Here is a 70,768-nt window from a genome sequence, read left to right as displayed (position 1 = left end):
AACTAAGTCCTAATCTTTACATTTCTTTGTATCGTTGTGTGTATTTGAACCCAAAAAATTCTGGCTTTTTTACAGATATACCAAGCATGAAAATTTACCTTTCATGGTTTCATATTTCCAACATGTATTTGAAATACCTTTATATATTCTAGAAAGTTTTTCTGCTGTCATATTTCAATGGCATACAATTTTGTAATAGTATTTTCTTTTACATGATTACTTACAGTGAATTTTAGGCCTTTCAGCCACATATTTTCCCATCGATCTATCTTTATCTTATAACTAAATTAAACAAAAAACTACAATGTTAAAAAAGAAAATGCCAGCCTCAAACATCAGCTTCATTTCCAAATTTTCCTGGATTTATTTTTAGGTCCGTTCTGCATGGTTCAGTTAAAGTGCTGTCCATTAGGCTAGCAGAAAAGGTTATACAGGTAGTCCTCGATTGCCAACACTCTGAGAAAGGCAGCTCTTCTGCTTTACCGCGCAGCTTTGTCTACCCTTTCCCCCATTAGAAAAAAAAAGATGGGTGGTCGAAGTTAGTATTTGGGACACAAGGAGAGGTGCCACCTCAGCCCCCAATAGACAAGAGATATGAGGTGGATCTCTCATATTTTCCCCTTCGGTTATTCCATGGTGCCACCTACAGGAGAAATGGGGAAGCATCTCAGATTTCACACAAATTGAAATAATTTTGGGCTTCTACCAGCAGAAAGAGGAAACACTAAAGTAAAGCTGGAACAGCTACATGTGATTTAAGACTTAGCTTACTGTTAGGCTGGGGCCAAAATGAAGGCAGTGACTCACAGTAGCAAGAATACCTTGCTAGGACATGTTTGTGTCAGGATTAGGTGCAAATTGAGGACGTTTTTTAGAAAATGAAATTCTAGGCATCTGCATTCCAATTTTTGGAAGTTGACCAGTGGTGGGTTTCAAAACTTTTTAGAACCTCTTCTATAGGTGTGGTCTGTTTTGTGGGAGTGGCTTGCCGGCCATGTGACCAGGTAGGAGTGGCTTGTCAGCCATGTGACCGGGTGGGAGTGGCTTGGCAGTCATGTGACTGGATGGGCGTGGCCAACTTGTAAAACGCTCTTGCTTAGCAATCAAATTGTTGGCTCAGAAACTCTGGCATTTGAAGCGTGCAAGTCTTAAAGCTGTCAAGTTACAAAACCCTTGCACCCCTAATCCTTTAAAAAAAACAACGAGGGGTGTTCACAGCTTTAAGACTTGTGGACTTCAATTCCCAGAATTCCTCCTCCAGTCATGTTGGCTCAGGAACTCTGGCATTGAAGTGTGCAAATCTTAAAGCTGTCAAGTTTACAAGACCCTTGCACCCCTAACCTTTAGAAAAAAAATAACCCCAGGGGTGTTCAAACTTGACAGCTTTAAGACTTGTGGACTTCAACTCCCAGAATTGCTCCTCTCGCTCTTCATCTTGATGATGTGCAAACAGGCAGGGGGAGGGAGCTGGAACCGGTTCTAAACGACACTGTAGATTTGTGGAACCTCTTCTATAGAAGAGGTTAGAACTGGCAGGAACCCACCCCTGAAGGTGACCCACCTGCCCACAGAATGGCAGACATAGGTAAGGTGATGGAGGGAATCTGAGAGGGTAGATAGGTGTCCCTAATACAGATCCTGGCTAAAAACTGGCTAATATATTCAGGAAATGTTAAAGCTGAACTGTTCCAATGGATATTCTAGTTCATTTTAGTTAATCTCAGCTCTTTTCCTTTTTCCTCTTTCCTCTCCTTCCTTTCCCTTTCTTCTTCCCCTTCCCCTTCTCCTTTCCCTTTCTCTTTGTTTCCTTTCCTTCCTATCTTTCTTCTTGGTATTTTCACAGAATTTTTAAATTCTTTGTATTTATTTATTTATTTATTTATTTTAGAAAATGTATATATAGCTGCCTACTCAGTTATAAAATCATAAAGGGGTGACTTTCCCTATTTCAAGATAACAAATATAGTAGCTTATAATTTTACTAACTTATCCCCTTCTCTTATAATACAAACAATGATCTCTTCTTCCCATAACCCCGTATTCATAAACAAATCCATAAAACCTTGTTGTTCCTGAGGTGAGTGAAAGTATTTGAAATCTTACAGTGGATAGGTTGCTAAGTGAGGAGGAAGTTGTTAAGTGAATTTTATCCCATTTTACAACCTTTCTTGCCACAGTTGTTAAGTGAATCACTGCAGTTGTTCAATTAGGAACACAGTTGTTAAGTGAATCTGGCTACCTGATTGACTTTGCTTGTCAGAAGCTCGCAAAAGTTGATCACATGACCCTCAGGACACTGCAACCATCATAAATATGAACCAGTGGCCAAGCATTCGAATTTTGATTATGTGACCATGGGGATGCTGTACCAATCATAAGCGTAAAAAATATAAGTCCCTTTTTTTCAGTTCCGCAGTAACTCTGAACTGGTGATGGGTTCCTAACCGATTTACTATCAGTTCGCTGAGCGTATGTTTTGCTGCCGGTTCTGCCACTCAGGCCCAATCACCACTACCGGTTCAGCCGAACCGGACCGAACCGGCAGCAAATCACCTCTGCTCTGAACAGTCACTAAATGAACTGTTGTAAGTTGAGGACTATTGGTATTATTTCAAAATTCCCATTGTGTTTACTAGCCCTCAAGGTTGAGGAATGTCACCTTATTCTGTGGTACTTTTAAAGACATTTGTTGCACGTAATCAGGTTATTCCCATTAGTGGTGAATGTTCGTATTTGAATCCTATTTGATTTTTATGTTTTGCACATATCATGGTGTCACTGTTTAATTGCACAAACTTTTAATTCCTTTTCCAGTCTTACTGCCTACTTTGGCCTATTTGAACTCTGTAGGCCCAAACCAGGAGAAACTGTCCTAGTTAATTCAGCAGCTGGTGCTGTGGGCAGCGTGGTTGGGCAGATTGCTAAAATTAAGGTAGGTGGATATGAAACGTTTTGGACTGACTTCAACTTCCAAGAGCCTGATCAATGGAAAGCTCTGGTTTGCTTATCTCTGGTCTATTTACCTCCACGTGCTTTCATTGATTGATTGATAGGGAAGATTCTGCACATAAATACCTCATTTGCAACATACCCATTTAGTCATGGGATGGGGGGAATATGATACCTGACATCACGCATCACTCATTGAACCCAACTACACACTGTATAACCTTCGCATCGAAACATTATGATGTGACTTATGCCAATTACATTATTCTCATTTTTATAATGTTTTGGGGATATCACTGTGGCTTCTATAGGATGTCTATATTCATTCTTTGCATCCAGAAAAGTACTCTTTTTAATCGTTATTAAAGATTACAATTTACAACAGTAGAACCTAATACAAAAGAAAAAATGAGAGAAAATTGAAGATGCAAAAAACGATTAGAAATATAAAAAACAAAAATTAAAAATACAATAAGAACTACATAAAGAAGTGACTTTCCTATTTCAAGATAAGTATAAACAATTTTAGAAACTTATCACCTTTTCTTACACTACCACCATCTCTTCTCGATGTCCCTTCAATATCAGTGATCAATGATCTCTTCTCAATAGCCCAACTCTTATTTATAAACAAATCTACAAAATCTCATCATTTTGGCCTTGTGGTTAGCAAAAGTCCATTAATGGCTACCAGAGGTAACATCCATTTTAACTTTGATAACATAAATAAAATTTCATATTCCTTTCTTTTGTTTCAACACCTTTCAGATGAAGTCATAGAACAGGGTGTCAAACTCACGTCGTCATATAACGTATCGGGACTTTTTCCTCCTTTGCTAAACCGGGCATGGGTGTGGCCAGTGTGCGATGCATCCGATCTGGGGGCAGGGAGTTTGACAGCCCTGTTTTAGAACATGATTCTTATCTTTTTTTTTCTTTGTCCCTTTCTATAAAATTCTGCAAAAGTTTAATAAGCTTATTTTGTAAATTCACTTCATCTGTTTTGATTATTGAGACATTTTCTGGTGTCTTTTGTATGTTCAGTATAACATCTTTTTCTATGTCATTCTTGCATCCTGTTGTTTTAAAGTTTATATTCAACTTACTCTCAATTGTGTCAGGTAACACTTGTCCCATCCATAGCATCTTTTCAATACACTCTCTCCATAGAGGAGATATGTCTTTTAACACTGCCAACCTATTTTTATTCCATGTGGCTTTGGTGTGTTTTGCTCCAGTGGGCAAATTTCATTTAGCTGTGTTTTTATTGCAATTAATTTAATTTTATTATCTGTGGAAGTTTCTTCCATAAAAGGTTGGTGTTATTCTTTTAAGTGTCACTGTGATGGTACGTAGTGATTCCCAGGAGGGAGGAGCATTCCAGAGGAGTAAAAGACAACTCAGCCCAGATATTATGTGTGAGAGAAAGAGGATGAAGACAGATCCTCCCTAATAGTTCACAGTAGGTGCAGAAAACAGAATCTTCAAGTCTGGCAGGCTTTTTTCGATAGATGTGAAACAATAAAGAATTCAGTTTGGAAAACTCGCTATTCTTGGTTTTGTGCCCCACAGCCATGATACTCTCTATGTGATCAATGGGATTTTATTTCTGCTCACATGGCCTTTTGTTTTACTATATCTCACACCTTGACCACACCGTAATTATAATTCTTAGGTGTTGCTTTGGTTTTTACTTGCTAACACATCCTTTTTGAACTGGCTTCTACTATGATACCGTTTCTCTCTCTTGCTTTCTCTCCTTCCCTGCCCTACAGCTATCTTTATCCATTTTAATCCCGTGAACCCAATCCAATCTCTCCTGTCCATCTCTGCCTACCTGTCATCACTATCTGTTGAAGATGGTTTATGAAGAAACTCGCATAGCCTTGCCAAGGAACTTATCCTTCACTGTTGTTTTTTTTTTTTAACCGGCAGGGTTGTAAAGTGGTCGGCACTGCGGGCTCTGATAAAAAGTTGGATTACCTTAAGGAGCTTGGCTTTGACGAAGTCTTTAACTATAAAACGGTGACATCCCTGGAGCAGGCGCTGAGGGACGCTTCCCCCGACGGCTACGACTGCTATTTTGATAACGTATGTACAAGATGGAGCTCAGCTTTGAAGTGGCCTAAGATAGGAAGGGAAGCTGATCGAAGGAACTCCCTGTCGTTAAAAGCTGCTTTGGCCCAGGCAAAGAAAAGCTTTTTAATATTTTGGGACACCCCTCTCATCCCTTGCATTCCTCTCTCCAAGGCAATACACCATTGGTCTCCTTGCATAATGTAAAGTGCATACTTAATGGCAATAATCGCAAAACTAAGATTTTAAAAACTGGCTTCTCTGGGAGCTAAACGGACAACTCCATATCTCCCCTGAGCCTTCTAGATATCATTTTTCAGTGTAGGTATGAATCACTGAAGTATGTGTATGTGTGACCCTCATTATATGGGTGCAGCCAGGGGTAGGCTTCAAAAAATTTAACAATGGGTTCTCTGCCCGGTTGTTGGGTGGGCGTGGCCATGGTGGGCGTGGCCTAGTCAGCCTCTGCACCATGGTGGTGTTGGGGCCCTTTTCTCCTTCCCCAAGTTCCGGAGGCTTTTCTTGAGCCTCTGGGAGGGCGAAAACATCCTCCCTGGGCTCTGAAGGCCCTCTCACTCACAACAGCTTGTACAGTATCTTTAGTCATTCTCAGAGGTAACCCCCCCCCATCTCCTCTTTTACATTCACCAAAATACTTGATCAGAGCAACAGTATTTTGTCTTTTGATGCCATTTTTGTGAAAAATCAGTGAAGGTGTTACGTGATTATTTCTATCCAGCAGAAGGAAATTCACTGGCAGCTCAAATTTGTCCTCTCTTTTTCAACCTATTCTGGTTTTCCAGAACTCACCTGCTGGATTAGCAGTTTACGCAGAGCAGTTTTAGGTAGACTTGCCAAAAAGAAAAGTGGAAGGGAAACTTTTATGGCAGAACTGAAAATTCACGGCCTTAGTATTAGATGTGACCTCCTGTTTCCTTCGATTGGGAGATGTTTAAGTGCCTGAAATTCCCAAAGCAAAATCCTACATTTTGTTCCTGTGATCTCTGTTTCTAAGAACAGATTGTGGGTATTAGTCGAGCTCTTTCAAAATAATTCCATGTAGATCAGTCAACAATATCCCTCCTCTGAGTATTTTAGTCTCAGCAAATGTTGTGTTGTCTTTGTCTCCACCAGGTGGGAGGAGAATTTTCCAGCGTTGTTTTGGAGCAAATGAATCCATTTGGGAGAATTGCGGTGTGTGGTGCTATCTCCTTGTATAATGACACCCAGCTCAAGAAAGGTAGAAATCTATTTTTCTTTCTGCATGCTGTTTGCTTCTTCTTCTTCTTCTTCTTCTTCTTCTTCTTCTTCTTCTTCTTCTTCTTCTTCTTCTTCTTCTTCTTCTTCTTCTTCTTCTTCTTCTTCTTCTTCTTCTTCTTCTTCTCCTTCCCCTTCCCCTTCTTCTCCCCTCCTCCTCCTCCTTCCTTTTCTTTTTCCTTCTCCTTTCTTCTTCTCTTTCTTCTCCTTCCCCTTCCTCCTTCTCTATTCCTCCCTTTTCTTCTCTTGTTTCTTATAAATGTTGTTATTGAGGTTCAAAATCAAACATTAAAATGCAAACTGTGGGGGGGGGGGGAAGCAGGGGAATAACAGGACAGATTAAAAAGTGACAAAAATACAACAAACAAATATATAACAAAGATGACCTCCAAGTATTTCAGCATACAGAGATAATAATACAGCAGTGTTTTAAATTTAAATGAATAATCAATATTTAAGTTACCGTCAAATACTAATGATAAACATTCTAAAAGATCAATATTGTTATTATATTGTTCTCTTAATTTTAATTTAACACATAACAAATGCATGTCTTTAGGCCCTTATGAAAAGCTAGAAGGTTGCGGTGAACCTCACATGGGGGGAGGGGGCAAGCTGTTCCAGAGGGCAGGAGCAACAGCAGAGAAGGCCCTCCTGGACCCCGTCAGCTGGAATAATAGGGCTGATGGGACCCATAGTATACTTGCTCTGCCGACATGAGTGGTACAAGCCAATCCCAGTGGGGTGAATAACCTGGACCTATGCCATGAAGGGCTTTAAAGGTGATCACCAACACCTTGAATTGCACCCAGAAGCAGACTGGTAACCAGTGCAGCTGACAGAACAGTGGTATTGTAGGGGCCACCAACACTACCCACGCTGCCGCACTCTGCACCAGCTAAATATTCCTAACTAGTTTCTCATTCAGGCACTAACCAGATCCAATATTTCTTAGCGCTCTCTCCCTCCCTCCCTCCCTTCTCTTTTTTCTTTTTCTTTTTTTCTCTTTCTCTCCCTTCCTTTTTCCTTCCTTCCCTCTGTCCTCCCACTTCTTTCTTTCTCTCTCTCTCCTCTTCCTTCCTTCCTTTTTCCTTCTTTCTTTCTCCCCTCCCTCTTCTTTCTTTCTTTCTTTCTTTCTTTCTTTCTTTCTTTCTTTCTTTCTTTCTTTCTTTCTTTCTCTCCTTCCCCCCTCTTTCCCTCTCTCTTTCTTCCTTTTTCTTTTTCTTTCTTCCTTTCAACAAAAAAACACTTTATTTTGAAACAGAATTCATTCAGGGTAACCTGACTATGTGGCAACAACAACTGTGAACTTGCATGTTTGAAAGTGAATGAATGATGCTAATTGTTGCAGGCCACTAGAGGCCAGTCATGAAGTGATTACGTGGATCTGGTTTGTTCAATAACCCCCCAGAGTCACACAACACTGAGCCAAAAACGAAACCCCCCATTTTGTGTAGAAGGTTCTGAGAACCAGAGTCAATAAAAATCAAAGTACTTAAATATCTTTCTCTAAAGTCTCATGAAGTTATGGAGAAGTACATGATTATTAGGAAACACTATATAGTAGCATTTTAAAAGCTGAACATTTCCTCGTGTTAATTGTGACTTGTGACTATGACACGGATGGTGTTTATCATTTTGTTACCAACAAAACTGAAAGTTATTGTCTTCCTGGATGCCTTTTCAACTTTGCATTCCAACTGACCATTGTGGGATTTTTGATGGTCTCCCATTCAGGTTGTCATCCAAACAGATCCTGCTCATCTCCCAATCTCAGATAGGATTTGTCTGGTGCTTTCACCTGCTGAGACCAAAGTTGTATATTCTTCATGGAAGATATTTGATACCCGTATAAAACCGGTTCCTTGGTATTCAGTCCCTAATTATGTCTGTCCTCTTGAACTTTCCAATGAGCTAAGGAGATACAGTTTGTCAGCTTCCGTTTCAAATGAGGACTCTCTTAATTTTTATTTTCTGCCAGGCTACAGCCAGGAAAGTTTAATTGATCAATAATCTGGTTTAGACACTATGCTACTCAGGGGTGGGCTTCAAAATTTTTAGCAAGGGGTTCTCCTGCCCAGTTGCTGGGTGGACATGGCCATGCTGGGTTTGGCCTAGTCAGCCTCCTGCACCACAGTGGGAGGAGGGCGGTTTTGCCCTCCCCAGGCTCCAGAGGCTTTCTTTGAGCCTCCAGGAGGGCGAAAACAGCCTCCCCAGGTTCCAGAAGCCAGAAACGGCCCCGTTTCCAGCCTTCCCAAACTTCTGGTAAGCCTGTTTTTTGCTCTCCCTGAGCTTCCACTCACACCCTGTGCTTACCTGCATCCAAAACGGGCTGTGTGGGGACTTCTGGGAGTAGCCGGGTGGGTGGGATCTTAGCTAGAGGTTCTCCTGAACCCCTGCAGACCCCCAGCAGCCCACCCCTGATGCTATTCCATCATTTTCACCATAGACATAATTCCTTGTAGAAGTTACAACAAGCTATTAAGAAGTTTATTTGATTTTAACAGTTGTTTGAACCCAATTGTATCCAGCTAGGAAGGACCACCTTTGAAGACCTGGGAACTCCAGCCAATATTTAGGATCTATATGCAGCAGAAATAGCAGCAGAATAGTGTTCTGAGCTATTTTTAGCAACAGTGGAAGTCTTATACCGCTACTTTCAAACCATTTAAAGAAACTCGGTTGCAGGTGGTAACCAGATCAGCCTTCCCCCAGCTAGAACTCAAGACTGAAATGAATGTTTTACACTTTTAGAAGGCAAGAGATACAGTGACTTCTGTGTGCAAAACCATCTCCCCCTCCCCAACTATTTCATTTGCACCGAAGTGCCAATGCTTCCTCATAAGTACATACCACCAACAGTGGCTGTTTTAAGAGTTAGATCTAGATCAGGGGTGTCAAACTCAATTTCATTGAGGGCCAGGTCTGGGTAGTGTTTGACATCGGGGGCCGGGTGTGTGTGTGGCCAGGGGGGTGCCAGACATCTGTTTTCGGCTGGGACAGCCTCCTGCAGTCCTCTGCCAGCAAAAATGGAGTTTGGGAGGACTTCATGTCGTACACACACCCAGCTCCATTTTCAGCTGCGACAGTCTCCTGCAGCCCTCTGCCAACAAAAACAGAATTCAGAGGACGGCCTACACTCAGTCCTCCCAAGCTCCATTTTTGCTGGCAGAGACACTGCAGGCAGTCCTTTGCTGTTTCCAGAATGGCCCTGTGGGCCAGATCTAAGCACCCCATGGGCCAGATCCAGCCCGTAGCCCTTGAGTTTGATACCCCTGATCTAGATAGGTAAAATGTGGGGTGGAAAACATGGGTTTTTGTTGTTTAGCCTACGTTTTCTTTTAGGAGCTCAAGGCAGCATACACCGCATTCCCATTTCCAATTTTCCTCCCCAATAACCAAGTGAGAAGGATTGGGCTAAGAGAGAATGATGAACTCCATCTCACCCAATGAGCTGCGGTAGCCGAATGTTGACTAGACATTAGGTCTTCCCGCTTTGGACAATCTTAAAATCTTCCTGCTTTTAGTTCAACACCTTCCTTGCTATATTATTTTTTGTTCAGTCCAATTTTTAACATGGTCTCAGTGAAAAGATGTCCTTATGTCTATACTGGTAGTTCTCCACCTACGACCACAATTGAGCGTAACATTTCTTTCGCTAAGCAAGGTTGTGAAAGTGAAGTTTTCCCCTGTGTTACGACCTTTCTTGCCACAGTTGTTAAGCGAATCACTGCAGTTGTTCAATTAGTCACTTGGTTGTTAAGTGAATCTGGATTCCCTATTGACTTTGCTTGTCAGGAGGTCACAAGAGACACTGCAACAGTCATAAATATGAGTCAGTTGCCAATTGTCTGGTTGTAAGTGTGAAAAACGAACATACCACTTTTTTCAATGCTGTTGTAACTTCAAATGAACTGCTGTAAGTCAAGGACTTGCAAATATAGTCTACCTGTGGCTGTTTATGTTCAAGACAGACATTCAACGGGCCAGTTTAAGTATGAGAAAAGCATGCAGTATGTTGGTAAAGAGTGAGATAAGATGAGACAGCTGTGAAACAGATATGTGAGATGTCACTGTTTTCATTAAAACACTTGTCACCTGCTATACAAAAATGGCACAGCAAGTCATGTGTTCACAGGGATGAGACAAATAACCAATGCAAGTAGAACAGCAAAATCCTGCGGCCTAGTTTGATAAAATGTGACCGAGCCACAGCTGTCTCGTTCAGAGCAACTCATTCCAATGATTCTCACATATCTTTAACACTGCCGTTTTCTTGACCTCACTTTACAGCCTAAACCAAAAATTGGCTGTGTTTGAACAAGAAAATCAGCCTAGATTTAGTTAAGGAGCAGCCTTGGATCACAAAACAAAGGATGGTATCAGGCCTGGAAGCCATTTTTTACATCGGGCCTTCAGGTCTGCCACATTAGAACTGAGGAGAAATTTCCTGACAGTTAGAACAATTAATCAGTGGAACAGCTTGCCTCCAGAAGTTGTGAATATTATGTATCAGTAATAACTGACAGACAACCAGTAACAGTAACTGATTTATTCAACTTAGTAACTGAACTGAACTGAAAGCCGGTTGACAGCTATTTATATTCTCCAGCTGTCAAGCCGGTAGCCAATAGGGGCTTGATGCTCGTGCCGCCCTGGAACCTGTTTAAAACGACCAATCCTGGGCGCGCGTGGACAGTCCTCCTCTAGCGCCACCTGCTGGTGGACGCTCCGAGAATACAACACTCCTTCCCCCTTGTCCGCGCATGCGTAATCCTGGAACCTGGTTGGCCTTCTGCGCACGCGCTGCGATCTTCTTAGCTGTGGAGTGACTGCCGCCGTAGAGGGAGGATCGCTTCGAGGAAGTGTCCATGAAGGGCCAAACCGTGGAACTCCTCCCAACTCACCAGGTAGATAGCTTGCCGGTATCGGATCATTGATTTGGCCGCCGGAGCTAGTTGTTCGCTCAGATCTGGGCTGATGGGCGGCGTCAACAGGTCTTTGTGAACTTGGAATAACATTTGGAACATTTGAGTTGTTTGACGCTGCACCGGTGTCTCTTCGCCTCAGCTGATCTATGTGCCTCCTCCACACTCTTCCATCTCCAAGGAGGACCCTATAGGAACAGGGCCCCGTTAGCTCCGATACAACACCAGGCACCCATTTAGGATCCCCTGCAAAGTTTTTAGCGAACACTCTTTCCCCTACCATGAAAACCCTAGGGGGGGGAGAGGATGGGTAGGAAGGGGTAGCGTAAAAGGGATGTAATCTGTCTAATGTCGTACGTAGTTTCCTTCCCATTAACAACTCGGAAGGAGCTTTGCCAGTTATTGGGCAAGGGGTGGTGTGCTGGCATCTTAAGAATGTGGCTACTCGTTGCTGCATTGGCAAATGAGCCATGCGTGCCAGTGATTCCTTGGCCGTGCGCACCGCGCGCTCTGCCATTCCATTAGCCGCCGGGTGGAAGGGAGCCACGGGAGCGTGGCGAATGCCTTGGCGTTGGAGAAATGTCTGAAATTCTTGTGAAGTAAATTGGGGCCCGTTATCCGACACTATGATGTCAGGTAACCCATGTGTTGTGAATAAGTTGTCTAAGATTTTTATAGTGGCTGCAGACGTAGTGGAATGCATAGGGAACATTTCTACCCATTTTGACCACGCGTCAATTACCAAGAAGAAGGTTGTTCCCTCTATTGGTCCTAAAAAATCCACGTGGAGTCTGCTCCACGGCGATCTGGGTTGTTCCCATTCTCTGGATGGGGCTGCTGGTGGTGCGGGGCGGACCTGCTGGCATTGGGGGCATTCCTGTACCCACGCTGCAATGTCCGCATCCATGGAGGGCCACCATATGTAACTGCGCCCCAGGCACTTCATACGGACAATGCCAGGGTGGCCCTCATGGAGACGAGATAGCAGTGCCTGGCGCAATTTGCTTGGGATTACTATTCTGTGTCCCCAGAGGAGGCAGCCTTGGAGAGATGACAGTTCCGTTCGGCGGCGATAGAATGGCAGTAGTGGCTGGTCTATATCAGAATTAGGCCATCCACTGCGGACGAAATGAATTATTTTTGAGATGATGGGGTCTGCTTTGGAATGTATTGCTATGTCTGATGCAGACAGTGGAAGTTGCAATTCATCTAAAAGGCAGATTGTTTCTGTAGGAGCTGGGTCCAATACCGGAATCGGTAAAGGGCAGCGGCTCAAAGCATCTGCATTGCCCATTGTTATGCCTGGCTTATGGATCAGCGTGTAGTTATAGGCTGATAAGAATTCCGCCCAACGGGACATGCGGGGAGATAAAATTTCTGGAGTGGGGCGGTCGCCAGCTAAAATGCCTAGAAGTGGTTTGTGGTCCGTTAGGAGGGTAAATGGCCGCCCATACAGGTAATGGTGGAAACGTTTTACTCCCGCAACGGCGGCCAGCGCCTCCTTGTCCAGCTGGCTATAATTACGCTCAGGCTTGGACAAGGTGCGGGAGTAGAACGCTATGGGGGCCTCTGAGCCGTCAGGATATACATGGCTCAGCACTGCGCCAACTCCAAATGGAGAGGCGTCGCAAGCTAGCTGCAGGGGCCACTTCTCGTCGTATTGCGCTAGCACTGGTGGAGCTGTCAAAGCCTTTTTGACAGCCGCGAGCGCCTGCGCCTCGCGGCTGGTCCAGAGCCATGGTGCTGAAGTGTCTAAAAGTCGGTGGAGGGGCTCTGCTAACGACGCTTTGTGTGGAATGAACGACGAATAAAAATTGAGGAGGCCTAGGAAAGCCTGCAACTCAACCTTATTGGTTGGGGTTGGTGCGGAAAGGATTGCCTCCACTTTTTTTGGTGATGGGTGGATTCCATCTTTATTTATTAGGAATCCCAGGAATTCTACGGCAGGGACTCCCAATTTACACTTTGATGCCTTAAGATGGAGGCCTGCAGCCCGGAATTTTTGGAGGACCGCACGTAGGGATTTTATTAACGTGGGGGCGTCTTTGGCTGCGATGAGCACATCATCGAAATAGGGTGTGACCCCAGGAATGCCATGGAGCAACCGCTCCATCAATCCCTGGAATATTCCTGGGGCCACACTGACGCCGAATTGCAGCCTACGACATTTAAAAGCCCCGCGGTGGGTGACTATTGTCTGTGCCAGTGCTGTGGCTTCATCAACAGGTAGCTGTTGATAGGCCTGGGCTAGATCCAATTTTGCGAATATCTTACCTCGTCCTAATGTGTGTAGTACGTGCTGGACTACCGGTACTGGGTGGGGATGTGCTTGGAGGGCTTTATTAATTGTTGTTTTAAAATCTGCGCATATTCTTACAGAACCGTCAGATTTTAGGGGAACAACAATTGGAGTTTCCCAAGGGGAAAAATCAACTGGTTGTAGAACTCCTTGTTCCAGGAGTTTGTCAATTTCCGCGTCTACTTTCGCCTTTAAGGCGAATGGTAGACGTCTGGCCTTAAGCCTGATGGGAGCTATTGAAGGGTCGAGGTTTAAAGATATTGGGGAGCCCTTGTAGCAGCCTAATGATGGTGAAAAAACATCTTTGAATTCCGCAATTAGTGAGGTGAAATTGTTAGTAGGTAAGGAAGAGTATTGCGTTGCATGGATGCCAGTTATTGACAAACCCAGAGCACTGAACCAATCGAGCCCCAATAAAGAGGCCAGGGGATCCTGTACCACTAATAATGGTAGGTGGCCTGTGAAGGAGCCATAAGTAACTAGTAGCTTAGCGCAGCCTAGGAGCTTGATGGAGTTTCCCTGGTAGTCTTTCAGGCGGCAGTTTGCAGGGCTGAGTTGCTTTACTTTGTAGTGGGGTAGAATAGATGATAATGTTTGCCAAGAAATAATTGAGCGAGCTGAGCCTGAATCTAGCTCCATAGAGCAAGGCTGGCCTTCGAGGAAGATAGTCAGGTGCATCTTACCGCGACCTCCTGCAGATGCGGATGCTGAGTCGACAACCCATTCGGGGTTGTATTCTTGGATGTCCCCCAGGGATAGAGAATTTAGGCGGCGATTTGGTGGGGCAGGTGCAGAAAAACGGTAGGCAGCATTTTGATTTTGTGGCCGGTTGTCAGGAGCGGATGAGCGGCATATTGCTGCTAAGTGTCCCTTTTTCCCGCATTTCCGGCAAATAGCTGACCTAAATCGGCAGGTTGAGCGTGCGTGCTTGCCGCCGCAGCTCATGCAGGCGCGACTGTCTCTAAAATTTAATGATTGCAGACGATCTATTGCTAAGTCAATTTCTGATTGTATGGAGGAGGCTAGTTGTTGATGATTTACTTGAGGCGATGGAAACTGTTGTCCCGTTGGCAACGGCTGTGGCAACCGTCTACGGTCAGGGGTTGACTGTTCGGCCATCTCCGCTGCGCGTGCCTCATCAACGGCAATTTTCAAAGTGAGGTCTGACCGGGATAGAATTCGGCGATGTAATTTAACGTCTTTCAGACCATAAATAAATTGTTCCAACAGGGCTTCGTCCAAATCAGCAAATTCACAAGGAATAGCAGCCGCACGGAGCGCAGCCACGTAGTGGCTTATGGATTGCCCCTCTCCTTGAATGCAGTGGCGAAAATCTTGTCGCCTTGCAAAACGTGAAGGTGCCGGTTCATAATGTGTTTTTAATTTTGCCATTAATGTTTCCCAAGGCACCGTGTGTACAGGGGTGGGAGCTGAGAGAGCTCTGGCAGTTGCGAACATTTCTGGTCCACAGTAGTTTAAAAATATACCTCTTTTCCTCTCCAGGGAAAGGCTTGTTAAGTCGTGTGCCAGGAGGAAACATTCAAACCTTTCCACAAACGCCTCCCAGGTTTCTGCCTCCACACGAAATGGGGCGAACATCGATGAAGTTGTCATTGTAACTTGTTTTGCTGGGTTGGATCCGCCCGTCCTCGTCGCCAGTATTATGTATCAGTAATAACTGACAGACAACCAGTAACAGTAACTGATTTATTCAACTTAGTAACTGAACTGAACTGAAAGCCGGTTGACAGCTATTTATATTCTCCAGCTGTCAAGCCGGTAGCCAATAGGGGCTTGATGCTCGTGCCGCCCTGGAACCTGTTTAAAACGACCAATCCTGGGCGCGCGTGGACAGTCCTCCTCTAGCGCCACCTGCTGGTGGACGCTCCGAGAATACAACAGTGAATGCCCCAACACTGGAAGTCTTTAAGAAGATGTTGGATAGCCATTTGTCTGAAATGGTATAGGGTTTCCTGCCTAGGCAAGGGGTTGGACTAGAAGACCTCCAAGGTCCCTTCCAACTCTACTATTGTATTGTATTGTATTGTATTGTATTGTATTGTATTGTATTTTCTGCTGTGGGAAAATGGGAGGGGGGGTTATATGGAATATGGGTGATATATAGTCAAAATAACATTCCTTTCTCAGAGAGTCAAGGACATCTTGCCCTGCACCTGAAGTGATGTGAGTGGGAGGCATCTCCAGTTTGGACGGTGCCTGATTGGACCATGTGATGGACATGTGGGTGCAGGGGAAGGAACTTTGATTTTGATTCGGGTAGGGAAAACCTGGAAGCTTTCAGATTTGGGTTACCTCAGATGTGCCAATATGACATCTCTAATAAAATAGAACTTTGAGGAACTTCAAGGCCCGGAGTCTTCTTTTATTAGGGGTGTTACTTGGAACCCTGACAGATGAGTTTGATGGGCAACCTTGCTGATGTTTTATTTGCACACTTGGTCGTATTTGGAAAGAGACACGCTTATTTTTATGCTTCCGTTGCAGAGGCTCAATACAATTTCACTTTGCAAAAATTTTGCAAAATCATGTTACGTTGACCATAGTTGAGAAAATACTCTTTTTTTTTCAAATGGGCAAAAACAAGGAAACAAGACATATGCCATTTTGGATAAGCTTCGAGTAAGTTAGGAAAGTTTGTGGCACCACTTCTGGAGATATGCTGTGACAGAACAAACCTTCCTAACTTTTTCTTCTCTGAACTTTCTTCTAGGCCCATTTGTGCAGGTCCCCATGGTCCTGAAACAGCTGTACATGGAAGGTTTTATAGTCACACGTTGGAACGATAGGAGAGAGGAAGGGCTGAAAGCAATACTGAAATGGATTCAAGAGGTAAGCTGACAGTAGAAGAAGCCTCTCTGTCTCTCCCTCTCCCTCTCCCCCCCTCTCCCTCCCTCCCTCCCTTCCTCTCATGTGTAATCCAAAGGGAAGACTTTGATACCTCACCTTTCCCTTGGGAGCCCAAGGTAGCATGCCATGGGAATTCTCTCTCCTCATTTTATAGCAAGTTCAACCCTTTGAGATTGGCTGGGCTGAATAATTAGCCCAGTCAGTTCTGCAATTGACTACAGAACCTGGGTCTCCCTTATCCAAGTCCATCACTTCAAAACCACATATTACACTTGCTGCCCTTTGCAACACTACTTGGCCAAGGGAAGATTTTGGTCTGTAGAGAAAAACCATGCAGGAGTTACTGTGAGCATTGCTCATTATTTTTATTCTCGAATGCATTGAGGAATAGACCTACGTGTACTCCAGTGTAATGTGTGGCTGTGGGTATGTCTCTAAAGCACACGTGTCATGCTTTCCTTTCGTCTTGTCCCTTTGGTATGTTGAGCAGAAATGTATTCTTGGATTTTAAATCCCAAGGGAGAACTGCATACATTTGAATGTTTCACTTTTCGCATAGGGGAAAATTAAATGCCGCGAGGACGTCACCAAGGGTTTTGAAAACATGCCAGCTGCGTTTATGGGAATGCTCAAAGGAGACAACTTTGGAAAGGCAGTAGTAGAGGTATAAAAGGCACTCTGCTTGGCTTGTGAAAACACTATAAATCGCTGTATCTGCACTTCCTTGCGGACTGACTTGTCTTCTTACCAAGAATGATCCAAGATTAAACTAATCCACTATACCACTCCAGCATGCTTCAAGTGTGGCCAAAACCACAGAAAATCAGGATTATCATGTGAAGTCTGAAGACAAAAGAAACAAATGCCTTTTAGAAGATTTGCTATATCTTTCTTTCAATAGGTTATCCAGTTTGAATAAAAGAAGCTGTCTGAAAAGCCAAAGCATACAGAATCCTTTCTTATCCATCAATAGTTTCTACAGCCAGATATTGTGTTCATACGTATTATGATATTATGAATATTATATGCATTTACAGCTATTCACCTTCAATCTTACTGTGGCTGTCCAGATGATGCCCCACTGCTAGAGAACAAAACTTTTGTGGGTTGTACAAAAAGCCTTTTTGGCAAGCAGAAAATCAACAAAGGAACTGGGCATTTCTGCTAAAAGGTGAAGGATACGATTTTGGCACACAGTTGTATAAAATGTGCAATACGGGTAGTCCTCAGGTTACTAAAACACAAAACATACAAAGAAAGATAAAGATGAGGGAAAGATAAGGGAAAAGGGGAAGAAAAAAAAAAGAAAAAGAGAAAAAAGAAAAAAAAGATGTCTTCTGACTCCTTTTGGTATAATAAGATAACACGATATCTCAAAGGTTTACTTTTATATATTAATATATACTAGTCATTTCTATAACATTAAGTCTATCTAATTGGCAAAATTGAAAGGCGAAGTTTCACTTTTTTACACCACAAGCACAAAGTGCAGAAATGGTTAGAAAAAAAGTTGTATTATTTTCTTTAAGCAAAGCAGTCAGTTTGGCCTTCTCTGCTAACTCCATCAATTTTTGCAGCCATTCCAGGAGGTTATATTCTGCCTGTTCTGCCCGGTTCACCCGAACCCGTAGCAGAAATGGTGGGTGGCCCCGTCCACGCACCCCAGCTCTACAGCATCCCATTTCAGCCCATTTATTAGGCAAAGTGCATGCGTGGAAGGTGGAGCGTATGCACGCGTGTGCTCACATTTGCGAACTGGTAGGGAAGGTAAGTAAATACCATCCCTGAGCCATTTGTCTGTTGTGGGAATCAAAGTATCCTTCCATTTTTGTGCATAAAGTATTCTTGCTGCTATCAGCACATACAACATCACACACTTAGAATTCTTAACCACTGGCAATGCAAATAAGACTTCTGGAAATTATAGTCCTGGATATCTGAAGATTATGACCATCTGCTGTAAGGATACTGTAAGCCTCTGATAGATTTCTTCTTATCATATACTCTCCGGTGCATTCTTTTCCTGCCTTATATTTCTATAATTTGTGTTATAAATGACTGGAAAATGCCAAGAATCTTCTGAAGTCTCGGGCCACATTTTTTTTTAGTAAACTTCTTGCCAGAATAGGCTTGTGGACTTTATGTTATTTTGACAGGTGATGAAGTGATACTAACAATACTAGAATCAAGTTAGCCTTTTAAAATATTTAAAATATAGAGTAGCAAGTTTAGGGGGCTGGTGCAAGCATGGTATGGACTATCTTACAGAAGATACTTACCTTACTTATCATGGCCAAAGGGAGGGTTACTTACAAAAAGACAGTGTCCATCATGGTAGCCAAAGAGAAAATGACTATTTACCCGTTATCCCTATTGGTGAAACTCTTTCCAATCTCCCAAAATTGTAACTTTTATATTTTGGCTCATCCAATTATAATTTTCCAAAGACAGCTCCCCTTTGTGAAGTCTATGTGCATCCTGGAGAAAGACTTTGAAAAATCGTAGCGGTAGGTGATATGTGTTGCAGCATATCGGTTTCCATTGAATAGAATAGAATAGAATAGAATAGAATAGAATAGGAGCCGGAACGGGCCTTGGAGGTCTTCTAGTCCAGGCCCCTACTCAACCAGGAGAAACTATACTATTTCAGATAAGTGACTGTCCAGTCTCTTCTTAACGACCTCCAGTGATGGAGCGCCCACGATTTCTATACGCAACAATTTCTGTTCCACTGGTAAATTGTCCTCACTGTTAGGAACTTTCTCCTTAATTCCAGGTTGCTTCTCTCCTTGATTAGTTTCCATGCATTGCTTCTTGTCCCGTCCTACCTTCTGGTCCTTTGGAGAATAATTTCACCCTTTTTTTTTTTTTGTGGCAGCCCTTCATATACTGGAATACTGCTATCCTGTTGCCCATAATTTTTTTCTTTTCATCTATTACAAATATTATTTTAACATAGAAATCTTTTAAGGAAATTGAAGCCAGAAGCCTTTCACAGAGCCGCACAGCCAGGAGAGATCTATGGCCATTTTTGTGATCATAAACCCGGATCGCTTCATTCTGCTGACAGCAAAAAACATGCCAGGGCGTAGCCTAGTTGCTTTCGATAATGTCTTTGAAAGGTCTCAAAAACTTTATAGCTCTCTTAATCTGTAAAGCCGATCCCCTTTGAAAAGGAAGTTAACGTTTAAAACGAGGCGGGTCTTCGTTTTGATGCAGGGCGATGGCAGAACACGCCCGCCTGCAAAAAGGTCCGGGGAGCAGATAAGCTGCTACTAGAGCCTTGCCTTTCCCAACAGGTTGATAACTGCGTAGCTTTGAGGGGAGGCTTTGCGCGAAGAAGTTGCACAAAAATTTAAACGGCTGTCAGCCAACTCGCCTCCCAAATCCGAGCAGTTGACGGAAAGGAGAAGGAAGCGATTCGCTTCGGGAATTTGCACAATAGGATTTGCTTCGGGTTGCCGCGCAGGTTAGTCGATTGAGCCGCGGGGACCCGGGTGAGCGGCGGACTGGAACAATAGACATACTCAGACGCACAGAATCGGAAGGGAGCTTGTAGGTCATCTAGTCCAACCCCCAGCCCAAGCAGGGAGAGGCGACCTTTCGTTGGGTTGGGTTTTCCACGCTGCCCGTTTTAAGAAGATCGGGGTGTTTTGTTGTGTTTTTTTAATAATAGAAATAAAAAAAAAATGGTCTTGTTCGCCCGAGGGGACTCGGAGAGAGCTTGGTGGCTGTCTTATACAACAAATGGTTGGCCGATTCGTGTAGATATTTACTTTTACACACACACACACACACACAGACACACACACACACCAACCCCCCCCCGGGGGGACGGGTGTGTGTATCAAGTGATGAATAGAAATGCTCTTAAATGTTAAATTTAAAGGTTAAAAGTTAGCGTGACTTAATGGTTTAGTGGCTGAGACACTGAGCTTGTCGATCAGAAAGCTCGGTGGTTCGAATCCCTAGGATAGGTCGTCTGCGTGAGCAGGGGGTTGGACTAGATGACCTCCAAAGTCCCTTCCAACTCTGTTACTGTATAGTGTTTAATGTATGTATTGGGGGAGGAGGGGTTGATCTAGAAAACCAAACATTTGCAGTATGAAAATAAAGTATTGCAGTGGGAAAATCACATGAACTTTTAAATTGGGGAGCAATTGGCAATGCCGGTTTTTTAAAATTTCATTCAGTCCCACAAAAGAATATGTTTTAACCTTTCAAAATGAATGGTCTTAAAAGATTTCATTAAAGTCTCACTGGATTCAGAGGGGGCTGATCTTTAGAGGAGTGAGTGTAGGATTGCACCCTAAACTGGAGAAAGGTAAGCAAGTATTAAAAGTAACAAAATCTAGGAGAAATAACTGTTGAAATTAACGATGAGTTTGCATATCATAGGAAACTGCAGGTTAACTTTGATGTTTTTTTTAAAAAATGTTGACTTTTTGAATAAAATAAAATAGACTGCAGATTAACCATGGTTCATTGAGTATGCCACAATTCTCTTGATTCACAAATCGCACTAAGCCATGAGTTCGAAGAAACAGCTGTGGTCACAGAATGCTAATCTAATTTTTTTTTAAAAAAATCTATTAACATAGTTATGTTCAAATCATGATTTATGTTGACTTCGGATCATTTTGACTTAACACACATGGAGTTATTCATGGAGGAACCCCACCGTATTTCTCTCTCATTTCTCTTCACCAAAGTGACTTTTTGTGTGGTGGAAAGTAATGTTGGGCATGGAGTTGCATGTAGTGGTGGGATTCAATTTTTTTTACTACCAGTTCTGTGGGCGTGGCTTGGTGGGCATGGCAGGGGAAGGTTACTGCAAAATCCCCATTCCCTCCCCACCCCACTAACCTGCTTTCCAGCTCCGTTCTCCTGTTCCGGGCAAGTAGATCAGCTGGGAGGCAGCGGAAGAGGGGGGGGCTGGGACAACCTATTTGCCAGTTCTCTGAACTACTCAAAATTTCCGCTACCGGTTCTCCAGAATCTGTCAGAACTGGCTGAATACCACCTCTGATGCAGTCATATGAATATATTGCCCAGAGATTTTATAGGCTTTGGAGAAAAAGCAGACAACGAACTAATGTTTCTGAGGCTGTTACTAATATACATGCAAGTAGGGATTGAATGTACTTTTCATTTTATCAGCTCTAACTGTATCCAAGTAGCCCTCACAAAAGGTGATTGCATGATCCCGGGACACTGCAGATGTCATAAATATGAGTCAGTTGTCAAGCATCCGAATGTAAGTCATGTGGCCATGAGGATGCTGCAACGGTCATAAGTGTGAAAAATCATCGCAAGTTACTTTTTTCAGTGCTGCTGTAACTTGAGCGGTCAGTAAGTGAGCTGTTGTAAGTCAAGGACTACCTGTATTTGTAAAGGGCATGTGTAGTGAATTGGATTGTCCTCTGCCTGCATTGAGGGCATCTATTGTTCTAGAAATAATAAAACAAATCTGGGACTTTCTGAGTGAAAGGTATTGCCAGCTTTGGCCAGGAGAGAAATAATTCTTGGGAATCTAAACTTCAGGAAATCACTGCACTAAAGGAAAAACAAGAGCCATGGTGGTGCAGGGTTAGAATGCAGTATTGCAGGCTGACTCTGCCCACTGCCTGCAGTTCAATTCTCTCTGGCTCAAAGTTGACTCAGCCTTCTGTCCTTCTGAGGTGCGTAAAATGAGGAACCCAGATTGTTGGGGACAATATGCTGACCCTGTAAACCTCTTAGAGAAGGCTGTAAAACACTGTGAAGCGGTATATAAGTCTCAGTGCTATTGCTTTAAAGAAGCCAAATTCTTATTTAATCATTCAGGTTGTGGACAATGGTGAGGGCAAAGGCTTGGATCCTGAAGAAGCATTTTGAAGGGTTTCCTAAGCAGAGTGACTTTGAATTAATAGAGATAAACCTACCAGGTCTAAACGATGGAGGTAAGAGGAATCACTTGATTGTGCATTTGTATTACACGTTCCGCATGTCAACAACCTTTGTCCTAGTGTGTTATTTTTTAAAGATGCATATCTTGCAGAAAACATTAAATATATTACACTAAGAAAAGTGCTTTGAAAAATTGCATGATGACAAGTGCCTTCAAAGATGTTAATTGAGGGGGCATATAAATCCTAAAAATTCATATATGACTGTTGACTTTTTTTTTTAATTCACAAATAAATGTGGAAACAGTAAAATTAAATTAAATTAAATCATGGGGCGAGAGTGTTTGGATGTGACTATATAAGATGAAAGACTGTTTTCAGTGTTAAGTTGATGAATGTAGAAAATATGTTTTTGACGTGACCTGCTCTTACATAATTTGGTCAGAACAATTCATTGAGAAAAACATCACACAACTTAGATGAAAATAATGCTGTCGGACATGCTTTAATATTTATTCACCCAACTCCAAAATCTCTAGGTTTTTTTGCTCTCCACCCCAGTCCTCTAACTGAATGAATAAACAAATAAAACAAATATTTTGAAATGTGTAATTCCTTGCTATTCCCTTTATTGGTATAATGTATTTCCATTTTTTACTTGTTTTTTTCTTATTGCTTGTAACAATAAGAATTTTAATAGAAACATAGTATAAAACTACACATTTTGTATAATTGTAAAATGGCATGGGATAAAGAAACTCTTTCCCTCATGCACATAATATCAACTCGAAAAGCATCCCTGGCCTGCTCTTGAATTGCCAAAGGCAAGGAGGGATGGAAAACTGACGATGCAGCATGGCAGTCACAAACCGAAGCACATTCCAGGCATATCTTTTTCAAGGCTGTCTCCCAGCTTACCCACAGCAGCCAGAGAGGTGTGATCTCTACAGCCCGGGAAAGTGCTCCGGTTGGAGAATGTGATTTATGACACACTCTGGGGGGAGGGGGGAAACAGGGTCATAATTGGGTCATAAATTACGTGGGGTCAGAGTTGGCTTCACTTGGGTATGTGCCGACATGTTGTTCCTAATAAATAGCTGGATTTCTATTGAAGCTTGGCTATAGACGCATGGTTTTATTAGGGGATTCATTGGAACGCTGACACATAGATTGCATTTCCAGATTAGTGGACTTCTCCGATATTCTGTCCACTCCTTCCTGGTTTCTTTTAAAAGAAAACAGAAGATTATCAAATGATAGTTTTCTCTCCAGTAGTACATTAGCTCTGTCATAATCTTTTCTTCTTTGTTTCAGAGATGCTGCTTGAAAGTACGTTTCTCAGTGTTGATCCCTATATGAGGTACTACAGTTTGTTTGACTTTGTGTTTCAATACTAAAACCCCAGTTTATTCTGACCAGTGATCTTTTCTCCTAATTATTGTAATTTAGTCATCTCTCAACTGCCTTTTCTCTAGCAGCAGACAGTATGAATGAAGGCAAATATACGTGTCCCAAGGATTATACTTCAAAAATGCTATTGTTAGATATGATGGATGGCTAAGCTGTCCATCATATGCAATAATAGCTTGGCTGTTCTAGCCAAAGACAGTTAGCCAAAACAAATTATACTGGCATATTTTTGTGGTTTCTCATGGTCTGCAGAAATAGAACATGTAGTCATTGTTTGAACACACCAAAAGGCTTTTGATGCAGTGCAAACAGGTACCTACATTGTGTCCTGAAAGAAGAATTCCCTCAATTTGTTGTAATTTGTATTGATGTCTAATTATGTATTTTTATGGGACCTAAATAAGCAGCCTCTGCTGCTGAATACAAAACATGAGTTTGACATGAGTCCAAGTTAAATCACTTACATTTATGTCCCTCTGCCCTAATGTGAATTAAGCCTGTCAATCATGCCAGTCATTAATTGGTCCCATGTATTTCTTTAAACAAAAATTCATACGTTGACTTTTGCTTCATTTTTGTTTTGCAGAGTATACAGTAAGACAGAGATGAAGGAAGGGGACACTATGATAGGGTCCCAGGTTGCAAGGTAAAATCTACCTTGATTTATTTCCTGTTCCACAAACTGTTGGTCTTCCTTTCTTCCAGGTGAAGTTATTGGGCATTGGGCAATAAAATGAAGAGTAAAACAACATCCACATTTGTATCTGTTTTCTGTTGGAAACAAGTGTGAGTTGAATCAAAGAAATTGTGAAAGGACACCCCTAACAGCCCTCGGTGTGTGTATGTTCTGTTAAAATACAGCCTGTTGTGCCTTAAAATCCTTCTACAGTACTGCCGTAAAATGGCTTCTACTGTACAGCACAGTGGAGTTGCCATGGTAACGGCTTCACAGTACTCCACAAGAGGGCTCCCTCTGGTAAGGGAGAAAATCCAACATTAGAAATTACGTTTGGCCTGGACATTTTCATCCTATAAATAAATACCCAGGCAATTGCGGGTTATCAACTACTAATAAATAATAAGTCCTGTCAATTTGATAGACTTCGGGGCTTTGTCTGAATTGAAGAAAACAAATGCATAATTAAGAATATTCCAACAGAAACTACCATAAAGCAAGCTGTGTCGTTGGTGTTGTTCCAAGGATACCTGAAAAAAACATTAACAAAAGATTCAGTGGGAAAAACTGATAAAAGTAATAGCATCAAGTTCTGAATGCATGCAAAGTTCTTCACTTGATATTGAAAATATTCCAATTCAGGGACAATGACTGGCTTCTCTTCTGGGGCCTCTTTTCAAATGATGGAAGGAAATGCTGCTTTAGATATTTCAAAGCTATTCAGGGCTTTACAGAATAATAGGAATGCTTTGAAATACGGCCAGAATGTTCTCATAGCACTCTCAACATAAAATTTCCCTGTGATGATTTAGTGTCAGATTGTGAGTTACACTGCTCCGTCCTAGAGAGTGAGACAAAATTATTAAAAACTGGTTGTGGGTTTGCAATTTGTTTGCAAGTTTCTTTGTTGACTAGTGTAACTAGGTACCTGTGTTCTTTTCAAAGGATTTTGGAAAGCAAAAATCCTTCATTTCCTGTAGGAACCTTTGTTGTGGCAAATGGGGGCTGGACCACACATTTTATTTCCGATGGCAAAGATCTATCACCACTGCTTCCAAATTGGCCAGAAAATCTTCCAAGGTCATTGGCTCTTGGAACAATTGGCATGCCAGGGTAAGTGTACCCTAATCATGTATTTGATGGAGGTAATGTGATGGATTGTAACCCAGTCTTTGAATTCTGCTACATGGGACTTCAGCTGAACATGGTGCTGCATAGGTCAAAAAAGCTAAGGTTGATGGTTCCACAATTGGAGCCTATGTGAAAAATACCTTTTACCTGGGAAAGGTACTGTATGTCCTTAAGTATTCAGAGGATGTCAGCCTAATTCTTCATTCCCTGATTACCTATGCAGGATCCCTGAACATCAGTATGACCAGAAATGTCTTTTTGAGTCCTAACCAAGTCCCATGGCCTCCCTGAGTGTGTTTATTTTTTATGTTCTTTTTAAAAATAATTTAGAGGTTTTTTGCAAAGTAAAAACAATACAAATGTAAAGAAAAAAAGGATCTAAAGTAAAAATGATAAGTAAATGAAAAAAGAAATAAATAACAAAATATAAATATAAATAAATAGCTCCAGACATTTTTTTTAACAGTAGTTATAATAAACGTATTTATCTTTAGCCTTCTTAAGATTGCATAACAGGTTCCCTCTTCCCATATTCTATCTTTTCTAATCATTTGACCCATATTTCATAAGTTCATTTTTTTCTCCTTTCAGCAAAAAGTACAAATAGGGTTTCCGGTCACTAAGAGTTGTCAGGCGCAAAGGATCAGGATTGTATGTTAGGTTGCAACATAGAAGATTTATTCAAGCCTACACACAGGCATCCAGTCAATTAACGGTCAGCACTAAATTGGTGCTAGATAAGGTTCAGTGGGGGTTGGATATGGATCATTTGTGGTAATGTAAGGATACTAAGCTGATGACCTGTTTAACTTCACCTCACCCTAGCTCTGCCTGCTCTTTTACACAACATAGTTATTGCCTTTCCAAGTCAATTTTGACATCCCTGCACATTTTGTCGCCTTTACCAATCATTCCCCCTTTGTAGGTATTTCAGAGTTTTATGCATACAGTATAATAATCTTGCTGCATTTACCATGTATAAAAACAGAGGTCTGTAACTGAAAGGTTCTGGTTCCAACTAAGTCCTAATCTTTACATTTCTTTGTATCGTTGTGTGTATTTGAACCCAAAAAATTCTGGCTTTTTTACAGATATACCAAGCATGAAAATTTACCTTTCATGGTTTCATATTTCCAACATGTATTTGAAATACCTTTATATATTCTAGAAAGTTTTTCTGCTGTCATATTTCAATGGCATACAATTTTGTAATAGTATTTTCTTTTACATGATTACTTACAGTGAATTTTAGGCCTTTCAGCCACATATTTTCCCATCGATCTATCTTTATCTTATAACTAAATTAAACAAAAAACTACAATGTTAAAAAAGAAAATGCCAGCCTCAAACATCAGCTTCATTTCCAAATTTTCCTGGATTTATTTTTAGGTCCGTTCTGCATGGTTCAGTTAAAGTGCTGTCCATTAGGCTAGCAGAAAAGGTTATACAGGTAGTCCTCGATTGCCAACACTCTGAGAAAGGCAGCTCTTCTGCTTTACCGCGCAGCTTTGTCTACCCTTTCCCCCATTAGAAAAAAAAAGATGGGTGGTCGAAGTTAGTATTTGGGACACAAGGAGAGGTGCCACCTCAGCCCCCAATAGACAAGAGATATGAGGTGGATCTCTCATATTTTCCCCTTCGGTTATTCCATGGTGCCACCTACAGGAGAAATGGGGAAGCATCTCAGATTTCACACAAATTGAAATAATTTTGGGCTTCTACCAGCAGAAAGAGGAAACACTAAAGTAAAGCTGGAACAGCTACATGTGATTTAAGACTTAGCTTACTGTTAGGCTGGGGCCAAAATGAAGGCAGTGACTCACAGTAGCAAGAATACCTTGCTAGGACATGTTTGTGTCAGGATTAGGTGCAAATTGAGGACGTTTTTTAGAAAATGAAATTCTAGGCATCTGCATTCCAATTTTTGGAAGTTGACCAGTGGTGGGTTTCAAAACTTTTTAGAACCTCTTCTATAGGTGTGGTCTGTTTTGTGGGAGTGGCTTGCCGGCCATGTGACCAGGTAGGAGTGGCTTGTCAGCCATGTGACCGGGTGGGAGTGGCTTGGCAGTCATGTGACTGGATGGGCGTGGCCAACTTGTAAAACGCTCTTGCTTAGCAATCAAATTGTTGGCTCAGAAACTCTGGCATTTGAAGCGTGCAAGTCTTAAAGCTGTCAAGTTACAAAACCCTTGCACCCCTAATCCTTTAAAAAAAACAACGAGGGGTGTTCACAGCTTTAAGACTTGTGGACTTCAATTCCCAGAATTCCTCCTCCAGTCATGTTGGCTCAGGAACTCTGGCATTGAAGTGTGCAAATCTTAAAGCTGTCAAGTTTACAAGACCCTTGCACCCCTAACCTTTAGAAAAAAAATAACCCCAGGGGTGTTCAAACTTGACAGCTTTAAGACTTGTGGACTTCAACTCCCAGAATTGCTCCTCTCGCTCTTCATCTTGATGATGTGCAAACAGGCAGGGGGAGGGAGCTGGAACCGGTTCTAAACGACACTGTAGATTTGTGGAACCTCTTCTATAGAAGAGGTTAGAACTGGCAGGAACCCACCCCTGAAGGTGACCCACCTGCCCACAGAATGGCAGACATAGGTAAGGTGATGGAGGGAATCTGAGAGGGTAGATAGGTGTCCCTAATACAGATCCTGGCTAAAAACTGGCTAATATATTCAGGAAATGTTAAAGCTGAACTGTTCCAATGGATATTCTAGTTCATTTTAGTTAATCTCAGCTCTTTTCCTTTTTCCTCTTTCCTCTCCTTCCTTTCCCTTTCTTCTTCCCCTTCCCCTTCTCCTTTCCCTTTCTCTTTGTTTCCTTTCCTTCCTATCTTTCTTCTTGGTATTTTCACAGAATTTTTAAATTCTTTGTATTTATTTATTTATTTATTTATTTTAGAAAATGTATATATAGCTGCCTACTCAGTTATAAAATCATAAAGGGGTGACTTTCCCTATTTCAAGATAACAAATATAGTAGCTTATAATTTTACTAACTTATCCCCTTCTCTTATAATACAAACAATGATCTCTTCTTCCCATAACCCCGTATTCATAAACAAATCCATAAAACCTTGTTGTTCCTGAGGTGAGTGAAAGTATTTGAAATCTTACAGTGGATAGGTTGCTAAGTGAGGAGGAAGTTGTTAAGTGAATTTTATCCCATTTTACAACCTTTCTTGCCACAGTTGTTAAGTGAATCACTGCAGTTGTTCAATTAGGAACACAGTTGTTAAGTGAATCTGGCTACCTGATTGACTTTGCTTGTCAGAAGCTCGCAAAAGTTGATCACATGACCCTCAGGACACTGCAACCATCATAAATATGAACCAGTGGCCAAGCATTCGAATTTTGATTATGTGACCATGGGGATGCTGTACCAATCATAAGCGTAAAAAATATAAGTCCCTTTTTTTCAGTTCCGCAGTAACTCTGAACTGGTGATGGGTTCCTAACCGATTTACTATCAGTTCGCTGAGCGTATGTTTTGCTGCCGGTTCTGCCACTCAGGCCCAATCACCACTACCGGTTCAGCCGAACCGGACCGAACCGGCAGCAAATCACCTCTGCTCTGAACAGTCACTAAATGAACTGTTGTAAGTTGAGGACTATTGGTATTATTTCAAAATTCCCATTGTGTTTACTAGCCCTCAAGGTTGAGGAATGTCACCTTATTCTGTGGTACTTTTAAAGACATTTGTTGCACGTAATCAGGTTATTCCCATTAGTGGTGAATGTTCGTATTTGAATCCTATTTGATTTTTATGTTTTGCACATATCATGGTGTCACTGTTTAATTGCACAAACTTTTAATTCCTTTTCCAGTCTTACTGCCTACTTTGGCCTATTTGAACTCTGTAGGCCCAAACCAGGAGAAACTGTCCTAGTTAATTCAGCAGCTGGTGCTGTGGGCAGCGTGGTTGGGCAGATTGCTAAAATTAAGGTAGGTGGATATGAAACGTTTTGGACTGACTTCAACTTCCAAGAGCCTGATCAATGGAAAGCTCTGGTTTGCTTATCTCTGGTCTATTTACCTCCACGTGCTTTCATTGATTGATTGATAGGGAAGATTCTGCACATAAATACCTCATTTGCAACATACCCATTTAGTCATGGGATGGGGGGAATATGATACCTGACATCACGCATCACTCATTGAACCCAACTACACACTGTATAACCTTCGCATCGAAACATTATGATGTGACTTATGCCAATTACATTATTCTCATTTTTATAATGTTTTGGGGATATCACTGTGGCTTCTATAGGATGTCTATATTCATTCTTTGCATCCAGAAAAGTACTCTTTTTAATCGTTATTAAAGATTACAATTTACAACAGTAGAACCTAATACAAAAGAAAAAATGAGAGAAAATTGAAGATGCAAAAAACGATTAGAAATATAAAAAACAAAAATTAAAAATACAATAAGAACTACATAAAGAAGTGACTTTCCTATTTCAAGATAAGTATAAACAATTTTAGAAACTTATCACCTTTTCTTACACTACCACCATCTCTTCTCGATGTCCCTTCAATATCAGTGATCAATGATCTCTTCTCAATAGCCCAACTCTTATTTATAAACAAATCTACAAAATCTCATCATTTTGGCCTTGTGGTTAGCAAAAGTCCATTAATGGCTACCAGAGGTAACATCCATTTTAACTTTGATAACATAAATAAAATTTCATATTCCTTTCTTTTGTTTCAACACCTTTCAGATGAAGTCATAGAACAGGGTGTCAAACTCACGTCGTCATATAACGTATCGGGACTTTTTCCTCCTTTGCTAAACCGGGCATGGGTGTGGCCAGTGTGCGATGCATCCGATCTGGGGGCAGGGAGTTTGACAGCCCTGTTTTAGAACATGATTCTTATCTTTTTTTTTCTTTGTCCCTTTCTATAAAATTCTGCAAAAGTTTAATAAGCTTATTTTGTAAATTCACTTCATCTGTTTTGATTATTGAGACATTTTCTGGTGTCTTTTGTATGTTCAGTATAACATCTTTTTCTATGTCATTCTTGCATCCTGTTGTTTTAAAGTTTATATTCAACTTACTCTCAATTGTGTCAGGTAACACTTGTCCCATCCATAGCATCTTTTCAATACACTCTCTCCATAGAGGAGATATGTCTTTTAACACTGCCAACCTATTTTTATTCCATGTGGCTTTGGTGTGTTTTGCTCCAGTGGGCAAATTTCATTTAGCTGTGTTTTTATTGCAATTAATTTAATTTTATTATCTGTGGAAGTTTCTTCCATAAAAGGTTGGTGTTATTCTTTTAAGTGTCACTGTGATGGTACGTAGTGATTCCCAGGAGGGAGGAGCATTCCAGAGGAGTAAAAGACAACTCAGCCCAGATATTATGTGTGAGAGAAAGAGGATGAAGACAGATCCTCCCTAATAGTTCACAGTAGGTGCAGAAAACAGAATCTTCAAGTCTGGCAGGCTTTTTTCGATAGATGTGAAACAATAAAGAATTCAGTTTGGAAAACTCGCTATTCTTGGTTTTGTGCCCCACAGCCATGATACTCTCTATGTGATCAATGGGATTTTATTTCTGCTCACATGGCCTTTTGTTTTACTATATCTCACACCTTGACCACACCGTAATTATAATTCTTAGGTGTTGCTTTGGTTTTTACTTGCTAACACATCCTTTTTGAACTGGCTTCTACTATGATACCGTTTCTCTCTCTTGCTTTCTCTCCTTCCCTGCCCTACAGCTATCTTTATCCATTTTAATCCCGTGAACCCAATCCAATCTCTCCTGTCCATCTCTGCCTACCTGTCATCACTATCTGTTGAAGATGGTTTATGAAGAAACTCGCATAGCCTTGCCAAGGAACTTATCCTTCACTGTTGTTTTTTTTTTTTAACCGGCAGGGTTGTAAAGTGGTCGGCACTGCGGGCTCTGATAAAAAGTTGGATTACCTTAAGGAGCTTGGCTTTGACGAAGTCTTTAACTATAAAACGGTGACATCCCTGGAGCAGGCGCTGAGGGACGCTTCCCCCGACGGCTACGACTGCTATTTTGATAACGTATGTACAAGATGGAGCTCAGCTTTGAAGTGGCCTAAGATAGGAAGGGAAGCTGATCGAAGGAACTCCCTGTCGTTAAAAGCTGCTTTGGCCCAGGCAAAGAAAAGCTTTTTAATATTTTGGGACACCCCTCTCATCCCTTGCATTCCTCTCTCCAAGGCAATACACCATTGGTCTCCTTGCATAATGTAAAGTGCATACTTAATGGCAATAATCGCAAAACTAAGATTTTAAAAACTGGCTTCTCTGGGAGCTAAACGGACAACTCCATATCTCCCCTGAGCCTTCTAGATATCATTTTTCAGTGTAGGTATGAATCACTGAAGTATGTGTATGTGTGACCCTCATTATATGGGTGCAGCCAGGGGTAGGCTTCAAAAAATTTAACAATGGGTTCTCTGCCCGGTTGTTGGGTGGGCGTGGCCATGGTGGGCGTGGCCTAGTCAGCCTCTGCACCATGGTGGTGTTGGGGCCCTTTTCTCCTTCCCCAAGTTCCGGAGGCTTTTCTTGAGCCTCTGGGAGGGCGAAAACATCCTCCCTGGGCTCTGAAGGCCCTCTCACTCACAACAGCTTGTACAGTATCTTTAGTCATTCTCAGAGGTAACCCCCCCCCATCTCCTCTTTTACATTCACCAAAATACTTGATCAGAGCAACAGTATTTTGTCTTTTGATGCCATTTTTGTGAAAAATCAGTGAAGGTGTTACGTGATTATTTCTATCCAGCAGAAGGAAATTCACTGGCAGCTCAAATTTGTCCTCTCTTTTTCAACCTATTCTGGTTTTCCAGAACTCACCTGCTGGATTAGCAGTTTACGCAGAGCAGTTTTAGGTAGACTTGCCAAAAAGAAAAGTGGAAGGGAAACTTTTATGGCAGAACTGAAAATTCACGGCCTTAGTATTAGATGTGACCTCCTGTTTCCTTCGATTGGGAGATGTTTAAGTGCCTGAAATTCCCAAAGCAAAATCCTACATTTTGTTCCTGTGATCTCTGTTTCTAAGAACAGATTGTGGGTATTAGTCGAGCTCTTTCAAAATAATTCCATGTAGATCAGTCAACAATATCCCTCCTCTGAGTATTTTAGTCTCAGCAAATGTTGTGTTGTCTTTGTCTCCACCAGGTGGGAGGAGAATTTTCCAGCGTTGTTTTGGAGCAAATGAATCCATTTGGGAGAATTGCGGTGTGTGGTGCTATCTCCTTGTATAATGACACCCAGCTCAAGAAAGGTAGAAATCTATTTTTCTTTCTGCATGCTGTTTGCTTTCTTCTTCTTCTTCTTCTTCTTCTTCTTCTTCTTCTTCTTCTTCTTCTTCTTCTTCTTCTTCTTCTTCTTCTTCTTCTTCTTCTTCTTCTTCTTCTTCTTCTTCTTCTTCTTCTTCTCCTTCCCCTTCCCCTTCTTCTCCCCTCCTCCTCCTCCTTCCTTTTCTTTTTCCTTCTCCTTTCTTCTTCTCTTTCTTCTCCTTCCCCTTCCTCCTTCTCTATTCCTCCCTTTTCTTCTCTTGTTTCTTATAAATGTTGTTATTGAGGTTCAAAATCAAACATTAAAATGCAAACTGTGGGGGGGGGGGGAAGCAGGGGAATAACAGGACAGATTAAAAAGTGACAAAAATACAACAAACAAATATATAACAAAGATGACCTCCAAGTATTTCAGCATACAGAGATAATAATACAGCAGTGTTTTAAATTTAAATGAATAATCAATATTTAAGTTACCGTCAAATACTAATGATAAACATTCTAAAAGATCAATATTGTTATTATATTGTTCTCTTAATTTTAATTTAACACATAACAAATGCATGTCTTTAGGCCCTTATGAAAAGCTAGAAGGTTGCGGTGAACCTCACATGGGGGGAGGGGGCAAGCTGTTCCAGAGGGCAGGAGCAACAGCAGAGAAGGCCCTCCTGGACCCCGTCAGCTGGAATAATAGGGCTGATGGGACCCATAGTATACTTGCTCTGCCGACATGAGTGGTACAAGCCAATCCCAGTGGGGTGAATAACCTGGACCTATGCCATGAAGGGCTTTAAAGGTGATCACCAACACCTTGAATTGCACCCAGAAGCAGACTGGTAACCAGTGCAGCTGACAGAACAGTGGTATTGTAGGGGCCACCAACACTACCCACGCTGCCGCACTCTGCACCAGCTAAATATTCCTAACTAGTTTCTCATTCAGGCACTAACCAGATCCAATATTTCTTAGCGCTCTCTCCCTCCCTCCCTCCCTTCTCTTTTTTCTTTTTCTTTTTTTCTCTTTCTCTCCCTTCCTTTTTCCTTCCTTCCCTCTGTCCTCCCACTTCTTTCTTTCTCTCTCTCTCCTCTTCCTTCCTTCCTTTTTCCTTCTTTCTTTCTCCCCTCCCTCTTCTTTCTTTCTTTCTTTCTTTCTTTCTTTCTTTCTTTCTTTCTTTCTTTCTTTCTTTCTTTCTCTCCTTCCCCCCTCTTTCCCTCTCTCTTTCTTCCTTTTTCTTTTTCTTTCTTCCTTTCAACAAAAAAACACTTTATTTTGAAACAGAATTCATTCAGGGTAACCTGACTATGTGGCAACAACAACTGTGAACTTGCATGTTTGAAAGTGAATGAATGATGCTAATTGTTGCAGGCCACTAGAGGCCAGTCATGAAGTGATTACGTGGATCTGGTTTGTTCAATAACCCCCCAGAGTCACACAACACTGAGCCAAAAACGAAACCCCCCATTTTGTGTAGAAGGTTCTGAGAACCAGAGTCAATAAAAATCAAAGTACTTAAATATCTTTCTCTAAAGTCTCATGAAGTTATGGAGAAGTACATGATTATTAGGAAACACTATATAGTAGCATTTTAAAAGCTGAACATTTCCTCGTGTTAATTGTGACTTGTGACTATGACACGGATGGTGTTTATCATTTTGTTACCAACAAAACTGAAAGTTATTGTCTTCCTGGATGCCTTTTCAACTTTGCATTCCAACTGACCATTGTGGGATTTTTGATGGTCTCCCATTCAGGTTGTCATCCAAACAGATCCTGCTCATCTCCCAATCTCAGATAGGATTTGTCTGGTGCTTTCACCTGCTGAGACCAAAGTTGTATATTCTTCATGGAAGATATTTGATACCCGTATAAAACCGGTTCCTTGGTATTCAGTCCCTAATTATGTCTGTCCTCTTGAACTTTCCAATGAGCTAAGGAGATACAGTTTGTCAGCTTCCGTTTCAAATGAGGACTCTCTTAATTTTTATTTTCTGCCAGGCTACAGCCAGGAAAGTTTAATTGATCAATAATCTGGTTTAGACACTATGCTACTCAGGGGTGGGCTTCAAAATTTTTAGCAAGGGGTTCTCCTGCCCAGTTGCTGGGTGGACATGGCCATGCTGGGTTTGGCCTAGTCAGCCTCCTGCACCACAGTGGGAGGAGGGCGGTTTTGCCCTCCCCAGGCTCCAGAGGCTTTCTTTGAGCCTCCAGGAGGGCGAAAACAGCCTCCCCAGGTTCCAGAAGCCAGAAACGGCCCCGTTTCCAGCCTTCCCAAACTTCTGGTAAGCCTGTTTTTTGCTCTCCCTGAGCTTCCACTCACACCCTGTGCTTACCTGCATCCAAAACGGGCTGTGTGGGGACTTCTGGGAGTAGCCGGGTGGGTGGGATCTTAGCTAGAGGTTCTCCTGAACCCCTGCAGACCCCCAGCAGCCCACCCCTGATGCTATTCCATCATTTTCACCATAGACATAATTCCTTGTAGAAGTTACAACAAGCTATTAAGAAGTTTATTTGATTTTAACAGTTGTTTGAACCCAATTGTATCCAGCTAGGAAGGACCACCTTTGAAGACCTGGGAACTCCAGCCAATATTTAGGATCTATATGCAGCAGAAATAGCAGCAGAATAGTGTTCTGAGCTATTTTTAGCAACAGTGGAAGTCTTATACCGCTACTTTCAAACCATTTAAAGAAACTCGGTTGCAGGTGGTAACCAGATCAGCCTTCCCCCAGCTAGAACTCAAGACTGAAATGAATGTTTTACACTTTTAGAAGGCAAGAGATACAGTGACTTCTGTGTGCAAAACCATCTCCCCCTCCCCAACTATTTCATTTGCACCGAAGTGCCAATGCTTCCTCATAAGTACATACCACCAACAGTGGCTGTTTTAAGAGTTAGATCTAGATCAGGGGTGTCAAACTCAATTTCATTGAGGGCCAGGTCTGGGTAGTGTTTGACATCGGGGGCCGGGTGTGTGTGTGGCCAGGGGGGTGCCAGACATCTGTTTTCGGCTGGGACAGCCTCCTGCAGTCCTCTGCCAGCAAAAATGGAGTTTGGGAGGACTTCATGTCGTACACACACCCAGCTCCATTTTCAGCTGCGACAGTCTCCTGCAGCCCTCTGCCAACAAAAACAGAATTCAGAGGACGGCCTACACTCAGTCCTCCCAAGCTCCATTTTTGCTGGCAGAGACACTGCAGGCAGTCCTTTGCTGTTTCCAGAATGGCCCTGTGGGCCAGATCTAAGCACCCCATGGGCCAGATCCAGCCCGTAGCCCTTGAGTTTGATACCCCTGATCTAGATAGGTAAAATGTGGGGTGGAAAACATGGGTTTTTGTTGTTTAGCCTACGTTTTCTTTTAGGAGCTCAAGGCAGCATACACCGCATTCCCATTTCCAATTTTCCTCCCCAATAACCAAGTGAGAAGGATTGGGCTAAGAGAGAATGATGAACTCCATCTCACCCAATGAGCTGCGGTAGCCGAATGTTGACTAGACATTAGGTCTTCCCGCTTTGGACAATCTTAAAATCTTCCTGCTTTTAGTTCAACACCTTCCTTGCTATATTATTTTTTGTTCAGTCCAATTTTTAACATGGTCTCAGTGAAAAGATGTCCTTATGTCTATACTGGTAGTTCTCCACCTACGACCACAATTGAGCGTAACATTTCTTTCGCTAAGCAAGGTTGTGAAAGTGAAGTTTTCCCCTGTGTTACGACCTTTCTTGCCACAGTTGTTAAGCGAATCACTGCAGTTGTTCAATTAGTCACTTGGTTGTTAAGTGAATCTGGATTCCCTATTGACTTTGCTTGTCAGGAGGTCACAAGAGACACTGCAACAGTCATAAATATGAGTCAGTTGCCAATTGTCTGGTTGTAAGTGTGAAAAACGAACATACCACTTTTTTCAATGCTGTTGTAACTTCAAATGAACTGCTGTAAGTCAAGGACTTGCAAATATAGTCTACCTGTGGCTGTTTATGTTCAAGACAGACATTCAACGGGCCAGTTTAAGTATGAGAAAAGCATGCAGTATGTTGGTAAAGAGTGAGATAAGATGAGACAGCTGTGAAACAGATATGTGAGATGTCACTGTTTTCATTAAAACACTTGTCACCTGCTATACAAAAATGGCACAGCAAGTCATGTGTTCACAGGGATGAGACAAATAACCAATGCAAGTAGAACAGCAAAATCCTGCGGCCTAGTTTGATAAAATGTGACCGAGCCACAGCTGTCTCGTTCAGAGCAACTCATTCCAATGATTCTCACATATCTTTAACACTGCCGTTTTCTTGACCTCACTTTACAGCCTAAACCAAAAATTGGCTGTGTTTGAACAAGAAAATCAGCCTAGATTTAGTTAAGGAGCAGCCTTGGATCACAAAACAAAGGATGGTATCAGGCCTGGAAGCCATTTTTTACATCGGGCCTTCAGGTCTGCCACATTAGAACTGAGGAGAAATTTCCTGACAGTTAGAACAATTAATCAGTGGAACAGCTTGCCTCCAGAAGTTGTGAATATTATGTATCAGTAATAACTGACAGACAACCAGTAACAGTAACTGATTTATTCAACTTAGTAACTGAACTGAACTGAAAGCCGGTTGACAGCTATTTATATTCTCCAGCTGTCAAGCCGGTAGCCAATAGGGGCTTGATGCTCGTGCCGCCCTGGAACCTGTTTAAAACGACCAATCCTGGGCGCGCGTGGACAGTCCTCCTCTAGCGCCACCTGCTGGTGGACGCTCCGAGAATACAACACTCCTTCCCCCTTGTCCGCGCATGCGTAATCCTGGAACCTGGTTGGCCTTCTGCGCACGCGCTGCGATCTTCTTAGCTGTGGAGTGACTGCCGCCGTAGAGGGAGGATCGCTTCGAGGAAGTGTCCATGAAGGGCCAAACCGTGGAACTCCTCCCAACTCACCAGGTAGATAGCTTGCCGGTATCGGATCATTGATTTGGCCGCCGGAGCTAGTTGTTCGCTCAGATCTGGGCTGATGGGCGGCGTCAACAGGTCTTTGTGAACTTGGAATAACATTTGGAACATTTGAGTTGTTTGACGCTGCACCGGTGTCTCTTCGCCTCAGCTGATCTATGTGCCTCCTCCACACTCTTCCATCTCCAAGGAGGACCCTATAGGAACAGGGCCCCGTTAGCTCCGATACAACACCAGGCACCCATTTAGGATCCCCTGCAAAGTTTTTAGCGAACACTCTTTCCCCTACCATGAAAACCCTAGGGGGGGGAGAGGATGGGTAGGAAGGGGTAGCGTAAAAGGGATGTAATCTGTCTAACGTCGTACGTAGTTTCCTTCCCATTAACAACTCGGAAGGAGCTTTGCCAGTTATTGGGCAAGGGGTGGTGTGCTGGCATCTTAAGAATGTGGCTACTCGTTGCTGCATTGGCAAATGAGCCATGCGTGCCAGTGATTCCTTGGCCGTGCGCACCGCGCGCTCTGCCATTCCATTAGCCGCCGGGTGGAAGGGAGCCACGGGAGCGTGGCGAATGCCTTGGCGTTGGAGAAATGTCTGAAATTCTTGTGAAGTAAATTGGGGCCCGTTATCCGACACTATGATGTCAGGTAACCCATGTGTTGTGAATAAGTTGTCTAAGATTTTTATAGTGGCTGCAGACGTAGTGGAATGCATAGGGAACATTTCTACCCATTTTGACCACGCGTCAATTACCAAGAAGAAGGTTGTTCCCTCTATTGGTCCTAAAAAATCCACGTGGAGTCTGCTCCACGGCGATCTGGGTTGTTCCCATTCTCTGGATGGGGCTGCTGGTGGTGCGGGGCGGACCTGCTGGCATTGGGGGCATTCCTGTACCCACGCTGCAATGTCCGCATCCATGGAGGGCCACCATATGTAACTGCGCCCCAGGCACTTCATACGGACAATGCCAGGGTGGCCCTCATGGAGACGAGATAGCAGTGCCTGGCGCAATTTGCTTGGGATTACTATTCTGTGTCCCCAGAGGAGGCAGCCTTGGAGAGATGACAGTTCCGTTCGGCGGCGATAGAATGGCAGTAGTGGCTGGTCTATATCAGAATTAGGCCATCCACTGCGGACGAAATGAATTATTTTTGAGATGATGGGGTCTGCTTTGGAATGTATTGCTATGTCTGATGCAGACAGTGGAAGTTGCAATTCATCTAAAAGGCAGATTGTTTCTGTAGGAGCTGGGTCCAATACCGGAATCGGTAAAGGGCAGCGGCTCAAAGCATCTGCATTGCCCATTGTTATGCCTGGCTTATGGATCAGCGTGTAGTTATAGGCTGATAAGAATTCCGCCCAACGGGACATGCGGGGAGATAAAATTTCTGGAGTGGGGCGGTCGCCAGCTAAAATGCCTAGAAGTGGTTTGTGGTCCGTTAGGAGGGTAAATGGCCGCCCATACAGGTAATGGTGGAAACGTTTTACTCCCGCAACGGCGGCCAGCGCCTCCTTGTCCAGCTGGCTATAATTACGCTCAGGCTTGGACAAGGTGCGGGAGTAGAACGCTATGGGGGCCTCTGAGCCGTCAGGATATACATGGCTCAGCACTGCGCCAACTCCAAATGGAGAGGCGTCGCAAGCTAGCTGCAGGGGCCACTTCTCGTCGTATTGCGCTAGCACTGGTGGAGCTGTCAAAGCCTTTTTGACAGCCGCGAGCGCCTGCGCCTCGCGGCTGGTCCAGAGCCATGGTGCTGAAGTGTCTAAAAGTCGGTGGAGGGGCTCTGCTAACGACGCTTTGTGTGGAATGAACGACGAATAAAAATTGAGGAGGCCTAGGAAAGCCTGCAACTCAACCTTATTGGTTGGGGTTGGTGCGGAAAGGATTGCCTCCACTTTTTTTGGTGATGGGTGGATTCCATCTTTATTTATTAGGAATCCCAGGAATTCTACGGCAGGGACTCCCAATTTACACTTTGATGCCTTAAGATGGAGGCCTGCAGCCCGGAATTTTTGGAGGACCGCACGTAGGGATTTTATTAACGTGGGGGCGTCTTTGGCTGCGATGAGCACATCATCGAAATAGGGTGTGACCCCAGGAATGCCATGGAGCAACCGCTCCATCAATCCCTGGAATATTCCTGGGGCCACACTGACGCCGAATTGCAGCCTACGACATTTAAAAGCCCCGCGGTGGGTGACTATTGTCTGTGCCAGTGCTGTGGCTTCATCAACAGGTAGCTGTTGATAGGCCTGGGCTAGATCCAATTTTGCGAATATCTTACCTCGTCCTAATGTGTGTAGTACGTGCTGGACTACCGGTACTGGGTGGGGATGTGCTTGGAGGGCTTTATTAATTGTTGTTTTAAAATCTGCGCATATTCTTACAGAACCGTCAGATTTTAGGGGAACAACAATTGGAGTTTCCCAAGGGGAAAAATCAACTGGTTGTAGAACTCCTTGTTCCAGGAGTTTGTCAATTTCCGCGTCTACTTTCGCCTTTAAGGCGAATGGTAGACGTCTGGCCTTAAGCCTGATGGGAGCTATTGAAGGGTCGAGGTTTAAAGATATTGGGGAGCCCTTGTAGCAGCCTAATGATGGTGAAAAAACATCTTTGAATTCCGCAATTAGTGAGGTGAAATTGTTAGTAGGTAAGGAAGAGTATTGCGTTGCATGGATGCCAGTTATTGACAAACCCAGAGCACTGAACCAATCGAGCCCCAATAAAGAGGCCAGGGGATCCTGTACCACTAATAATGGTAGGTGGCCTGTGAAGGAGCCATAAGTAACTAGTAGCTTAGCGCAGCCTAGGAGCTTGATGGAGTTTCCCTGGTAGTCTTTCAGGCGGCAGTTTGCAGGGCTGAGTTGCTTTACTTTGTAGTGGGGTAGAATAGATGATAATGTTTGCCAAGAAATAATTGAGCGAGCTGAGCCTGAATCTAGCTCCATAGAGCAAGGCTGGCCTTCGAGGAAGATAGTCAGGTGCATCTTACCGCGACCTCCTGCAGATGCGGATGCTGAGTCGACAACCCATTCGGGGTTGTATTCTTGGATGTCCCCCAGGGATAGAGAATTTAGGCGGCGATTTGGTGGGGCAGGTGCAGAAAAACGGTAGGCAGCATTTTGATTTTGTGGCCGGTTGTCAGGAGCGGATGAGCGGCATATTGCTGCTAAGTGTCCCTTTTTCCCGCATTTCCGGCAAATAGCTGACCTAAATCGGCAGGTTGAGCGTGCGTGCTTGCCGCCGCAGCTCATGCAGGCGCGACTGTCTCTAAAATTTAATGATTGCAGACGATCTATTGCTAAGTCAATTTCTGATTGTATGGAGGAGGCTAGTTGTTGATGATTTACTTGAGGCGATGGAAACTGTTGTCCCGTTGGCAACGGCTGTGGCAACCGTCTACGGTCAGGGGTTGACTGTTCGGCCATCTCCGCTGCGCGTGCCTCATCAACGGCAATTTTCAAAGTGAGGTCTGACCGGGATAGAATTCGGCGATGTAATTTAACGTCTTTCAGACCATAAATAAATTGTTCCAACAGGGCTTCGTCCAAATCAGCAAATTCACAAGGAATAGCAGCCGCACGGAGCGCAGCCACGTAGTGGCTTATGGATTGCCCCTCTCCTTGAATGCAGTGGCGAAAATCTTGTCGCCTTGCAAAACGTGAAGGTGCCGGTTCATAATGTGTTTTTAATTTTGCCATTAATGTTTCCCAAGGCACCGTGTGTACAGGGGTGGGAGCTGAGAGAGCTCTGGCAGTTGCGAACATTTCTGGTCCACAGTAGTTTAAAAATATACCTCTTTTCCTCTCCAGGGAAAGGCTTGTTAAGTCGTGTGCCAGGAGGAAACATTCAAACCTTTCCACAAACGCCTCCCAGGTTTCTGCCTCCACACGAAATGGGGCGAACATCGATGAAGTTGTCATTGTAACTTGTTTTGCTGGGTTGGATCCGCCCGTCCTCGTCGCCAGTATTATGTATCAGTAATAACTGACAGACAACCAGTAACAGTAACTGATTTATTCAACTTAGTAACTGAACTGAACTGAAAGCCGGTTGACAGCTATTTATATTCTCCAGCTGTCAAGCCGGTAGCCAATAGGGGCTTGATGCTCGTGCCGCCCTGGAACCTGTTTAAAACGACCAATCCTGGGCGCGCGTGGACAGTCCTCCTCTAGCGCCACCTGCTGGTGGACGCTCCGAGAATACAACAGTGAATGCCCCAACACTGGAAGTCTTTAAGAAGATGTTGGATAGCCATTTGTCTGAAATGGTATAGGGTTTCCTGCCTAGGCAAGGGGTTGGACTAGAAGACCTCCAAGGTCCCTTCCAACTCTACTATTGTATTGTATTGTATTGTATTGTATTGTATTGTATTGTATTGTATTTTCTGCTGTGGGAAAATGGGAGGGGGGGTTATATGGAATATGGGTGATATATAGTCAAAATAACATTCCTTTCTCAGAGAGTCAAGGACATCTTGCCCTGCACCTGAAGTGATGTGAGTGGGAGGCATCTCCAGTTTGGACGGTGCCTGATTGGACCATGTGATGGACATGTGGGTGCAGGGGAAGGAACTTTGATTTTGATTCGGGTAGGGAAAACCTGGAAGCTTTCAGATTTGGGTTACCTCAGATGTGCCAATATGACATCTCTAATAAAATAGAACTTTGAGGAACTTCAAGGCCCGGAGTCTTCTTTTATTAGGGGTGTTACTTGGAACCCTGACAGATGAGTTTGATGGGCAACCTTGCTGATGTTTTATTTGCACACTTGGTCGTATTTGGAAAGAGACACGCTTATTTTTATGCTTCCGTTGCAGAGGCTCAATACAATTTCACTTTGCAAAAATTTTGCAAAATCATGTTACGTTGACCATAGTTGAGAAAATACTCTTTTTTTTTCAAATGGGCAAAAACAAGGAAACAAGACATATGCCATTTTGGATAAGCTTCGAGTAAGTTAGGAAAGTTTGTGGCACCACTTCTGGAGATATGCTGTGACAGAACAAACCTTCCTAACTTTTTCTTCTCTGAACTTTCTTCTAGGCCCATTTGTGCAGGTCCCCATGGTCCTGAAACAGCTGTACATGGAAGGTTTTATAGTCACACGTTGGAACGATAGGAGAGAGGAAGGGCTGAAAGCAATACTGAAATGGATTCAAGAGGTAAGCTGACAGTAGAAGAAGCCTCTCTGTCTCTCCCTCTCCCTCTCCCCCCCTCTCCCTCCCTCCCTCCCTTCCTCTCATGTGTAATCCAAAGGGAAGACTTTGATACCTCACCTTTCCCTTGGGAGCCCAAGGTAGCATGCCATGGGAATTCTCTCTCCTCATTTTATAGCAAGTTCAACCCTTTGAGATTGGCTGGGCTGAATAATTAGCCCAGTCAGTTCTGCAATTGACTACAGAACCTGGGTCTCCCTTATCCAAGTCCATCACTTCAAAACCACATATTACACTTGCTGCCCTTTGCAACACTACTTGGCCAAGGGAAGATTTTGGTCTGTAGAGAAAAACCATGCAGGAGTTACTGTGAGCATTGCTCATTATTTTTATTCTCGAATGCATTCAGGAATAGACCTACGTGTACTCCAGTGTAATGTGTGGCTGTGGGTATGTCTCTAAAGCACACGTGTCATGCTTTCCTTTCGTCTTGTCCCTTTGGTATGTTGAGCAGAAATGTATTCTTGGATTTTAAATCCCAAGGGAGAACTGCATACATTTGAATGTTTCACTTTTCGCATAGGGGAAAATTAAATGCCGCGAGGACGTCACCAAGGGTTTTGAAAACATGCCAGCTGCGTTTATGGGAATGCTCAAAGGAGACAACTTTGGAAAGGCAGTAGTAGAGGTATAAAAGGCACTCTGCTTGGCTTGTGAAAACACTATAAATCGCTGTATCTGCACTTCCTTGCGGACTGACTTGTCTTCTTACCAAGAATGATCCAAGATTAAACTAATCCACTATACCACTCCAGCATGCTTCAAGTGTGGCCAAAACCACAGAAAATCAGGATTATCATGTGAAGTCTGAAGACAAAAGAAACAAATGCCTTTTAGAAGATTTGCTATATCTTTCTTTCAATAGGTTATCCAGTTTGAATAAAAGAAGCTGTCTGAAAAGCCAAAGCATACAGAATCCTTTCTTATCCATCAATAGTTTCTACAGCCAGATATTGTGTTCATACGTATTATGATATTATGAATATTATATGCATTTACAGCTATTCACCTTCAATCTTACTGTGGCTGTCCAGATGATGCCCCACTGCTAGAGAACAAAACTTTTGTGGGTTGTACAAAAAGCCTTTTTGGCAAGCAGAAAATCAACAAAGGAACTGGGCATTTCTGCTAAAAGGTGAAGGATACGATTTTGGCACACAGTTGTATAAAATGTGCAATACGGGTAGTCCTCAGGTTACTAAAACACAAAACATACAAAGAAAGATAAAGATGAGGGAAAGATGAGGGAAAAGGGGAAGAAAAAAAAAAGAAAAAGAGAAAAAAGAAAAAAAAGATGTCTTCTGACTCCTTTTGGTATAATAAGATAACACGATATCTCAAAGGTTTACTTCTATATATTAATATATACTAGTCATTTCTATAACATTAAGTCTATCTAATTGGCAAAATTGAAAGGCGAAGTTTCACTTTTTTACACCACAAGCACAAAGTGCAGAAATGGTTAGAAAAAAAGTTGTATTATTTTCTTTAAGCAAAGCAGTCAGTTTGGCCTTCTCTGCTAACTCCATCAATTTTTGCAGCCATTCCAGGAGGTTATATTCTGCCTGTTCTGCCCGGTTCACCCGAACCCGTAGCAGAAATGGTGGGTGGCCCCGTCCACGCACCCCAGCTCTACAGCATCCCATTTCAGCCCATTTATTAGGCAAAGTGCATGCGTGGAAGGTGGAGCGTATGCACGCGTGTGCTCACATTTGCGAACTGGTAGGGAAGGTAAGTAAATACCATCCCTGAGCCATTTGTCTGTTGTGGGAATCAAAGTATCCTTCCATTTTTGTGCATAAAGTATTCTTGCTGCTATCAGCACATACAACATCACACACTTAGAATTCTTAACCATTGGCAATGCAAATAAGACTTCTGGAAATTATAGTCCTGGATATCTGAAGATTATGACCATCTGCTGTAAGGATACTGTAAGCCTCTGATAGATTTCTTCTTATCATTTACTCTCCGGTGCATTCTTTTCCTGCCTTATATTTCTATAATTTGTGTTATAAATGACTGGAAAATGCCAAGAATCTTCTGAAGTCTCGGGCCACATTTTTTTTTAGTAAACTTCTTGCCAGAATAGGCTTGTGGACTTTATGTTATTTTGACAGGTGATGAAGTGATACTAACAATACTAGAATCAAGTTAGCCTTTTAAAATATTTAAAATATAGAGTAGCAAGTTTAGGGGGCTGGTGCAAGCATGGTATGGACTATCTTACAGAAGATACTTACCTTACTTATCATGGCCAAAGGGAGGGTTACTTACAAAAAGACAGTGTCCATCATGGTAGCCAAAGAGAAAATGACTATTTACCCGTTATCCCTATTGGTGAAACTCTTTCCAATCTCCCAAAATTGTAACTTTTATATTTTGGCTCATCCAATTATAATTTTCCAAAGACAGCTCCCCTTTGTGAAGTCTATGTGCATCCTGGAGAAAGACTTTGAAAAATCGTAGCGGTAGGTGATATGTGTTGCAGCATATCGGTTTCCATTTAATAGAATAGAATAGAATAGAATAGAATAGAATAGAATAGAATAGAATAGAATAGAATAGGAGCCGGAACGGGCCTTGGAGGTCTTCTAGTCCAGGCCCCTACTCAACCAGGAGAAACTATACTATTTCAGATAAGTGACTGTCCAGTCTCTTCTTAAAGACCTCCAGTGATGGAGCGCCCACGATTTCTATACGCAACAATTTCTGTTCCACTGGTAAATTGTCCTCACTGTTAGGAACTTTCTCCTTAATTCCAGGTTGCTTCTCTCCTTGATTAGTTTCCATCCATTGCTTCTTGTCCCATCCTACCTTCTGGTCCTTTGGAGAATAATTTCACCCTCTCTTTTTTGTGGCAGCCCTTCATATACTGGAATACTGCTATCCTGTTGCCCATAATTTTTTTCTTTTCATCTATTACAAATATTATTTTAACATAGAAATCTGTTAAGGAAATTGAAGCCAGAAGCCTTTCACAGAGCCGCACAGCCAGGAGAGATCTATGGCCATTTTTGTGATCATAAACCCGGATCGCGTCATTCTGCTGACAGCAAAAAACATGCCAGAGCGTAGCCTAGTTGCTTTCGATAATGTCTTTGAAAGGTCTCAAAAACTTTATAGCTCCCTTAATCTGTAAAGCCGATCCCCTTTGAAAAGGAAGTTAACGTTTAAAACGAGGCGGGTCTTCGTTTTGATGCAGGGCGATGGCAGAACACGCCCGCCTGCAAAAAGGTCCGGGGAGCAGATAAGCTGCTACTAGAGCCTTGCCTTTCCCAACAGGTTGATAACTGCGTAGCTTTGAGGGGAGGCTTTGCGCGAAGAAGTTGCACAAAAATTTAAACAGCTGTCAGCCAACTCGCCTCCCAAATCCGAGCAGTTGACGGAAAGGAGAAGGAAGCGATTCGCTTCGGGAATTTGCACAATAGGATTTGCTTCGGGTTGCCGCGCAGGTTAGTCGATTGAGCCGCGGGGACCCGGGTGAGCGGCGGACTGGAACAATAGACATACTCAGACGCACAGAATGGGAAGGGAGCTTGTAGGTCATCTAGTCCAACCCCCAGCCCAAGCAGGGAGAGGCGACCTTTCGTTGGGTTGGGTTTTCCACGCTGCCCGTTTTAAGAAGATCGGGGTGTTTTGTTGTGTTTTTTTAATAATAGAAATAAAAAAAAAATGGGCTTGTTCGCCCGAGGGGAGAGCTTGGTGGCTGTCTTATACAACAAATGGTTGGCCGATTCGTGTAGATATTTACTTTTACACACACACACACACACACACACACACACACACACACACACACACACCAACCCCCCCCCCCCGGGGGGACGGGTGTGTGTATCAAGTGATGAATAGAAATGCTCTTAAATGTTAAATTTAAAGGTTAAAAGTTAGCGTGACTTAATGGTTTAGTGGCTGAGACACTGAGCTTGTCGATCAGAAAGCTCGGTGGTTCGAATCCCTAGGATAGGTCGTCTGCGTGAGCAGGGGGTTGGACTAGATGACCTCCAAAGTCCCTTCCAACTCTGTTACTGTATAGTGTTTAATGTATGTATTGGGGGAGGAGGGGTTGATCTAGAAAACCAAACATTTGCAGTATGAAAATAAAGTATTGCAGTGGGAAAATCACATGAACTTTTAAATTGGGGAGCAATTGGCAATGCCGGTTTTTTAAAATTTCATTCAGTCCCACAAAAGAATATGTTTTAACCTTTCAAAATGAATGGTCTTAAAAGATTTCATTAAAGTCTCACTGGATTCAGAGGGGGCTGATCTTTAGAGGAGTGAGTGTAGGATTGCACCCTAAACTGGAGAAAGGTAAGCAAGTATTAAAAGTAACAAAATCTAGGAGAAATAACTGTTGAAATTAACGATGAGTTTGCATATCATAGGAAACTGCAGGTTAACTTTGATGTTTTTTTAAAAAATTGTTGACTTTTTGAATAAAATAAAATAGACTGCAGATTAACCATGGTTCATTGAGTATGCCACAATTCTCTTGATTCACAAATCGCACTAAGCCATGAGTTCCAAGAAACAGCTGTGGTCACAGAATGCTAATCTAATTTTTTTTGAAAAAATCTATTAACATAGTTATGTTCAAATCATGATTTATGTTGACTTCGGATCATTTTGACTTAACACACATGGAGTTATTCATGGAGGAACCCCACCGTATTTCTCTCTCATTTCTCTTCACCAAAGTGACTTTTTGTGTGGTGGAAAGTAATGTTGGGCATGGAGTTGCGTGCAGTGGTGGGATTCAATTTTTTTTACTACCAGTTCTGTGGGCGTGGCTTGGTGGGCATGGCAGGGGAAGGTTACTGCAAAATCCCCATTCCCCCCACCCCACTAACCTGCTTTCCAGCTCCGTTCTCCTGTTCCGGGCAAGTAGATCAGCTGGGTGGCAGCGGAAGGGGGGGGGCTGGGACAACCTATTTGCCAGTTCTCTGAACTACTCAAAAGTTCCACTACCGGTTCTCCAGAACCTGCCAGAACTGGCTGAATACCACCTCTGATGCAGTCTGTTTCTGAGGCTGTTACTAATATACATGCAAGTAGGGATTGAATGTACTTGATCTTTTCGTTTTATCAGCTCTAACTGTATCCAAGTAGCCCTCACAAAAGGTGATTGCATGATCCCGGGACACTGCAAACGACATAAATATGAGTCAGTTGTCAAGCATCCAAATGTAAGTCACGTGGCCATGAGGATGCTGCAACGGTCATAAGTGTGAAAAATCATCGCAAGTTACTTTTTTCAGTGCTGCTGTAACTTGGTAACGGTCACTAAGTGAGCTGTTGTAAGTCAAGGACTACCTGTATTTATAAGGGGCATGTGTTGTGAATTGGATTGTCCTCTGCCTGCATTGAGGGCATCTATTGTTCTAGAAATAATAAAACAAATCTGGGACTTTCTGAGTGAAAGATATTGCCAGCTTTGGCCAGGAGAAAAATAATTCTTGGGAATCTAAACTTCAGGAAATCACTGCACTAAAGGAAAAACAAGAGCCATGGTGGTGCAGGGTTAGAATGCAGTATTGCAGGCTGACTCTGCCCACTGCCTGCAGTTCGATTCTCTCTGGCTCAAGGTTGACTCAGCCTTCTGTCCTTCTGAGGTGGGTAAAATGAGGAACCCAGATTGTTGGGGACAATATGCTGACCCTGTAAACCTCTTAGAGAAGGCTGTAAAACACTGTGAAGCGGTATATAAGTCTCAGTGCTATTGCTTTAAAGAAGCCAAATTCTTATTTAATCATTCAGGTTGTGGACAATGGTGAGGGCAAAGGCTTGGATCCTGAAGAAGCATTTTGAAGGGTTTCCTAAGCAGAGTGACTTTGAATTAATAGAGATAAACCTACCAGGTCTAAACGATGGAGGTAAGAGGAATCACTTGATTGTGCATTTGTATTACACGTTCCGCATGTCAACAACCTTTGTCCTAGTGTGTTATTTTTTTAAAAAAGATGCATATCTTGCAGAAAACATTAAATATATTACACTAAGAAAAGTGCTTTGAAAAATTGCATGATGACAAGTGCCTTCAAAGATGTTAATTGAGGGGGCATATAAATCCTAAAAATTCATATATGACTGTTGACTTTTTTTTTAATTCACAAATGAATGTGGAAACAGTAAAATTAAATTAAATTAAATCATGGGGCGAGAGTGTTTGGATGTGACTATATAAGATGAAAGACTGTTTTCAGTGTTAAGTTGATGAATTTAGAAAATATGTTTTTGACGTGACCTGCTCTTACATAATTTGGTCAGAAAAATTCATTGAGAAAAACATCACACAACTTACACGAAAAGAATGCTGTTGGACATGCTTTAATATTTATTCACCCAACTCCAAAATCTCTAGGTTTTTTTGCTCTCCATCCCAGTCCTCTAACTGAATGAATAAACAAATAAAACAAATATTTTGAAATGTGTAATTCCTTGCTATTCCCTTTATTGGTATAATGTATTTCCATTTTTTACTTGTTTTTTTCTTATTGCTTGTAACAATAAGAATTTTAATAGAAACATAGTATAAAACTACACATTTTGTATAATTGTAAAATGGCATGGGATAAAGAAACTCTTTCCCTCATGTACATAATATCAACTCAAAAAGCATCCCTGGCCTGCTCTTGAATTGCCAAAGGCAAGGAGGGATGGAAAACTGACGATGCAGCATGGCAGTCACAAACCGAAGCACATTCCAGGCATATCTTTTTCAAGGCTGTCTCCCAGCTTACCCACAGCAGCCAGAGAGGTGTGATCTCTACAGCCCGGGAAAGTGCTCCGGTTGGAGAATGTGATTTATGACACACTCTGGGGGGAGGGGGGAAACAGGGTCATAATTGGGTCATAAATTACGTGGGGTCAGAGTTGGCTTCACTTGGGTATGTGCCGACATGTTGTTCCTAATAAATAGCTGGATTTCTATTGAAGCTTGGCTAGAGACGCATGGTTTTATTAGGGGATTCATTGGAACGCTGACACATAGATTGCATTTCCAGATTAGTGGACTTCTCCGATATTCTGTCCACTCCTTCCTGGTTTCTTTTAAAAGAAAACAGAAGATTATCAAATGATAGTTTTCTCTCCAGTAGTACATTAGCTCTGTCATAATCTTTTCTTCTTTGTTTCAGAGATGCTGCTTGAAAGTACGTTTCTCAGTGTTGATCCCTATATGAGGTACTACAGTTTGTTTGACTTTGTGTTTCAATACTAAAACCCCAGTTTATTCTGACCAGTGATCTTTTCTCCTAATTATTGTAATTTAGTCATCTCTCAACTGCCTTTTCTCTAGCAGCAGACAGTATGAATGAAGGCAAATATACGTGTCCCAAGGATTATACTTCAAAAATGCTATTGTTAGATATGATGGATGGCTAAGCTGTCCATCATATGCAATAATAGCTTGGCTGTTCTAGCCAAAGACAATTAGCCAAAACAAATTATACTGGCATATTTTTGTGGTTTCTCATGGTCTGCAGAAATAGAGCATTTAGTCATTGTTTGAACACACCAAAAGGCTTTTGATGCAGTGCAAACAGGTACCTACATTGTGTCCTGAAAGAAGAATTCCCTCAATTTGTTGTAATTTGTATTGATGTCTAATTATGTATTTTTATGGGACCTAAATAAGCAGCCTCTGCTGCTGAATACAAAACATGAGTTTGACATGAGTCCAAGTTAAATCACTTACATTTATGTCCCTCTGCCCTAATGTGAATTAAGCCTGTCAATCATGCCAGTCATTAATTGGTCCCATGTATTTCTTTAAACAAAAATTCATACGTTGACTTTTGCTTCATTTTTGTTTTGCAGAGTATACAGTAAGACAGAGATGAAGGAAGGGGACACTATGATAGGGTCCCAGGTTGCAAGGTAAAATCTACCTTGATTTATTTCCTGTTCCACAAACTGTTGGTCTTCCTTTCTTCCAGGTGAAGTTATTGGGCATTGGGCAATAAAATGAAGAGTAAAACAACATCCACATTTGTATCTGTTTTCTGTTGGAAACAAGTGTGAGTTGAATCAAAGAAATTGTGAAAGGACACCCCTAACAGCCCTCGGTGTGTGTATGTTCTGTTAAAATACAGCCTGTTGTGCCTTAAAATCCTTCTACAGTACTGCCGTAAAATGGCTTCTACTGTACAGCACAGTGGAGTTGCCATGGTAACGGCTTCACAGTACTCCACAAGAGGGCTCCCTCTGGTAAGGGAGAAAATCCAACATTAGAAATTACGTTTGGCCTGGACATTTTCATCCTATAAATAAATACCCAGGCAATTGCGGGTTATCAACTACTAATAAATAATAAGTCCTGTCAATTTGATAGACTTCGGGGCTTTGTCTGAATTGAAGAAAACAAATGCATAATTAAGAATATTCCAACAGAAACTACCATAAAGCAAGCTGTGTCGTTGGTGTTGTTCCAAGGATACCTGAAAAAAACATTAACAAAAGATTCAGTGGGAAAAACTGATAAAAGTAATAGCATCAAGTTCTGAATGCATGCAAAGTTCTTCACTTGATATTGAAAATATTCCAATTCAGGGACGATGACTGGCTTCTCTTCTGGGGCCTCTTTTCAAATGATGGAAGGAAATGCTGCTTTAGATATTTCAAAGCTATTCAGGGCTTTACAGAATAATAGGAATGCTTTGAAATACGGCCAGAATGTTCTCATAGCACTTTCAACATAAAATTTCCCTGTGATGATTTAGTGTCAGATTGTGAGTTACACTGCTCCGTCCTAGAGAGTGAGACAAAATTATTAAAAACTGGTTGTGGGTTTGCAATTTGTTTGCAAGTTTCTTTGTTGACTAGTGTAACTAGGTACCTGTGTTCTTTTCAAAGGATTTTGGAAAGCACAAATCCTTCATTTCCTGTAGGAACCTTTGTTGTGGCAAATGGGGGCTGGACCACACATTTTATTTCCGATGGCAAAGATCTATCACCACTGCTTCCAAATTGGCCAGAAAATCTTCCAAGGTCATTGGCTCTTGGAACAATTGGCATGCCAGGGTAAGTGTACCCTAATCATGTATTTGATGGAGGTAATGTGATGGATTATAACCCAGTCTTTGAATTCTGCTACATGGGACTTCAGCTGAACATGGTGCTGCATAGGTCAAAAAAGCTAAGGTTGATGGTTCCACAATTGGAGCCTATGTGAAAAATACCTTTTACCTGGGAAAGGTACTGTATGTCCTTAAGTATTCAGAGGATGTCAGCCTAATTCTTCATTCCCTGATTACCTATGCAGGATCCCTGAACATCAGTATGACCAGAAATGTCTTTTTGAGTCCTAACCAAGTCCCATGGCCCCCCTGAGTGTGTTTGTTTTTTATGTTCTTTTTAAAAATAATTTAGAGGTTTTTTGCAAAGTAAAAACAATACAAATGTAAAGAAAAAAAGGATCTAAAGTAAAAATGATAAGTAAATGAAAAAAGAAATAAATAACTAAATATAAATATAAATAAATAGCTCCAGACATTTTTTTTAACAGTAGTTATAATAAACGTATTTATCTTTAGCCTTCTTAAGATTGCATAACAGGTTTCCTCTTCCCATATTCTATCTTTTCTAATCATTTGACCCATATTTCATAAGTTCATTTTTTTTCTCCTTTCAGCAAAAAGTACAAATAGGGTTTCCGGTCACTAAGAGTTGTCAGGCGCAAAGGATCAGGATTGTATGTTAGGTTGCAACATAGAAGATTTATTCAAGCCTACACACAAGCATCCAGTCAATTAACGGTCAGCACTAAATTGGTGCTAGATAAGGTTCAGTGGAATTCTAAGAGGGCTGGATATGGATCATTTGTGGTAATGTAAGGATACTAAGCTGATGACCTGTTTAACTTCACCCCACCCTAGCTCTGCCTGCTCTTTTACACAACATAGTTATTGCCTTTTCCAAGTCAATTTTGCCATCCCTGCACATTTTGTCGCCTTTACCAACCATTCCCCCTTTGTAGGTATTTCAGAGTTTTATGCATACAGTATAATAATCTTGCTGCATTTACCATGTATAAAAACAGAGGTCTGTAACTGAAAGGTTCTGGTTCCAACTAAGTCCTAATATTTACATTTCTTTGTATCGTCGTGTGTATTTGAACCCAAAAATTTCTGGCCTTTTTACAGATATACCAAGCATGAAAATTTACCTTTCATGGTTTCATATTTCCAACATGTATTTGAAATACCTTTATATATTCTAGAAAGTTTTTCTGCTGTCATATTTCAATGGCATACAATTTTGTAATAGTATTTTCTTTTACATGATAACTTACAGTGAATTTTAGGCCTTTCAGCCACATATTTTCCCATCGATCCATCTTTATCTTATAACTAAATTAAACAAAAAACTACAATGTTAAAAAAGAAAATGCCAGCCTCAAACATCAGCTTCATTTCCAAATTTTCCTGGATTTATTTTTAGGTCCGTTCTGCATGGTTCAGTTAAAGTGCTGTCCATTAGGCTAGCAGAAAAGGTTATACAGTTAGTCCTCGATTTAAGATCATAATTGAGCCTAACATTTCTGTTCCTAAGCAAGACATTTGTTAAGTGAGTTTTGTCCTGTTTTACGATCATTCTTGCAACAGTTGTTACATGAATCACTGCAGTTGTTAAGTGAATCTGGCTTCCTCATTGACTTGCTTGTCAGAGGGTCACAAAAGGTGATCACATGACCCCAGGACCTGTAACTGTCATACATATGAACTAGTTTCCAAGCATCTAGGATTGTGACCCAGGGGTTCCTGCAATAGTCATGTGTGAAAAATGGTCATAAGTCACTTTTTTCAGTGCCATTGTAACTTTGAATGGACACTAAACAAACTGTTGTAAATTGAGGACTACCTGTGTTGGCAAAAAGCTTGCTGTCCCCACTGCCGATCCCTCCAATGACTCGAATAATCATTGTTCTGGGTTTGTACCACCTGGTGCAGTGATGGCGAACCTTTTTTGGCTCCCATGCCAAAAGTGGAGGGAGCACAGGGGGGGTGGGTCGTGCACGGGCATGCCCCCCCCCGTGTGCATGCGTGCACGACCAGCACACACACATACATGCTTTTGGCACGTTTTTTTTGCCCTCCCCAGGCTCCAGAGGCTTTCTAGGAGCCTGGGGAAGGTGAAAGCCTCCCCTGCCTCTGCCTCCGGACACCCTCCAGAGGCCTCATGAGCTTCCCGGAAGGCTCTGGAGGGTGAAAAACGGACCTATGGGGAACCCAGAAGTTTGGGAATGGTAACTTCCGGTTTGTCCGTAAGGCCGATTTTTGAGCTCCGGAGCCTTCAAGAGGCATGCATGCTGGCCAGCTGACAGGGCAATGCCTCGTGTGCCCTAACAAATGGCTCCGTGTGCCACCTGTGGTATGCGTGCCATAGATTTGCCATCACAGACCTGGTGCTATCTTTTCTGGATAAGGTGTGCTAAGCAAAGTCTTGATAAAACCCACTGGTTTTTCACCCTTCCCATTTTCAAAATGTGACCATCTGCCCAATAGCAGCACTGCTTGGATGGGTGACTGGTTTTGACAGATGTCTTGATTGGTCGATTTAGCCTTCAGTTAAAACCAGTCCTCCCCAGCTTAAGGAATCACTGAGCCTCAGGTTAATAGACTTTACCAGTAAAGGGGGAGAGAGTCCTTACAGTGCAGCTTCCACAGATTGGTGACCCTCTTAGCTGATTTTCTGAAAAAATATTCAACCTCTGTCAAAGCCAAGTCACCCAGAAGCTGATTGCCAGCACTCTGAGAAAGGCAGCTCTTCTGCTTTTCAGCTTTGTCTACCCTTTCCCCCAATAGAAAAAAAAGATGGGTGGTCGAAGTTAGTATTTGGGACACAAGGAGAGGTGCCACCTCAGCCCCCAATAGACAAGAGATATGAGGTGGATCTCTCATATTTTCCCCTTCGGTTATTCCATGGTGCCACCTACAGGAGAAATGGGGAAGCATCTCAGATTTCACACAAATTGAAATAGTTTTGGGCTTCTACCAGCAGAAAGAGGAAACACTAATGTAAAGCTGGAATAGCTTCATGTGATTTAAGACTTAGCTTACTGTCAGGCTGGGGCTAAAATGAAGGCAGTGACTCACAGTAGCAAGAATACCTTGCTAGGACATGTTTGTGTCAGGATTAGGTGCAAATTGAGGACGTTTTTTAGAAAATGAAATTCTAGGCATCTGCATTCCAATTTTTGGAAGTTGACCAGTGGTGGGTTTCAAAATTTTTAGAACCTCTTCTATAGGTGTGGCCTGCTTTGTGGGAGTGGCTTGCCAGTCATGTGACTGGGTGGGACTGGCTTGGCAGTCATGTGACTGGGTGGGCATGGCCAACTTGTAAAATGTGGTGAAACTCACTTAACAACGCTCTTGCTTAGCAATCAAAATGTTGGCTCAGAAACTCTGGCATTTGAAGCATGCAAGTCTTAAAGCTGTCAAGTTACAAGACCCTTGCACCCCTAACCCTTTAGAAAAGAAACCCCAGGGGTGTTCACAGCTTTAAGACTTGTGGACTTCAGCTCCCAGAATTCCTCCTCCAGTCATGTTGGCTCAGGAACTCTGGCATTGGAGTGTGCAAGTCTTAAAGCTGTCAAGTTACAAGACCCTTGCACCCCTAACCCTTTAGAAAAAACCCCCAGGGGTGTTCAAACTTGACAGTTTTAAGACTTGTGGACTTCAACTCCCAGAATTCCTTCTCTTGCTCTTCATCTTGATGATGTGCGGACAGACGGGGGGAGGGAGCTGGAACCGGTTCTAAACGACACTGTAGATTTGTGGAACCTCTTCTATAGAAGAGGTTAGAACTGGCAGGAACCCACCCCTGAAGTTGACCCACCTGCCCACAGAATGGCAGACATAGGTAAGGTGATGGAGGGAATCTGAGAGGGTAGATAGGTGTCCCTAATACAGATCCTGGCTAAAAACTGGCTAATATATTCAGGAAATGTTAAATGTTAAATAACTGTTCCAAAGAATATTCTAGTTCATTTTAGTTAATCTCAGCTCTTTTCCTTTTTCCTCTTTCCTCTCCTTCTCTTCCCTTTCTTCCTCCCCTTCCCCTTTTCCTTTCCCTTTCTCTTTGTTTCCTTTCCTTCCTATCTTTCTTCTTGGTATTTTCACAGAATTTTTAAATTCTTTGTATTTATTTATTTATTTATTTATTTATTTATTTATTTATTTATTATTTATTTATTTATTTATTTATTTATTTATTTATTTATTTATTTATTTATTTATTTATTTATTTATTTATTTATTTATTTATTTATTTATTTATTTATTTATTTACTTATTTACTTATTTATTTATTTTAGAAATTGTATATATAGCTGCCTATTAGTTATAAAGTCATAAAGGGGTGACTTTCCCTATTTCAAGATAACAAATATAGTAACTTATAATTTTACTAAATTATCACCTTCTCTTATAATACAAACAATGATCTCTTCTTCCCATAACCCCGTATTCATAAACAAATCCATAAAACCTTGTTGTTCCTGAGGTGAGCGAAAGTATTTGAAAACTTACAGTGGATAGGTTACTAAGTGAGGAGGAAGTTGTTAAGTGAGTTTTATCCCATTTTACAACCTCTCTTGCCACAGTTGTTAAGTGAATCACTGCAGTTGTTAAATTACGAACACAGTTGTTAAGTGAATCTGGCTACCTGATTGATTTTGCTTGTCAGAAGCTCGCAAAAGTTGATCACACTGCAACCATCATAAATATGAACCAGTGGCCAAGGTTTCCTGCCTAGGCAGGGGGTTGGACTAGAAGACCTCCAAGGTCCCTTCCAACTCTACTATTGTATTGTATTGTATTGTATTGTATTGTATTGTATTGTATTGTATTGTATTGTATTGTATTGTATTGTATTGTATTGTATTAAGAATCCGAATTTTGATTATGTGACCATGGGGATGCTGTACCAATCATAAGCGTAAAAAACATAAGTCCCTTTTTTTTCAGTTCCGCAGTAACTCTGAACTGGTGGTGGGTTCCTAACCGATTTACTATCAGTTCGCTGAGCGCATGTTTTGCTGCCAGTTCTGCCACTCAGGCCTGATCACCACTACCGGTTCAGCCGAACCGGACCGAACCGGCAGCAAACCACCTCTGCTCTGAACAGTCACTAAATGAACTGTTGTAAGTTGAGGACTATTGTTTGTTTGTTTGTTTGTTTGTTTGTTTGTATTTATATGCCGCCCTTCTCCAAAAGGACTCAGGCGGCGTACAACATTAAAAAACACACATCACAAAAGTTAAAATAAATAAATAAATCCATATCCCAAAAAACAAACTGAATTTAAAAGACAATAAGACTATTGGTATTATTTCAAAATTCCTATTGTGTTTACTAGCCCTCAAGGTTGAGGGATGTCACCTTATTCTGTGGTGCTTTTAAAGACATTCGTTGCACGTAATCAGGTTATTCCCATTAGTGGTGAATGTTCGTATTTGAGTCCTATTTGATTTTTATGTTTTGGACACATCATGGTGTCACTGTTTAATTGCACAAACTTTTAATTCCTTTTCCAGTTTTACGGCCTACTTTGGCCTACTTGAACTCTGTAGGCCCAAACCAGGAGAAACTGTCCTAGTTAATTCAGCAGCCGGTGCTGTGGGCAGCGTGGTTGGGCAGATTGCTAAAATTAAGGTAGGTGGATATGAAACGTTTTGGACTGACTTCAACTTCCAAGAGCCTGATCAATGGAAAGCTCTGGTTTGCTTATCTCTGGTCTATTTACCTCCACGTGCTTTGATTGATTGATTGATAGGGAAGATTCTGCACATAAATACCTCATTTGCAACATACCCATTTAGTCATGGGATGGGGGGAATATGATACCTGACATCACGCATCACTCATTGAACCCAACTACACACTGTATAACCTTCGCATCGAAACATGATGTGACTTATGCCAATTACATTATTCTCATTTTTATAATGTTTTGGGGATATCACTGTGGCTTCTATAGGATGTCTATATTCATTCTTTGCATCCAGAAAAGTACTCTTTTTAATCGTTATTAAAGATTACAATTTACAACAGTAGAAACTAATACAAAAGAAAAAATGAGAGAAAATTGAAGATGCAAAAAACGATTAAAAATATAAAAAAACAAAAATTAAAAATACAATAAGAACTACATAAAGAAATAACTTTCCTATTTCAAGATAAGTATAAACAATTTTAGAAACTTATCACCTTTTCTTACACTACCACCATCTCTTCTCAATGTCACTTCAATATCAATGATCAATGATCTCTTCTCAATAGCCCAACTCTTATTTATAAACAAATCTACAAAATCTCATCATTTTGGCCATGTGGTTAGCAAAAGTCTATTAATGGCTACCAGAGGTAACATCCATTTTAACTTCGATAACATAAATAAAATTTCATATTCCTTCCTTTTGTTTCAACACCTTTCAGATGAAGTCATAGAACAGGGTGTCAAACTCACGTCGTCATATAACGTATCGGGACTTTTCCCCCCTTTGCTAAACCGGGCATGGGTGTGGCCAGTGTGTGATGCATCCGATCTGGGGGCAGGGAGTTTGACAGCCTCCCATGATTCTTATCTTTTTTTTTCTTTGTCCCTTTCTATACAATTCTGCAAAAGTTTAATAAGCTTATTTTGAAATTCACTTCATCTATTTTGATTATTAAGACATCATTTGGTGTCTTTTGTATGTTCAGTGTAACATCTTTTTCTATGTCATTCTTGCATCCTGTTGTTTTAAAATTTATATTCAACTTACTCTCAATTGTGTCAGGTAACACTTGTTCCATCCATAGCATCTTTTCAATACACTCTCTCCATAGAGGAGATATGTCTTTTAACACTGCCAACCTATTTTTATTCCATGTGGCTTTGGTGTGTTTTGCTCCAGTGGGCAAATGTCATTTAGCTGTGTTTTTATTGCAATTAATTTAATTTGATTATCTGTGGAAGTTTCTTCCATAAAAAGTTGGTGTTATTCTTTTAAGTGTCACTGTGATGGTACGTAGGGATTCCCAGGAGGGAGGAGCATTCCAGAGGAGTAAAAGGCAACTCAGCCCAGATATTTTGTGTGAGAGAAAGAGGATGAAGACAGATCCTCCCTAATAGTTCACAGTAGGTGCAGAAAACAGAATCCTCAGTCTAGCAGGCTTTTTTCGATAGATGTGAAACAATAAAGAATTCAGTTTGGAAAACTCGCTATTCTTAGTTTTGTGCCCCACAGCCATGTTACTCTCTACGTGATCAATGGGATTTTATTTCTGCTCACATGGCCTTTTGTTTTACTATATCTCACACCTTGACCACACCGTAATTATAATTCTTGGGTGTTGCTTTGGTTTTTACTTGCTAACACATCCTTTTTGAAAAGGCTTCTACTATGATAAAGTTTTTCTCTCTTGCTCTTTCTCTCCCTCCCTGCCCCACAGCTATCTCTATCCATTTTAATCAAGTGAACCCAATCCAATCTCTCCTGTCCATCTCTGCCTGCCTGTCATCGCTATCTGTTGAAGGTGGTTTATGAAGAAACTTTCATAGCCTTGCCAAGGAACTTGTCCTTCACTGTTGTTGTTGTTTTTTAACTGGCAGGGTTGTAAAGTGGTCGGCACTGCGGGCTCCGATAAAAAGTTGGATTACCTTAAGGAGCTTGGCTTTGACGAAGTCTTTAACTATAAAACGGTGACATCCCTGGAGCAGGCCCTGAGGGACGCTTCCCCCGATGGCTACGACTGCTATTTTGATAACGTACGTACAAGACGGAGCTCAGCTTTGAAGTGGCCTAAGATAGGAAGGGAAGCTGATCGAAGGAACTCCCTGTCGTTGAAAGCTGCTTTGGCCCAGGCAAAGAAAACCAGCCCTTCATCCTTAAGTCTCTCCTGCAGTCCCTAAGTCAGGCTTTTTAATATTTTGGGACACCCCTCTCATCCCTTGCATTCCTCTCTCCAGGGCAATACACCATTGGTCTCCTTGCATAATGTAAAGTGCATACTTAATGGCAATAATTGCAAAACTAAGATTTTAAAAACTGGCTTCTCTGGGAGCTAAACGGACAACTCCATATCTCCCCTGAGCCTTCTAGATATCATTTTTCAGTGTAGGCATGAATCACTGAAGTATGTGTATGTGTGACCCTCATTATATGGGTGCAGCCAGGGGTAGGCTTCAAAAAATTTAACAATGGGTTCTCTGCCCGATTGTTGGGTGGGCGTGGCCATGGTGGGCGTGGCCTAGTCAGCCTCTGCACCACGGTGGTGTTGGGGCCCTTTTCTCCTTCCCCAAGTTCCGGAGGCTTTTCTTGAGCCTCTGGGAGAGCGAAAACATCCTCCCTGGGCTCTGAAGGCCCTCTCACTCACAACAGCTTGTACAGTATCTTTAGTCATTCTCAGAGGTAACCCCCCCCCCCATCTCCTCTTTTACATTCACCAAAATACTTGATCAGAGCAACAGTATTTTGTCTTTTGATGCCATTTTTGTGAAAAATCAGTGAAGGTGTTACGTGATTATTTCTATCCAGCAGAAGGAAATTCACTGGCAGCTCAAATTTGTCCTCTCTTTTTCAACCTATTCTGGTTTTCCAGAACTCACCTGCTGGATTAGCAGTTTACGCGGAGCAGTTTTAGGTAGACTTGCCAAAAAGAAAAGTGGAAGGGAAACTTTTATGGCAGAACTGAAAATTCACGGCCTTAGTATTAGATGTGACCTCCTGTTTCCTTCGATTGGGAGATGTTTAAGTGCCTGAAATTCCCAAAGCAAAATCCTACATTTTGTTCCTGTGATCTCTGTTTCTAAGAACAGATTGTGGGTATTAGTTGAGCTCTTTCAAAATAATTCCATGTAGATCAGTCAACAATATCCCTCCTCTGAGTATTTTAGTCTCAGCAAATGTTGTGTTGTCTTTGTCTCCACCAGGTGGGAGGAGAATTTTCCAGTGTTGTTTTGGAGCAAATGAATACATTTGGGAGAATTGCGGTGTGTGGTGCTATCTCCTTGTATAATGACACCCAGCTCAAGAAAGGTAAAAAACTATTTTTCTTTCTGCATGCTGTTTGCTTTCTTCTTCTTCTTCTTCTTCTTCTTCTTCTTCTTCTTCTTCTTCTTCTTCTTCTTCTTCTTCTTCTTCTTCTTCTTCTTCTTCTTCTTCTTCTTCTTCTTCTTCTTCTTCTTCTTCTTCTTCTTCTTCTCCTTCCCCTTCCCCTTCCTCTTCTTCTCCCCTCCTCCTCCTCCTTCCTTTTCTTTATCCTTCTCCTTTCTTCTTCTCTTTCTTCTCCTTCCCCTTCCTCCTTCTCTATTCCTCCCTTTTCTTCTCTTGTTTCTTATAAATGTTGTTATTGAGGTTCAAAATCAAACATTAAAATGCAAACTGTGGGGGGGGGGGAAGCAGGGGAATAACAGGACAGATTAAAAAGTGACAAACATACAACAAACAAATATATAACAAAGATGACCTCCAAGTATTTCAGCATACAGAGATAATAATACAGCAGTGTTTTAAATTTAAATGAATAATCAATATTTAAGTTACCGTCAAATACTAATGATAAACATTCTAAAAGATCAATATTGTTATTATATTGTTCTCTTAATTTTAATTTAACACATAACAAATGCATGTCTTTCGGCCCTTATGAAAAGCTAGAAGGTTGCAGTCAACCTCACATGGGGGAGGGGGCAAGCTGTTCTAGAGGGCAGGAGCAACAGCAGAGAAGGCCCTCCTCCTGGACCCCATCATCTGGAATAATAGGGCTGATGGGACCCATAGTATACTTGCTCTGCCGACATGAGTGGTACAAGCCAATCCCAGTGGGGTGAATAACCTGGACCTATGCCATGAAGGGCTTTAAAGGTGATCACCAACACCTTGAATTGCACCCAGAAGCAGACTGGTAACTAATGCAGCTGACAGAACAGTGGTATCATAGGACCACCAAAACTACCCACGCTGATGCACTCTGCACCAGCTAAATGTTCCTAACTAGTTTCTGATTCAGGCACTAACCAGATCCAATCTTTCTTAGCGCTCTCTCCCTCCCTTCTCTTTTTTCTTTTTTTCCCTCTTTCTCTCCCTTTCTTCCTTTTTCCTTCCTTCCCTCTGTCCTCCCTCTTCTTTCTTTCTTTCTCTCTCTCTCTCCTCTTCCTTCCTTCCTTCCTTTTTCCTTCTTTCTTTCTCTCCTCCCTCTCTTTCTTTCTTTCTTTCTTTCTTTCTTTCTTTCTTTCTTTCTTTCTTTCTCTCTCTCCTTCCCCCCTCTTTCCCTCTCTCTTTCTTCCTTTTTCTTTTTCTTTCTTCCTTTCAACAAAAAAAAACCTTTATTTTGAAACAGAATTCATTCAGGGTAACCTGACTATGTGGCAACAACAACTGTGAACTTGCATGTTTGAAAGTGAATGAATGATGCTAATTGTTGCAGGCCACTAGAGGCCAGTCATGAAGTGATTACGTGGATCTGGTTTGTTCAATAACCCCCCAGAGTCACACAACACTGAGCCAAAAACGAAACCCCCCATTTTGTGTAGAAGGTTCTGAGAACCAGAGTCAATAAAAATCAAAGTACTTAAATATCTTTCTCTGAATCTCATGAAGTTATGGAGAAGTACATGATTATTAGGAAACACTATATAGTAGCATTTTAAAAGCTGAACATTTCCTCGTGTTAATTGTGACTTGTGACTATGACACGGATGGTGTTTAGCATTTTGTTACCAACAAAACTGAAAGTTATTGTCTTCCTGGATGCCTTTTCAACTTTGCATTCCAACTGACCATTGTGGGATTTTTGATGGTCTCCCATTCAGGTTGTCATCCAAACAGATCCTGCTCATCTCCCAATCTCAGATAGGATTTGTCTGGTGCTTTCACCTGCTGAGACCAAAGTTGTATATTCTTCATGGAAGATCTTTGATACCCGTATAAAATCGGTTCCTTGGTATTCAGTCCCTAATTATGTCTGTCCTCTTGAATTTTCCAATGAGCTCAGGAGATACAGTTTGTCAGCTTCCATTTCAAATGAGGACTCTCTTAATTTCTATTTTCTGCCAGGCTACAGCCAGGAAAGTTTAATTGATCAATAATCTGGTTTAGACACTATGCTACTCAGGGTGGGCTTCAAAATTTTTAGCAAGGGGTTCTCCTGCCCAGTTGCTGGGTGGACATGGCCATGCTGGGTTTGGCCTAGTCAGCCTCCTGCACCACAGTGGGTGGGAGGAGGGTGGTTTTGCTCTCCCCAAGCTCCAGAGGCTTTCCTTGAGCCTCTAGGAGGGCGAAAACAGCCTCCCCAGGTTCCAGAAGCCAGAAACGGCCCCGTTTCCAGCCTTCCCGAACTTCTGGTAAGCCCGCCGTTTTTTGCTCTCCCTGAGCCTCCATTCACACCCTGTGCTTACCTGCACCCAAAACGGGCTGCGTGCGGACTTCTGGGAGTAGCAGGGTGGGCGGGATCTTAGCTCGAGGTTCTTTAAATGGTTTGAAAGTAGCGGTATAAGACTTCCACTGTTGCTAAAAATAGCTCAGAACACTATTCTGCTGCTATTTCTGCTGCATATAGATCCTGAATATTGGCTGGAGTTCCCAGGTCTTCAAAGGTGGTCCTTCCTAATTGGATACAATTGGGTTCAAACAACTAAGTTAAAGTCAAATAAACTTCTTAATAGCTTGTTGTAACTTCTACAAGGAATTATGTCTATGGTGAAAATGATGGGATAGCCTCAGGGGTGGGCTGCTGAGGGTCTGCAGGGGTTCAGGAGAACCTCTAGCTAAGATCAAGGACCTGCAAATATAGTCTACCTGTGGCTGTTTGTGTTCAAGACAGACATTCAACGGGCCAGTTTAAGTATGAGAAAAGCATGCAGTATGTTGGTAAAGAGTGAGATAAGATGAGACAGCTGTGTGAGATGTCACTGTTTTCATTAAAACACTTGTCACCTGCTATACAAAAATGGCACAGCAAGTCATGTGTTCACAGGGATGAGACAAATAACCAATGCAAGTAGAACAGCAAAATCCTGCGGTCTAGTTTGATAAAATGTGACCGAGCCACAGCTATCTCGTTCAGAGCAACTCATTCCAATGATTCTCACATATCTTTAACACTGCCATTTTCTTGACCTCCCTTTACAGCCTAAACCAAAAATTGGCTGTATTTGAACAAGAAAATCAGCCTGGATTTAGTTCAGGAGGAGCCTTGGATCACAAAACAAAGGATGGTGTCAGGCCTGGAAGCCATTTTTTACATCGGGCCTTCAGGTCTGCCACATTAGAACTGAGGAGAAATTTCCTGACAGTTAGAACAATTAATCAGTGGAACAGCTTGCCTCCAGAAGTTGTGAATGCCCCAACACTGGAAGTCTTTAAGAAGATGTTGGATAGCCATCTGTCTGAAATGGTATAGGGTTTCCTGCCTAGGCAAGGGGTTGGACTAGAAGACCTCCAAGGTCCCTTCCAACTCTACTATTGTATTGTATTGTATTGTATTGTATTGTATTGTATTGTATTTTCTGCTGTGGGAAAATGGGAGGGGGGGTTATATGGAATATGGGTGATATATAGTCAAAATAACATTCCTTTCTCAGAGAGTCAAGGACATCTTGCCCTGCACCTGAAGTGATGTGAGTGGGAGGCATCTCCAGTTTGGATGGTGCCTGATTGGACCATGTGATGGACATGTGGGTGCAGGGGAAGGAACTTTGATTTTGATTCGGGTAGAGAAAACCTGGAAGCTTTCAGATTTGGGTTACCTCAGATGTGCCAATATGACATCTCTAATAAAATGGAACGTTGAGGAACTTCAAGGCCCGGAGTCTTCTTTTATTAGGGGTGTTACTTGGAACCCTGACAACCTTGGGCAACCTTGCTGATGTTTTATTTGCACACTTGGTCGTATTTGGAAAGAGACACACTACGTTGACCATAGTTGAGAAAATACTCTTTTTTTTTCAAATGGGCAAAAACAAGGAAACAAGACATATGCAATGTTGGATAACCTTCGGGTAAGTTGTGGCACCACTTCTGGAGATATGCTATGACAGAACAAACCTTCCTAACTTTTTCTTCTCTGAACTTTCTTCTAGGCCCATTTGTGCAGGTCCCCATGGTCCTGAAACAGCTGTACATGGAAGGTTTTATATTCACACGTTGGAGCGATAGGAGAGAGGAAGGGTTGAAAGCAATACTGAAATGGATTCAAGAGGTAAGCTGACATTAGAAGCCTCTCTGTCTCTCCCTCTCCCTCCCTTCCTCTCGTGTGTAATCCAAAGGGAAGACTTTGATACCTCACCTTTCCCTTGGGAGCCCAAGGTAGCATGCCACGGGAATTCTCTCTCCTCATTTTATAGCAAGTTCAACCCTTTGAGACTGGCTGGGCTGAATAATTAGCCCAGTCAGTTCTGCGATTGACTACAGAACCTGCATCTCCCTTATCCAAGTCCATCACTTCAAAACCACATATTACACTTGCTGCCCTTTGCAACACTACTTGGCCAAGGGAAGATTTTGGTCTGTAGAGAAAAACCATGCAGGAGTTACTGTGAGCATTGCTCATTATTTTTATTCTCGAATGCATTGAGGAATAGACCTACGTGTACTCCAGTGTAATGTGTGGCTGTGGGTGTGTCTCTAAAGCACACGTGTCATGCTTTCCTTTCGTCTTGTCCCTTTGCTATGTTGAGCAGAAATGTATTCTTAGATTTTAAATCCCAAGGGAGAACTGCATACATTTGAATGTTTCACTTTTCGCATAGGGGAAAATTAAATGCCGCGAGGACGTCACCAAGGGTTTTGAAAACATGCCAGCTGCGTTTATGGGAATGCTCAAAGGAGACAACTTTGGAAAGGCAGTAGTAGAGGTATAAAAGGCACTCTGCTTGGCTTGTGAAAACACTATAAATCGCTGTATCTGCACTTCCTTGCGGACTGACTTGTCTTCTTACCAAGAATGATCCAAGATTAAACTAATCCACTATACCACTCCAGCATGCTTCAAGTGTGGCCAAAACCACAGAAAATCAGGATTATCATGTGAAGTCTGAAGACAAAAGAAACAAATGCCTTTTAGAAGATTTGCTATATCTTTCTTTCAATAGGTTATCCAGTTTGAATAAAAGAAGCTGTCTGAAAAGCCAAAGCATACAGAATCCTTTCTTATCCATCAATAGTTTCTACAGCCAGATATTGTTTTCATACATATTATGGACAGTTGGGTGAACTTCTGTTAGTTGACAAATAACCTGAGATGTCATAATCAGTTTTATTTGTTACCCTATAGCTTTCACAAGCAAACAACAGTAACGAGAATAAAAATAGATAAAACACAAATATGCATTTACAGCTATTCACCTTCAATCTTACTGTGGCTGTCCAGATGATGTCCCACTGCTAGAGAACAAAACTTTTGTGGGTTGTAGAAAAAGCCTTTTTGGCAAGCAGAAAATCAACAAAGGAACTGGGCATTTCTGCTAGAAGGTGAAGGATATGATTTTGGCACACAATTGTATAAAATGTGCAATACGGGTAGTCCTCAGGTTACGAACCTAGTTGTACCGAAATTTCTCACAAAGCAAAATATTAAGTGGCAGTGAAATATTTTTCCTATTCCCTAGCTCCTTATCTTTTTATGACTATAACTTTGCTTGTATCTTATGATTTATAGTGTTTTATTAGTATCCTAGTATAATGTATGTTGCTTATTTGGTATCCTAGGACTACCACTAAGTCTTGTATCTTATGATTTATGATGTATTTTTATGATGACTCTCCCAGACTAAATCGCTTCTCTCCTTGCTCAAACCCCCACATTATTCCTATTCACTGTTCTTGCTATTCATTATTCACTGTTATTTTGAAAAGTAGCTTTTGGTAAGAATGCAGGTAATCCACGATTTACAGACATTATTTTAGCAATCTTTTAATGTTATGACAGCACTGGGAAAAAAAGTGACGTATAACTAGTCCTCACATGTATGACGGTTGCAGCAGCCCTGCAGTCACATGATCAAAATTTGGGCATTTGGCAACCAGCACATATTTACAGTGGTTGCAGTGCCCTGGGGTCACATTTGTAACCTTCCCAGGTAGCTTCCGACAAGCCAAGTCAATGGAGAAAGGTGGATTTGCTCAATGACTGTGTGGTCCATTTATCAACCATGGTGATTCTTAATGACCGCAGCAAAAAGGTCATAAAATCAGGTGTTACTCACTTGATGATCATTTTGCTTAGTAACACAAGCTCCAGTCCCAATTTGGGTTTAAATTGAGGATTACCTGTATAGATGAAAGGCATGCAATTGCCACTGGTGGTGATCCTTACTTTTAATCTGAATGTTCTGTTTTCCCTAAATGTCAATTGCTTATGTCTTTTTTTAAAATCCTAAATTATATGCAAATTATTAAAACTAGAGCTGGGCGGACAGTGTCCCCGCCCCCCAAGTCTTATATGGTAGAAGAAGAAAAAGGTCTCATAGATAGAATATTAGGACCCTTCTTTAGTTATGAGAGGCCAAAGGGTTTGTAGGAGTGCATTGGTTTTTATTTTGCACTAATCTTTCCGGAAACCCACTGCCTGTTTTGAGTTTCATTTAAAACTCTTTAAGTGAGGTATCAGGAAAAAAAAAACATCTGTAGGACTTTTTTAGTTGCAGAGCTTCTGCCATTGCTCTAGGGCTGTGATGGTGAAGCTATGGCACCTGTGCCACAGGTGGCAAGCAGAGCCCTCTCTGCATGCATGCAAGCCATCGCCCCAGCTCAGCTCCACTGCATATCCAATTGCGCCGTTTTTGGGTCTCCGCCACGCATGTGCGGGGCTCATGGACACGTGCACGCATGCGGAGCATATAGAGTCACATGCGCATGCGTGTGGGGTGGGTAGGTTAGCAAATCACTGCTATAGGGGATAAATCACTAGAGACTTCTCCATTCCCAGAAGAGTTGTTTTCTGAACTTCCCTATCCACCATTTTGACAGAACACTAATTTAAAGTCATTCGTGCCCAGTTCTAATCCAAATAAAAATACACAAAAGATGATAAGGTATGATATGTTACATGCTAGGCATTTGGTTTTATAACATGAAAGTATGGCTGCTTGCTGGTCATACCATCTAAGCAGATGGTATCTTTATCCAAGAAATCTGCCTTTCAAAGTCTCTATGGAGATTCTCGATCGTCCCGGTCATGGTTGTCCCAAAGAGGCTTTTTCCAAAAGGTAATTTTGGATTTTCTTGGTTCTTTTCTTTGAAAATATTTCACTTCTCAGCCAAGAAGCTTCTTCAGCTCTTCAGTCTTCTTCAGACCTGAAGAAGCTTATTGGATGAGAAGCGAAACCCCAGGGAGAAAAAAATAAAGTCCAATTGGAAAAAGCACCTTTTCAAGCCCTTTCTTCCCTGGGAAGAAGGGTTAATGTAGGGAAAAGTGCCAATATATCAGTGTATGCACATAACCCACTCACCCACAGACAGTCACAAGCTCTTGAAGGCAGAGTAGATACGGTAGCAAGATTGCTACTCAGGTAAGTTGATTTGTTCAAGCAAGACACAGAACCTTTTATATGTTTTTTTATTATCTTCATTTACAGACTGAAGGGTCAATGTGTATCTGAATACATATTCTAACTTGATCAGTGTGTTATGTAGAAAAGGCTATAATTTAACAGTCAGTCACGAATTAAGGACCTTTGGTTACATATGCTTCTTAATGGCTTCTTCCAGCTTTTCTTTATTTGCTCCGGAAAATTCATGCACCTGAAATACAGAGAGTTTAAGTTTAAGGCTTTTTACTTGAAGAGTCGTGCACCTGTTAACACATATTGTCAACATTAAATGGTTATTTAATGTTGATTCCATGCTGATCATCAAGGAAGTGAACATCTAACAACCTCCTTCCTCAAGCAGTTTACCATGAAGAATATACTTTTCTAAAGACTAATGGTCACTCATCCTATGAAACACAACTCTGGAAAGCTCACAAGTATAAAACCTCAAATCTGCTACCAACCATCATTCACTACACCATCTAACAGTCTTTCTCAACCTTGGCCACTTTTAAGTCCTGTGGACTTCAACTGCCAGAATTCCCCAGCTGGCTGGGGGATTCTGGGAGTTGAAGTCCACAGGACTTAAAGTCACCAAGGTTGAGAAACACTGATCTAACACCTCAATCCCCAGACTTCAATCTCACCATATCCCACTTGGGGAGAAGCCAATACTTTCTAGCTTTCTGGAAGGCTAAGAGGGATGCTCTGAGATTCCAGAAGGAAAAGGGTGTTCCAGAGAACTGGGCCTGCTTTGGAAAAGAAACTCTTCCTAGGTCCTACTAGGTTTTTTTTGAAGAGGGTGGTAGTATATATTTCGATCTTGGGTCCCAAAACCCAAGGTTACTAGATTTTGTGGCTTAATTCACAAGCCTGTTTAAAGATACTATACTAGTATTACACAAAGGAATACCTCTTATTCAGTATTTAAAGCTCATCTAAAGCTCATGGGGAACAAAGTACAGGTAGTTCTCAACGTAAGGCCACAATGGAGCCCAAATATATAGGTTGTTAAGTGACAAATTTGTTAAGTGAGTTTTGCCCCATTTTGACTTTTCTTGCCACACGTGTTAAGCGGATCACTGAAGTTGTTCAATTAGTAACATGGCTGTTAAGTGAATCTGCTTTCCCCGTTGACTGCTTGTTAGAAGGTTGCAAAAGGTGGTCATGTGACTCTGGGATACTACAACCGTCATAAATGTGAGTCAATTGCCAAGCAGCCGAATGTAAATCACGTGACCATGGGGATGCTATAACGGTCATAAATGTGAAAAATGGTCATTGAGTCACTATTTATTTTCAGTTATGTTGTTACTTTGAAGGGTCACTGAATGCACTATTGTAAGTTGAGGACTACCTGGAAGTGTGGCAGCTTGGACACGATGAATGTAACCATGTACCAGATTTCAGACTAAATCTTTTAAAAGCGAGAATGCATTTGGATCCCTGCAAGTAACATTCAAGCTCAGCGCATGTTTTGCTGGAAAGCTGAGAGCAAATACCTTTTCATTATGTTTGTAGAACTGGAATGTTGGCATGCACTTCACATCACAGTGTGAGGCCACATCCTAGAAGAGATGAAAAAAGGTTACTCCAATCAGCCTGACATGGTACACGAGCAGAATTCTTTGTGCCCCAGAATTCTTTTCCCTTCTGTCATTCACACACTGCAACTAAGACAAAAGGCAGCATTGGTCTCTTGCAGAGACGAAGAGACAAAAATCTGTATCAAAATAAGTCATAGGTGGGCATTTTTTTTCTGAGTATCTCTGAGGTTAAGAAAAGTGAAACAGACTCTAGTGAAATAAGAAACCTGGTAAGTTCCATATATCACAGAAGAGAGAGAATTCTTTCCAGGTAACAAATTTTATTGGTTTATCAAAATATAAAACACAAAACATACAAAGAAAGATAAAGATGAGGGAAAGATGAGGGAAACGGGGAAGAAAAAAAAGAAAAAGAGAAAAAAGAAAAAAAAGATGTCTTCTGACTCCTTTTGGTATAATAAGATAACACGATATCTCAAAGGTTTACTTTTATATATTAATATATACTAGCCATTTCTATAACATTAAGTCTATCTAATTGGCAAAATTGAAAGGCAAAGTTTCACTTTTTTACACCACAAGCACAAAGTGCAGAAATGGTTAGAAAAAAAGTTGTATTATTTTCTTTAAGCAAAGCAGTCAGTTTGGCCTTCTCTGCTAACTCCATCAATTTTTGCAGCCATTCCAGGAGGTTATATTCTGCCTGTTCTGCCCGGTTCACCCGAACCCGTAGCAGAAATGGTGGGTGGCCCCGTCCACGCACCCCAGCTCTA

The 70,768-nt window shown here is 41.9% G+C and overlaps 4 protein-coding genes across 8 annotated transcripts in view; 3 read left to right on the top strand and 1 right to left on the bottom strand.

Annotated features, from left to right (window-relative positions):
* The window catches only part of LOC309387781 (prostaglandin reductase 1-like), a 25,217-nt gene extending 7,904 nt beyond the window's left edge, over positions 1-17,313 (top strand). For both annotated transcript variants that reach the window (XM_081944589.1, XM_081944588.1), the window contains exons 6-10: positions 2,815-2,932; positions 4,885-5,040; positions 6,160-6,265; positions 16,241-16,359; positions 16,937-17,313. In XM_081944589.1, the coding sequence (XP_081800715.1) occupies positions 2,815-2,932; positions 4,885-5,040; positions 6,160-6,265; positions 16,241-16,359; positions 16,937-17,047 (610 nt within the window). In that variant the 3' untranslated portion in view covers positions 17,048-17,313. The remainder of the gene's footprint in view (positions 1-2,814; positions 2,933-4,884; positions 5,041-6,159; positions 6,266-16,240; positions 16,360-16,936) is intronic.
* Positions 17,314-19,688: 2,375 nt separating this feature from the next.
* Positions 19,689-43,826, top strand: LOC309387782 (prostaglandin reductase 1-like). 2 transcript variants are annotated; one of them, XM_081944590.1, is made up of 10 exons: positions 19,689-19,846; positions 22,204-22,319; positions 23,580-23,625; positions 24,262-24,321; positions 25,297-25,464; positions 29,313-29,430; positions 31,383-31,538; positions 32,658-32,763; positions 42,754-42,872; positions 43,450-43,826. In XM_081944590.1, the coding sequence occupies exons 2-10, from the start codon at positions 22,214-22,216 to the stop codon at positions 43,558-43,560; spliced, it is 990 nt and encodes a 329-aa protein (XP_081800716.1). In that variant the 5' UTR covers positions 19,689-19,846; positions 22,204-22,213; the 3' UTR covers positions 43,561-43,826. The 2 variants fall into 2 exon arrangements, with proteins under 2 accessions (XP_081800716.1, XP_081800717.1); XM_081944591.1 differs by having other exon boundaries at positions 19,722-19,874.
* A 2,272-nt stretch (positions 43,827-46,098) lies between these two features.
* On the top strand, positions 46,099-66,044 carry LOC309386735 (prostaglandin reductase 1-like). Of its 3 annotated transcripts, none has more exons than XM_081942473.1 (10): positions 46,099-46,211; positions 48,690-48,805; positions 50,069-50,114; positions 50,751-50,810; positions 51,786-51,953; positions 57,470-57,587; positions 59,530-59,685; positions 60,850-60,955; positions 64,999-65,117; positions 65,668-66,044. In XM_081942473.1, exons 2-10 carry the CDS (start codon positions 48,700-48,702, stop codon positions 65,776-65,778), a joined length of 990 nt encoding a protein of 329 aa, XP_081798599.1. In that variant the 5' UTR covers positions 46,099-46,211; positions 48,690-48,699; the 3' UTR covers positions 65,779-66,044. The 3 variants fall into 3 exon arrangements, with proteins under 3 accessions (XP_081798599.1, XP_081798597.1, XP_081798598.1); XM_081942471.1 differs by lacking the exon at positions 46,099-46,211 and adding an exon at positions 46,226-46,381; XM_081942472.1 differs by lacking the exon at positions 46,099-46,211 and adding an exon at positions 46,269-46,409.
* A 2,416-nt stretch (positions 66,045-68,460) lies between these two features.
* Positions 68,461-70,768, bottom strand: part of LOC309387783 (thioredoxin) — a 21,635-nt gene continuing 19,327 nt past the window's right edge. Inside the window, exons 4-5 of the mRNA XM_081944592.1 lie at positions 69,951-70,016; positions 68,461-68,659 (exon numbers count right to left, since the gene is read on the bottom strand). Of these exons, the coding sequence (XP_081800718.1) occupies positions 68,597-68,659; positions 69,951-70,016 (129 nt within the window). The 3' untranslated portion in view covers positions 68,461-68,596. The remainder of the gene's footprint in view (positions 68,660-69,950; positions 70,017-70,768) is intronic.

The sequence above is a fragment of the Natrix helvetica genome (genome assembly GCF_964273705.1).
Source record: "Natrix helvetica genome assembly, chromosome: 2".
Taxonomy (NCBI): domain Eukaryota; kingdom Metazoa; phylum Chordata; class Lepidosauria; order Squamata; family Natricidae; genus Natrix; species Natrix helvetica.
Note: the sequence above shows the minus strand (reverse complement) of the source record. Positions and strands in the feature narration are given on the sequence as shown.

Bases quoted from the DNA above. Each gene is read 5' to 3' on its own strand.
- LOC309387782 (XM_081944590.1), top strand. From the start codon at position 22,214: ATGGTGAGGGCAAAGGCTTGGATCCTGAAGAAGCATTTTGAAGGGTTT. The intron at 24,322-25,296 runs GTAAAATCTACC...TTCTTTTCAAAG, and splicing joins ATAGGGTCCCAGGTTGCAAG to GATTTTGGAAAGCAAAAATC. The intron at 42,873-43,449 runs GTAAGCTGACAG...CTTTTCGCATAG, and splicing joins TACTGAAATGGATTCAAGAG to GGGAAAATTAAATGCCGCGA.
- LOC309386735 (XM_081942473.1), top strand. From the start codon at position 48,700: ATGGTGAGGGCAAAGGCTTGGATCCTGAAGAAGCATTTTGAAGGGTTT. The intron at 60,956-64,998 runs GTAAAAAACTAT...ACTTTCTTCTAG, and splicing joins TGACACCCAGCTCAAGAAAG to GCCCATTTGTGCAGGTCCCC. The intron at 65,118-65,667 runs GTAAGCTGACAT...CTTTTCGCATAG, and splicing joins TACTGAAATGGATTCAAGAG to GGGAAAATTAAATGCCGCGA.